Genomic DNA, 72,089 nt, shown 5'->3' on the forward strand with positions numbered 1-72,089 from the left:
ATTTCAAGCAAAAAGTCTGGCTTCAATATAAGCACGGGGCATGAAAGACTATGGTACCCATGGGAATATAGCCTGAAATTAACCTGGCATGGCAAAATGTGGGAGTGAGGGTGAGACACAGAATGGAGCCAAAGGATGAGGAACTTTAGATTCAACACTGAGGGATTCAGCCTCTATCCTGCAGGCAGCTGTGATTTATTGCAGGTGTTTTTTGTTTGGTTGGTTGGTTTTTTAAATATACATTAAGAGGTGTGACATAGTCAGATTGACATTTTACTAAGATCACTCTGGTTATCATTTAAGAGATGGATTGGAGAGAACTGAGATTAGGGGCTCAGATTCCAGTTAGGATGTGACTATAATGGTTTAGGAAATAAAAAAGTGAGATTCTTGATTAAAGTGACAGAGTAGATGCTATATTCCCAGTGCAAATCTCCTCAAATCTACCCATGGATCAAGGGCAAGTCAGCAAGCGTCTTCCTTTGAATGTTCCTCTTAGCTTCAGCTTCCAATATGCCACCTTGTCACTGTAGACCTCATCAGTTTATGAAAGGTGGCAGCTGAGAGGTTCCCACCCTCTCATGAGTTTTTGGACTCATAGGGTTAGGAATATCATGAATGCTGTAATTTTACACTGTGGTGTATTGTTGAAATAAAAGACAGGCTGCATATGCCAGGAAATATCTCCAGAAAGCACTTCCTTTGATTTGTGTGCTTGTACAATTAGGGCCTGAAGGTTTGGTGGATGGCTTCTCTGGGTGTTTGTGTGTGTGTGTGTGTTTGTGTGTATCCTGTTCTCCCGGTGTCCACTTGCCCACTGTGACTTTGGAGAGTGAAACCTTGTTTGTCATCTGCCTGGGAGTAAACTTCCTGATTGCAAAGTTGGACTCAGTGAGTTTTCAGATACTGCTGTTTGACTTGGGCCACATTTCTCTGGTTTTTCATTCTAAAGCAATGAAAATTTTACATACAGACACTAATCATTTTCATGAGCTATGTAGCATGGAGGGTTTCAGTTTCATTTATCACATGCATTGGTTTGTCTATGTGTTTCAGAAATTTTCTTACTAATTCCAAGGTAAACTAGGAAATCTAGTTTACCCAAATCTAACCTCAGCATCCCTGGCTTATTGGACTGTGGAGCATTAGGCAAATTACTTAACCTCTCTGAGACTCAATATCATCATGAGTAAAACACAAGTGTTTTATAAACTCTAAAGTGCATCATGAATACTATTATTGCTATTTTTTAAATTAATAACACAATTTGGATATATTTCAAATGTCAGTGTAACCTTTGTAAAACTATCCTTCTGACAGTGGTTATAGTGAGTCTCGATGGCTTTTACAGATTTCAGATCTGGTATCTTTGATAGATGAATACAAGAAAAACTACTCTTGTCTGAGTAGAATAGATTACTTGTTTATTTATATGTTTAAGATCTAGAGAAATTTCAACTATAATTCCTGCTCTGTAGTTGGCTACTATTATTAGTAATTTACTATAAAAGTAAAATAAATAGATAATTGAGCTAGTGATAGTGCTGGGGCAAGAGGTGAGGGGTCACGGGGTGAAGATTAAAGCATATTCCCTGGGTTGTATGATGTGGAGCTCACAGGTATTCTTGGTGAGAGCATTTAGGGGGTTGAATTGAGAAGTGAATGATGGAGTCCAAATACACTGAAAGTGGACAACTTTCTAGATACTTGGCTTTGAAAAGAGGGAAATGAGGGGAGTAGCTACTAGATAAGGATATAGAAATGGGAGAGGACATTAAGGTTAGGAGACATTTGTTCATGTTTCTCAGTGGTGGGGGAAGGATTCAGTAGAGAGGGAGGATTTGGATCATCCAAATTTAAAGGACAATTGATGGGAAAGGATAAGACAAGAACAATAAAGAGGACTGTGCTTAGAGCAGAAGGAGGAACATTTCTTCCTTGGATATTGGAGGCAGAAGGCCAGGATAACATGGTATAGGATGGTGGTTGGTATAGCGGGTGGGGGATAAGGGAATCCAGGCTGCGTCACCTATTCTGTCTGTGAAATAATTTTCTGTGAGATCATCTAAGGGAGAGGGATACAGGGAAGACATGGGGGACCTGAAGTGAGTGGTGAGGTTCGGAGCAGTCACTGAAGGGCATGGAGAGGGAACTGGTCCCAGACAAGTAAAAGCAATGCTAGTTAAAGCACACTGAGGACTCAGCTGTTATTAAAGAGGCTGAAGCTCTCCTGGCACCAGTCTGAAGAGCAGTGCCACCTTCTTGGACTCCATCTTCGATGATGTCCAAGGATACCTAGGCTGAAACAGTAAGTTGACCCTTGAATAATGCAGGTGTTAGTTGTGCTGACCTTGTGTGGTCGAAGTAAAGGTAGGATGTTGTGAATCGAGAACTTTCAGTTCCGTATTACTAGCTTGAGGCTCCCTAAGGGCTCTCTCCCTTCCTAGCTGTCTCTTCCCTGTCACAGAGGGGACACCTTCTACCACACACCTTTCAGGAGAATAGCTACAGCCGTTTCTATATCTTGATGTTACATCCAGAGAGAGAAGACCTTTTCTTAGGGCTCAGTCAGGTAACAGTGACAACCTATAGCACAGTAACGTCCACGGTCATAGAACAAGATTCATGGATGAGGAACTTGTTTCCTTAGAGCAAACGTGATGGAGATGTGGTAGCAGGAGCAGCAATAACACCAAATTATTTTTAGTTCCATTTATTAGGTGGCTATTATGTGTTCTGTGATTTACATGGATTATCCCTAATCCTTATATAAACCTTGTCGAGAGAAATATTATCATCCCATTTCACAGATGTAAAAAAAAAAATGAGGCTCTGAGAGATAAAGTAACTTATCTAAGGTCACAGAGCAAGGGGAAGAATTGGGAGTCTAGTTGGATCTTTCTGGTCCCATGGGGTCTCATGCTTAAGCTCTACACCTGTAGGACGAATGAGAATTTTAGAGGTGTATCTGTAGTTACAGGGGGGAGAAGCCAGAGACATTAGGCACTGCTCAGGGGAAAGTTCAGGGAGAGAAAGCCCTAGGGGTGGCCTGGTCCAGAGAGACATGGAGGAGACAAGAATTTAATCTGAATTCTTACGTGCTTTGCATGGGGAGGAAATTGTCAGTCTCCTCCTCCATCTTCTCCACAAAACTTAAGTCAAGGTGACCTTGCTCATTGGTTGTCATTGGAAGGACCTCGAAGAGGGTTCAGTTCTGCATTTGGGTTGATTTGGGTTGATAGAGATAGCATGCATGGGAGTGAGGAACTGGAGATGCAGGGGACAGAGTACCTTGGGGACACTTGTGTGTTAGGAAGGTATTCTTTTTTTGTTTTTTTTTGGTATAAATTTATTTATTTTTAAATTTTTGGCTGTGTTGGGTCTTTGTTGCTGTGTGTGGGCTTTCTCTAGTTGCGGCGAGCGGGGGCTGCTCTTCTTAGCGGGGCACAGGCTTCTTATTGCGGTGGCTTCTCTTGTCGTGGAGCACGGGCTTTAGGTGCATGGGCTTCAGTAGTTGTGGCCCGCGGGCTCAGTAGTTGTGGCGCACAGGCTTAGTCGCTCGGCAGCATGAGAGATCTTCCCAGACCAGGGCTCGAATCCATGTCCCCTGCATTGGCAGGTGGATTCTTAACCACTGCACCACCAGGGAAGTCCAGGAAGGTTATTCCTGAGAGAGAGAGAAGGAGAGAGACCCAGTGGAAGAGTGTAAGGTATAAGAGCTTTCTTGAGAGATGATGAACTCCAAGCCAAAACAAGGCAAGGGGAATATTGAAGAGGAGCCAGATGTAAGGATCTTTTCTGAGGTAGAACCAAGAATTCTGGGTAATTTAGGATGAGAAAAAGGGTGGAGTCCAGGCCAACTCCAAAGGTTAGGGACTGCATGTACGTTGGGAATGCTGAGGAAAAGAAGACTAGAGCCCAAAAAGAAAACAGAGGCAGGTGTTGTATTATACAAAGTAAAAGCAGAGGAAGTCTCCAACACAGTCCAGCGGGTGGAGCAGTGATTTTCATACTGCCTGAAGCTTCAGACTCAGAATCCTTTCTTCACGTGGTGGTTTAGCTGAAGCCCAATAAGTGCCAGATGCAGTGGTTTTGCTTGGAGGTTGGGGGAGGGGGCGCCCTGCCTGCTGCGCCCTCTGTGCCCCCTGCTGGGGTTCTCAGGCGTTCCCACTGATCCTCAGAGAACCGTCTGAAAAATCAGTGAATAGAAGCTAAGGAGGCTAAACTGTGAGAGGGTGCAGAAAAGAACAGAATAGGAACAAAAGAGATAGTTACCAGAATATTATGCATTTCAGACTGCTGGTGAAAGACAGAAAGTTCCTGGCTTCTTCATGCCCCATAGCAAAAGGCTTTAGAGCCAGAGGACTAATTATGAGGCAAAAAGAAAAAAGAGTGGCTAGTTATTGTCACAAAGAGAGAGCCTGTGGAATTTTATTAGAAAGAAAGGGGAAGAAGAACAAAGGCCCCTAAGTGGAAGATATGAACTCTAGGCCATCAGAGAAACCTATAAACGAGTAAAAATGTGGCCCAAGTGAAGCCTATTATGGATAAGAGGAGGAAAGGAGAGGTAAGGAAAACACGGAGGTTTTAAAGTAGGGAGTTTGTACAAATTGACACAGAAATTATGTAGATCTTTTTTCGTTTGGGGGTGGGAAAATAATTTGCAAATCTGTATTTTTATGGCAAAGCATTTGACTTTATAAAACCCTCTGAGGGTGAAACAAGAAAATTTGTGAACATGTTTTTAAAATGCTGAAGATAGCCACTACTGTGGTGTATAAGCATTATCATGATGATTATTTTTTTCTGCACTTTTCTGTTCCTGGTCGTTCATTCAGTCCACAATGTTAATTGGCAGCTAATACCTTGTAGACATATTCCGTTAGAAGATGTTGTCTCTCTTCAAGGAAGTCAGGGTCTAGTTGTGGAAACAGTCAAGGAACTTGGTGCTGTGTTTTATTTGTTATCAGTGGATACAGTGGATGTGCATTAGGCATACTGTGAGGGGCAAGAAGGATGGGAAGGAGGGGTAGATGGAACTAACTGGGTTGGGTCGAGTTGAGGTTTCCCAGATGAGTAAAAGCTGCAGTGCATAGACAAGGAGTGGTTATGGAAAGTATATATGTGGATTAAGAAAGAGTGAAAAGTTATACTAGCCAGGATGGAAGCAACCTAAATGTCTGTCAACAGAGGAATGGATAAAGAAGGTGTGGTACATATATACAATGGAATATTACTCAGCCATAAAAAGGAATGAAATAGTGCCATCTGCCGAGACATGGATGGACCTAGAGACTGTCATACAGAGTGAAGTAAGTCAGAAAGAGAAAAACGAATATTGTAAAATATCGCTTATATGTGGAATCTAGAAAAATGGTACGGATGAACTTATTTGCAAAGCAGAAATAGAGACACAGATGTAGAGAAAAAACTTATGGACACCCAGGGGGGAAGGGAGTGAATTAGGAGATTGGGATTGACATATATACACTACTATGTATAAAATAGATAACTAAGGGCTTCCCTGGTGGCACAGTGGTTGAGAGTCCGCCTGCCAATGTAGGGGACGCAGGTTCATGCCCCGGTCCGGGAAGATCCCGCACGCCGCAGAGTGGCTGGGCCCGTGAGCCATGGCCGCTGAGCCTGCGCGTCCGGAGCCTGTGCTCTGCAACGGGAGAGACCACAACAGTGAGAGGCCCACGTACCGCAAAAAAAAAAAAAAAAAAGATAACTAACGAGAGCCTGCTGTATAGCACAGGGAACTCTATTCAACGCTCTGTGGTGACAATGAGAAGGAAGTCTAAAAAAGAGGGGATATATGTGTACGTATAACTGATTCACTTTGCTGTACAGCAAGAAACTAACACAACATTGTAAAGCAACTACACTCCAGTGAAAACAAAAAAAGAAAGAGTGAAGAGCAAGGCATGACACCTAAAGGAGCTGCAGAGAGGTGAGTATGGCTGGAGTATGTGAGGATATGGCAGGATGGATATGAAAGTGGCGGGATCGTCCAAGGCCAGCCCATGGAGGGCCTCATGGGTATTGCTAAAGGGCTTGAACTTTATCCTGAAGGCAAAATAGAAACACTGAAAGACGTGTCTGTCACCTGCATTGCCAACACTCTACCCCCATTGATTCTAGACTGCATGCTCAAATTAACCAGAATTCCGCCACACTGTCATTTACTAGCTATGAGACTCTGGATGTATGTCATTCACATGTCTTGGGCCTCAATTTCCTCATCTGTACAGTGGGGTTTTTTTTTTTTTTTTTTTTTTTTTTTTTTTTTTTTTTTTTTTTTTTTTTTGCGGTACGCGGGCCTCTCACTATTGTGGCCTCTCCCGTCGCGGAGCACAGGCTCCGGACGCGCAGGCTCAACGGCCATGGCTCACGGGCCCAGCCGCTCCGCGGCATGTGGGATCTTCCCAGACCGGAGCACGAACCCGTGTCCCCTGCATCGGCAGGCGGACTCCCAACCACTGCGCCACCAGGGAAGCCCTGTACAGTGGGGTTTTAATGGTACATACCTCATAGGGCTAGAGTGAGGGTTAAGTGAGTTACTTCCTAACATGGAAAAGGGTTTATAAGTTTTCTCTTATTATTAGGGCACGTTAATTTGTTTCTGTCCTGTTTTCCTTTCTGCTTCTTAAACCACCATGTTCCCATTATAAGAAACCTGCAGGAAACACTTCAAATTTCATTTTAGATGTGAGTTTTTTGGTCTAGAGACATATTTTAATCATGGAGGGAAAAGTCATCTCTTTAACTTTCACTTTGCCCTTTTAAAGAGTTTGAATGCACTCGGAGGGTAAACAGAAATCTCTGAGGCAGTGTTTTTTTTTTTTGGAGCAGAGAAAGGTTGATTACAGGGCCATGCAAGGAGAACCCTGAAATCCTGAGGCTGATATTTTTGGAAGCAAATGCCACAGTCAAACAGTGAGGATGATATGGGGGCTGACCCTCCCCTTGAGCCAGGACACAAGGTGGCCATAACCAACACACCGAGAGCTTTCCCATTTACCTGGTATGTTTTACATCCATATGTAAATCCATCCACTTAATAATGCTTATAGATTTTTAGTTATTATTCTGATTTTAAGGGCAAGAAGACTGAGACTTAATCCATATCCCTAAATGGTCAGGACTTGATCCAGGTCCCCTGATTCCACATCTTGTATTCTTTTCACTCTCCCACATCAGGTAGAAATTAAGTGGAAAAGCTAATTTTTCCTTTGAGGTCATGGAGGTCCAGGCTGTCTACTCACTGCATTTCTTGTTTGAGGGTTAAGGGAAACTCTGGCCAGCGTGAAGCTCCTTCCTATAGATTTTCCTAAACCTGAGTGGGAAGATGGGTGAAACACAGCCTAATTTACTGTCTAGTGTCCAACAAGCTTCCCGTAAACACCATAAGCTTCCTTGAATTTTCCAAATGTGTGGACTCCTAGTGGGTTGGAAAAAGTGGACTTAGAGTTAAAAATTTTTTCTCCTCTCCTTCTGCTCCTCATCTTTACTCTAAGTTTTACAAAAGTATTGTTTTCATGTTTAAGCCTCCTGGTTTTGTAGCATCAATAATTTGTTTTTGAATATAACCACATCTCATAATATTAAATACCTTGGACATAAACTCCTGGGATGCTGACTAAAGAAAGGGGGGAGTCTCAGTGTAAGAAATGAGACTGTGCTAAGGGAAGCTTGTCAACCATCATGGGGAGGCTTAAAAATTCTGCAGCCGCCCGCTTACTTTGCATCCAGAAAAAAGTAGTTGGAAAGAACCAGCTGCAATGTCCTGCTGAGCTGATTGTTCCAAGACAAAGCATCATCATCTCTTTAACTTCCTACTTCCCATCCATCTCCTCTCTCTCTTCTTTGCAACACTCTTCCGTTTGCTTTTCTTCCAGTCCTTTACCCCTCTCTTTAGTCCTCCACCACCTTGGATACTGTGTTTCTTTTCCATGAGTCCCCCCTGGAACAAAAGAAACCAAGACCTAACAAACAGCTGTGAAAGAAAATGGCTTAAGAAGAAAAGGGACCGTTTTTTCTTAGGAGAAGCAGGGATTCGTTTCCTTGGGGGAATTGAAAAAAAAAGAAGCTCACACCCACCTCTTTGCAGGATTGCAGGTCAAGGTTGTGTTGCTGCTTACAGATAGATACTGTGGAAGCAACATGTGGGCTTGAAAAATGAACCCTTCCTTCTTGGGTGAAACTTAGCCTATCCCCTTCTATCATAATTATGGACAGATTTAGATTGAAGTGATTGTGGAATGCATTGTCCTTAAAGATATTCAGGGACGTGACCACGAGCAGCTCTGATGGAAAAGACTGAAAGCAGTGCAGTTCATCTCAGCCCCTGAAATGGCTGAGATATGCAAAAGTGCTGGTTTGATCCAAAAGGTATAAATAGCACGCGAGGGGGGAGGGTGAGCTGGGCTTGCAGGCTGCTGTGTTGGAGGAACAATTTGACAGAGACAGAGCAAGATGATGATAACTTGGAAAAAGGATAATTTGTCATGATTACCTCTTTCCCCCTCCTGCCTAGAGAGAAGAGTTTGCACCAAGTGGAATTCACATGTGGGTTAAAAAAATATGCAAATTGGTATTGTACCAAAGAAAACATATCATTTTATCTTTTTCCTTTCTGGGTCGACACTTTGGGTGCACGATGGCATCAGATTGTAAAGGTTCTGCTAAAAAGATATGGCATGTAGATAGGGTTCTTCGAACATTTTAAGACATTTTTGGACCAGTAGCTTCTTCATCAGTAAGTGGCACTCCTAAATTCAGGTGCTTCTGGCTTATGACCGTTTATGCAGAGTCATCAGACAGCCTTGTCTCTTCCACCGATTTTGCTACAAATGCATCCGCCCCATGAACTCAAAGGGCGCTAACTGCTATCAAAGGTCTGAGGATAAATCCTAAAACTTTCGTGGCAAAAATTTCAAATAGCCTGTCTACTTTTCCATTTAAAAATGACGTTCACTGAGTTTTAAAAATCTGATTCAGGGGCTTCCCTGGTGGCGCAGTGGTTGAGAGTCCGCCTGCTGATGCAGGGGACACGGGTTCATGCCCCAGTCCGGGAAGATCCCACAAGCCGCGGAGCGGCTGGGCCCGTGAGCCATGGCCACTGAGCCTGCGCGTCCGGAGCCTGTGCTCTGCAGCGGGAGAGGCCACAACGGTGGGGGGCCCGCGTATCGAAAAAAAAAAAAATCTGATTCAAAAGTAGCACATAGTCAATGTAGCACTTTTGAAAATTGGGAAAACTAGGAATATTGAGGAATATAATAGTAGTTCCATCGCCCATGTGTGTACGTGGTAAGACTCCTCGAGGACTTGGAGTCTCGGGTCTAAGCCATGATGGAGGTGCTTTCCTTTGTCCTGCCTCTCTCCCTCTTCTCATATTTGCCCTTCCTCTTCTCCCGCCTCTCTTTGTGTCTGTGATCTTGTTTCATTAGCTCTGCTTTATGGCTAATCCCTGGGTTCTTTCAGATATGACTCTGGTGGAGGATGGTGGTAATTTCTTTATGTCAAAACTTGATGAGCCACAGGAATACATTACAGAAAAATGACCCCATTTATTTGCCAAGAGAGGAGGACTCTAGAACAGCGTTTGCAGACTGCTGCCCTGCAGGGAAATAACGCTTCCACAAATTCCCACTCTGGGCCATGGGGAGGGTCACAGCGGGGATCCCTGGGTGAAGATGTGGGCTGAAACTAGGGTCATCAGATTTAGCAAATAAAAATACAGGATGCCCAGATGTTTCATGGGACATACTTAGATGAAAGAAATTATTGTTCTGAAATTCAAGTTTAACTGGGCGTTCTGTATTTTATCTGGCAAGGCCTCACTGAAACAGTAGCTGAACCTCTAGAAAGGCAAGAGATTGAAAAATAAAAGAAGAGACCAGGGAATATGGACTAATTCTGATTCAGTGGATTCGTGGGAGCCCTGTTTGTTTCCAGTACTGGATGGTTCCACCCCCAAGACCTAAGTCAGACCCTTTCCTTCCTCTCTCTATCCTCAAACTGTTACCCAATCCCAGTGATTCTGTCACCTAAAAAGTCTTTACCACCATCCCCCCATCACTGTTCGTTCAGGCCTTCATCGTTGACCACCTTGACCATTGTTATGTCTCCTTAGACCAGACTCTAACATGTTCTCTTCCGACCCCTCTTTTGTGATGCTGCTGAGAGATCTTTCCTACCACCAAGCTAGTCAAGTCCACTCCTCTGCTTAAAATTCTTCACAAAGTTCCCGTTGCCCTTAGGATAAAGACTAAACTCTAGAAAGTTCTGGCCAGACCTTCTTGTGACGGCCTCTGCCCACCTCTCCACCCTCTGTCAGGCTTCTCCTTTACATTCATCCTGATTTTTCCCCCAACTCCCTGAAAAAATATATGCTCTTTCTTGCATTGTAGCCATTGTACACATTTTTAATTCATTCAAACAACATTTATTTCTCCTCTACTGAGTGCCAGGCACTGTGCGTGGTACTGAATCCACAGAGGTGAAGAAGACATGGTTCCTACCCTCATGTAGACCTAGACCAGGGTCTCAGTATTCAAATGTGAACCGGGCTGGGCCAACCATACTAATGAGGGCAGAGAGCCGGGTGATACACAGTTTCCTTGCTCTATTCTACCTTGTCCATTTTGGTGGAAACACGGATGTAAGAAACATTTTGCTTTTTCTTGAACTCTCCTATTAGAAAGACAGCATCACAAGCTCCATGATGAATGGCAACTGACCTAAGCCTCACTGCTAGGGGCACAAGAATGAGTGATGGGCACTGGGGCAAATCGGGGCCAATCACTACTCAATTCCAGCTGATCATCACTATGAGGGAATTTCAAGAGAAATCAGAAATCTGAATTTTCATGTGAAACCTTCATTGTTGGACAGTAATGAACAAAACAGCAATAACACCAACAAGGTCAAATCCACAAAACTGTGGGCCACACAAAATACATCCATGGGTTTGCTTTTCCTCTTGGTCCTGTAGTGTCAGAACTCTGATCGTTCCAACTGCTTGATTCACTCATTACCTCCTCTTTACCTGGAAAACTCTTACTCATCCTTTAGGCCTCAGATTAAAAGTAATCCAACAGTGACTTTCCTGTCTCTCTCCAGGGTATTTCCGTGACAGGGACCCTCCAGGGAAGCCTGCTTTCCCTACCATAGCTTTTCCCTTCCACAGTATTGTTATTGCCTCCGTGATTGTTTCTCTTGTAGTCGATAGTAACCTCCATGAGGGCAGCAGCTCTGTTGATGGTGTGACTTCCGTTCCCACAATGCAGTATACCCGGAGCATAAGGGTGCCTAAAAATTTATGGTCAAATGAACGAGTGACGTTTGTATTCTCCAACATGCGTGGCTGTGAGCCTGCTTTTTCGCTCCTCCCTTAGGACTTGGGCTGTTCATTTATTTGCAGGATTCTGCCCCCTCTGCCTTTTCCTCATCTTTAGGCTCCAGGCTTCGCTCAGCCATTAGTGCGCTCAGCCCTTGCTACAGAGATGGCAGAGGGGTTTAATCCTGCTTGCTTCTTTCCAGAAAGATCGGAGTATGAATAAATAAAAAACAGATCCCTTCTTGGGCAGAAACACGGATGCTCAGAGATTGTGTAACACCATCCAACATCCCTCCCTCCCCTACCAACTCAGTGGGTGTCAGTGTTTAACCCTTCTGTAGCCGGCATCGTCTGGCTCCAGGAGCGCTCCTTGATATGAGCAAAATGTGCCAGACACTTGACGAGTAAGGATGATGCACACAGAGAGAAATTTTATTATAGTAAGTACTTTAGGTAAGACCTTGATATTATTCGAAGTCAACTCTTCAGAGTAAATATTCTATTGTATTTGTTAAGAGGCTGAGTGTTTTTCTCCCTGGAAATTTGCCTTTGATTTATCTGTTTAGTTTCTGAAGCTCTGTGTGAGGTCTAAGGGGTACTTTATACACATGTAAGGGGAGCAGATGGATTTTTTGTGTGTGTGTGTGCGTGTGTGTATGTGTGTGTCCCATTGCTAGCTTGGTGGGAGACCTTATGCTGGTTCCATCTAGTCTTACCTTGGACAAGAAAGGTGATACCCCCCACCCCCAATCCCAACACCCGTGTCTGCAGGGCACTATTTTCTGCTTAGTGCAGGTGTGGTGTGTGTGTGTGTGTGGGTGTGTGGGTGTGTGGGTGTGTGTGTATGTGTGTGTTTGCGTGTAGAGGGGGCCCTTCAAGTGCCCTGGACCATTTTTGACATGGAGTGGGTTGGATGAGGAACTGGGCAAACTCTTGCGACAGAGATGAGATGAACACCTCCTCTCCTGGGTGATGTGAGGGTTGCTATGATTGGTTGTCATCAGCAGATGACAGTGAGGGAGCCAGGTTTCAACTCCGCTCCCAGGTTGACATGGTGATGGATGGCACCTGCTCAGGCAGATGCCAGGGGTCATTCCATCTCACTCTGTTTCTGTCCATGGGGTCCCTCCTCTTTTCTTCTCTCCACCCGAGTCTTCAGTCCAGTCTAGTGGCAAGAAGAACCCACTCTGAGAGTATGCTCTAGGTCCTTCCGTCTTACACCTGGACCAGTGGTGTTGAACTCAATATCTAAGAATAGGCCCTCTTGGTTTTCTGGTTCCTGGGTGTCTCCCTCACCTCCAAGCATTAGGTGACTCACACATGAGGAGGCAGACGTCCTCGGAGGAACAGTGAAGAAAATCAGTCATGAAGGGAAAACACACTGATTGCTCCTCCAAAATATTATTTTGTGCCACATAGGTGTGTCTTATATCCTACTTGCTTGTAAATATACGTTCAAGATTTTAATGGGAGAACATTTCTAGGGGTTAGACTTTTAAAGAATTTAGGCACAATTGCTGAGCTGACCTGACGGTAGACCCTTGAAAACGTCAAGTAAGGACGCTAGCTTGTCACCCTTGGTTGGCAGAGTGCTCTCCCATGTGATGTTATCCTCATGCCCAGATTATGACGCGGGCAGGATGGGCGGTATTATCCTACTTCACAGATGGAGGCGCAGAGTCCACAGCACGTCAGCGGCAGAGGATCCACACCTGTGGACTTCAGGCCATGTCGTGTTCTGCACCCGCAGGCTGCCACTCCAGGATGTGAAGGGCTCACCGTGGCACTGAGGTGTCTCTGCCCAGGAGGTGCCTACAGGGCTGGGACAAGATGTTTTCCCCACCCAGTGTCTTACATGCCATCCCTCCATCCTATGGAAAGTCAGCCCTAGACAGACAAGCTGACCTAGGGGAGATTTCATGAAAGACCTCTTGGCCTCTTTTCCTACCATGGCTGCCAGGACCGCAGAATCCTCTGACTTGTTTCTTAGATGTTTAATGAGTTAGTTAATCCACCCATCAGTTTTTATTTATTGATGGCTTGTCCTGGGCTAGGCTGAGGGGAGAGAGTTAAGTGAGTTGTTCCCTGTCTGGCTAGGATGCAGAAGGATGAGGAAGGGGGCATGAGTCTTAGTGCCACCGAGTGGCCGACTGCAGTGCTGTGGGACAGGAGACGGGCGACCCTTAACCAAAACCAGGGTCAGGGAAAGCTTTCATGTAGTGGGCAGAGATGCTGGCCAGGTTGGGGTGGGGCAAGGACACTGGGCGGAGAGGTCAGCTTGAAGAAGGTCATGGACACCTGAGAGTTCGTAGGTGATGTGACTGGTGTTGAGCTTGGGGGTAAGTGATGGGAGAAGAGGCTGTGGAGGTGGACAGAGGTGAGATGGTGAGGGGCCCTAGAGCCCAGACCAGCTCAGGACTTTACGCTGAGGCAGGTGAGAATCACTGGGGGATGGTGATGAAGGTGATCAGAATAGTAATAATAATAATAACAATAAAAAAACCCAACACACTTTTGTGCTATAGCATGGAGGATGAATTAGAGGGAAATGAGACTTCAGGCTGTAACATCAGTTAGGAATTAAGAAGGCCTACACCCGGGCACCATCCGAGGCTGGGAAAGAGGGCGCGGGTACATTGGAGAGGTAGTCGACAGACCCTCTGGGCCGACAACCCTTCCTAGACAAGGATGACATTGCCGCTCATGAGAATGAGGGGTAGGGGATGAATCTGGTCTGGCCAGGTGAGTTACAGGACCCCGTGGCAGTGTTTGCCAGGCAGGAGGCGATGCCAGTGCAGCGTTGCAGAGTGAGGTGTGAGCAAAGGTGCGCCTTTCCAGCCCTGAAGGAACCCTGGCAGAGAAGCTCTCGTGGACTCTCTTCCCCTCCTGCAGCATCACCTGCAGCGCTGAGAATGGGTCTGGACCAGCCCCGAGGGAGGAGGTGTTCTCAGCTACGCTCCAGATGCATGTCCTCCTGCTGCCGGACCCTCATCTCACGCGTTAAGGTGTGCTCAGGCAGTGAGGGGAGAGAAAAGAGGGCAGACGCTTGCAGTGCAGCTGCAATTAAAATCAGGAATTAAAGAATCAGGCCCTTGCCAGGACTGTCAGCGGGGAAGAGGAGTAAGTTCAAATTAAACCGCACTTGATCTGGGTCCGAAATAGGTTTAAAGCAGCTCCACGAAGCCAGGGCAGGTCTTTAAATCAAAACCCAGCCTTTGGGGTTCCTTTTGTTAAAGAAATGCCCTTACTTGATGGAACACCAAAACCTCATTAAATTGCAAACACTGGACTATAAAAGATGGAGAATGAGCAATTCCACTTAAACGCTGCAGCTCTCCACACGTTGCCCCAGAAGGACAATGAGTTCTAAAGGTCAGGGTTACACATGGCATGGTAAGTGTTTTTCTCCTTCTAACACTAAACAGGCTTGTAAAAGGGCCAATGTGAGAAAGAGGGAGAGAGAGAGAGAGAGAGACTGTAGTCAGCCTCCTTCAAGAATGAAAAATAAACTTTTTCCCCCCTGCAGAAAAAAAATTTTTTTAAACCCCTGAAGAAAAGCAGACAGCTGCTAACTAGTTGTCTAGCTGTCTATTTGTGGATACTTTTCCTTTCATCTTGTCCTATCTTTTGTGCTGTTTGAAATGTTTGGAGCTTAAGAGTGGAAGAACGCTCAGTGCAATCCAAACTCTTATTAAAAGAAAGGGAAATGGAGACAGCAAAGTTCTGACAACAAGTGTGTGTTTGGATGTCTGGGCCATATTCTGCCCAAACATCAAGCAGAGAAGCGATTTATTTTTAGCTAAATGAAGCTCCCCAAACACACTTCTATTAAAAAATACACAAGAAGATAACATGTAGGAAGCCAGCCTATTTTGCGGGGAAGGCTGCCGAGAGATACAAATGGACCCTAAGACGGGTCCAGGACGAGAGGGGCCTCCTTCCCGGGCTTGGCCAGGGTCCCTTTGTGCTGCCTCATTGGAATGCTAATTTCTGCCCCATTGTCCTTCGGAAGCCACTCTGCTTTCTCTCACTGGAAGCCCTTTCTCACTCTCTTGTCTTTGGTGGTCTTCACCAGCTGCTCGTATTAGCCGAGAACCTCAGGAGATTTTATTTCTCTGAATGTCATTGTGCTCAGGCCTCATTTTTGTTTTTTGATCGATTCCTCAATTTGATTTTCATTTTTTTTTCTTGCATTCTTTGTCAGGGCTTAGACCACCAGATTATGGTTTCCTTGTCAAAATTAGAAACCCAAAGTGGACTGTCACAAGGATCCCGGGGTTTCTGCCTTTGACATCCATTTTGGAGGAAATGGAGATTGAAATCTTAGCAGGAGAATCTCTTCAGGGACTCTTTGATTTTTTTCCTTTAAAGGAACCAAGTCCTGCATTGAAATAAATACCTAGACTTCAGATGAGACGACATTGGATCAACAGAAGGCCCGAGCCTTTGTTTCTCTGGCTGTCTGCGTGCACCATAATTAGGGGGAGAGAGCTCAGGGAATCATCTGCAGCTCAGCTCTCACAGCCAGGTTTCTTTTCAAACTGAAGCTTTACCACAACACTCAGAAAATGTATTTGAAGGACTTGTCTGGGTGCCGGTGGTATGCCGTGGCCATGACAGAGGGGCAGGGGCAGGAGAGACGGGCTCTGCTCGTTCATGTCCTGAAATACCAAAAGCAGACAGCGTTTGGTCTGCACACCTCTGTGGTACTGACTGCTTTTTACCCGGCATAAACCTGAGTTGTCTCTTCTCTCATTTTTTCTACCGTATCAGGAGGCAGCTGGTGCAGGGTGACAGGGTGGTGTGATGGGAAAAGCCAGGGCAGGGGTCAAGCCAGATCTGACTTCTGCCACACCTCCCCTCTGGGCCTCAGTTTCCTTGCCTGTAGAATGGGGCTAGTCTACTCTCTGGTTGTGTGGATGATATGAGATCACGTATGTAGAGTTCCAGGGATCTGGAAGGCATTCAAGACATAGTAGTCCTGCCCTTCTAATGCTAGTCCTCCACGCCTGCCCCCATGGCAGGTTGAAGTATGATTCTAAACTTCATACGTAGCTTGATTCTGCCCCTTGACTGTGCTCTGCCTCTTCATGGCTCAGTGGTTTATTTGACCCCGCTGCTCTCCTGACCGCAGTGGTCTTTCCCCAGGTCTTCCCACGGCTCGTTCCTATGCATCATTCAAGCCTTAGCTCAAATGTCAAAGCCCTGTCTTGACCTGACTAAGATAGCCCTCCGTTGGTCCCTTTCTAATAATCCTGTTTATTTTTTCATAGCACTTGCCACTATCTGAAATGTTTCTCTTCTTTTGCTTTGACTTGATGTGTGTTATCGACTTCCCTCTACCACAATATAAGACTGCAGGGATAGGACTTTTGTCTGTCTTGTTCACTAGCATACTGGCTGGCATCAAAGTTTATATGCTTTGGTCTGGTGCTGGCTGGGGATACAGCATGAATGAGACCCAGGTCCTGCTCTCCAGGAGTTTGCAGACATGTAAACAAATAATGAGGATGTGCACAGGATTCTTGCGATGATTCGATTGACTTTTGGCTTCCAGAGAGGAAACAGACATATACACACAATTACACAGTACTCTGAGGTCAATGCATCAATAAAAGTGTTCTAGGTATAGTTGTGACACCAAAGAAAGATTTGACAATTCTGCCTGGATGTCCCAGGTAAGGCTTCCAAGAGGAGAAGATAATTCAGGTGGGATTTGCAGGATGAAGAGCAGATTCTGGGTACGTAGGCTAGGGTGGAAGGCATTCTAGGCAGGGAACCAGCATGAAATGTGGAGACACAAAGCAGCGCCCAGCTGCGTCGGGGCATACCTTGTTCAAGTTTTTATATTAAACCCGTAAAATTTCCTCATATTGGTTTCTGCTCTGCATTCCAACCTGTTAGGGTTGTTTTCAGTTCTTCACCCAACATCTGTGTTATTAATCATCTCTCCTGGCTTAGCATCATCAGAAATGTGTCCATAAAGCCCTATAAAATTGGTCAGCAGCTGGGACTGAAGAGGAAGAATGGCAATGGACATAGGAAGGGAGAGATTTGCCCAGGAAAGTGATGAAATTGAGCCACATCACAGCGGGGTCGGAATGTGGGGTGGAAAGAATCCTGGATCTGAAGGTGGAAGACTTGGATCCTCAGCTCTTTTCTGCCACTTCTTGTGTAGTCTTAGGTGGATCATTTAATCTCTCTAAACCTCAGTTTCTTCATCTGTAAAAAAAAAAAAAAAAAAAAAAAGAAACCCAAAACTATTAGTTTAATAATGGCAAGGGGTGGAATCATAGGAAAAAGTTTGAGGTTCCAAGGACTCTTTACCATCATTGAAGTGGTGCTAATGGCTACGAGAGCACCCAGAGGTGCTAGGATTCCATGGGCTTGAAATACCTCTTCTTATTCATTTGCTTTTTTCCCTAAGCATTTCCAAGTTTAGATTTATAAAGCATTTTCACTTCCATTTTTCCAATCTCCCCTACATTCATTTTTAACCCAGAGTATTGGTGTTTCTTCCACTTTATCAGTCAACAGTTCAGCACTGGAGAGATTTCTATCCCAGATCCTTCTCCAAGAAGTATATCAAATAATACCCAATTTTGGTGTATCTCTTCAAAGAGATGTTAGTGAAGATTGGAGAGAGTCACTAGGCACCTCACCTTATGTCAGCATGTTAAATCCATTTTTCAGATTGCTTAGGGTATGGGCCTCTCTGTTGCTATGATATGAGTTGGAGTTCTGCCCTCCACTGGCTGTGCCATCAGGGTGTATAGTGTGAGATATTTAAGGAACCCCAGGCATCGTCTAATTCAGCTCTTTCATCTTGCAGAAGAAGAAACTGAGGCCCTGAAAGAGGAAGGGATTTGTTGAAGGCTTTGCAGTCAGTAAGTGAGCCAAAACAAAGCAGCAAAAGATAGACAACAAGAGAAAGAAAAAATCGCCCCGGTACAACCTTCACTATTCTATTCATATTTAAAATCTGTGTAAAAACTATCAATATACTAATTTGTCCCCAAAAGGATCAGGGTGACTTTTAAAAATATACTCTACAAAAAGATTTCTATAAAGTAATTGAGAATGAGAAGACAAGCCACAGATTGGGAGAAAATATATGCAAAACACATATCATTAAAAGACTGTTAGCCAAAAATATACAAAGCGCTCTTAAAACTAAAACAACCCAATTAAAAAATGGGCAAGTGATCTGAACAGACACCTCACCAGAGAAGCTATACAGATGGCAAACACCGTATGAAAAGATGCTCAGCATCACGTGTCATTAGGGAAATGCAAATTAAAACAACAATGTGATACCACTACACACTTATTAAAATGGCTAAAATCCAAACGACTGACAACATCAAAAGCTGGATAAGACGTAGAGCAACAGGAACTCTCGTTTATTGCTGGTGGGAATGCAAAATGGTACAGTCCTTTTAGAAGACAGTTTGGAGATTTCTTACAAAACTAAATAGTCTCTTACAATACAGTCCAGCAGTTGCACTCCTTGGTATTTACCAAAAGGAGTTGAAACCTCATGTCCACAAAAAACCTGCACACAGATAGCAGCTTTATTCATAATTTCCAAAACTTGGAAGCAACCAAGATACCCTTCAGTAGGTGAATGGATAAACTGTGGTACACCCAGGCAATGAAATAGTATTCAGTGCTAAAAAGAAATGTGCTATCAAGCCATAAAAAGGCCTTAAATGCCTATTACTAAGTGAAAGAAGCCAATCAGAAAGGATCCATACTGTATGACTCCAACCATATGACATTCTGGAGAAGGCAAAACTATGAGCACAGTAAAAATATCAGTGGTTACTAAGGGCTGGGACTGGGGGAAGGGATTAAAAGATTGAACACAAGTGGAGCACAGGTCACTGAAACTATTCTGTATGATACTATAATGGTGGATACATGGCAATACACATTTATCCACACTCGTACAATATACGACACTAAGAGTGAACCCCAATGTAAAACTGTGGATTTTGGGTGATGCTGAGGTCAACTGGTGTCAATGTAGGTTCACAGATGATAACAGTAGCAGTCTGGCGAGTGATGCTTATAATGGGGGAGATTGTGCATAAGCCGGGGAAGGGAGTGTATAGGCATCCTCTACTTTCTGCTTAGTTTTGCTGTGAACCTAAAACTGCTCTATAAACTAAAGTTTATTAAAAAGTGTAATTGAGGAACTTAAAGCAAAAGGAAAATAATGACAGGGAAATAAATGTGAAACCTGGGTGAGGTTAATGGCTAAAATGTGTGCCTTAAATTTTTGCACGCTTTCTAGATGTGCGGCACATATTTAACCTCTGAGCAGATGATTCCAAAAGAGGAATCATATTAGTATGCATTAGTATTCGTAAGTGACAAACAACTTAGCACAGGTAATCCTGGGACTAAGACCAGAGAAGAATTTCTCTCGTGTCTCTCTGTACTGGGGACAGGATGAAGTAGTGAACAATATCCTCCACGACATTTGCTATGTAATTAAAGCAAAGGGTTTCACAGGCAGAGGCCTTGGCCTTATAATGCAGTTTCCCCAAAGGGGTCCTCTAGTCTCAGTGATCACCTGGGGCATTCTGGCCTGGCAATGTGGGTCTACATGAGTAACAGGTTGGCAGGCCTCCTGAAAGAAACGGTCACCGTAGGTGCTGAGGCTGGCTGCTACCTGTTGGGGGAGAAGAGGATGTCCTCAGTGTCTCAGGCAGCAGACTGGACACTGGTGAGGGTTGGCATTCACCCCCCGTTAATTAAATGCCAGGACGGTGGAGTGATTTCACATATAGCACTATAATTTTGTCGGCCTCCTTCCTTCTAAGGAACTTGTTTCATTTTCTGAAAGAATATTGCACCGGACTGAAAGAATGAGGAAATTCAAAAAAAAAAAATCAACTTCATTGAGGCGTAATTTGCATCCAATAAAATTTATGCATGCTAGTGTACAGGCTACTGACCCGTGAAACTCCCACCCCAGTGAAGACACAGAACATTTCCATCTCCTCGGACGGTTCTCTTAATGTCTCTCTCTTTTCAGTTAATCTCTGCCTCCTGTCTCCCCTCCCTGTCCCCCACCCCAGGAAGATGCTGACTTGACTTATATCACTGCTGATTAGTTGTCTGGCTAGTGTTTCATATAAATGGAATTATATAATGTGGGTTCTTCTTTTGTGTCTCGTTTCTTTCACTTTGCAGAATGTCTGTGAGTTTCATCAGTATCCTTGTGGATATCAGTAGTGCATTCCTTCTTACTGTTGACTACTATTCCATTTCACAAATATACCACAATTTCTTTATCCATTCACCAGTTGATGAACATTATGGTTGTTTCCAGTGCTGGGACATTATGAATGAAGCTTCTATGAACATCCATGTACAACTGTTTGTGTGGACACACGTCATTTCTGCTACTACAGTGACTAGTGGGTGGTGTCATGAGTTGAAGATTACTTACTGCTCACGTGCTGTATCTCTTCCTGCCTACTTCCTGCTTCCTTTTACCTTTCAACTAACTTAGCAGAGCTAAGAGGGTTCCTCTTGTATTTCTTATTCCCAGGTGGTAACACATTCTCAGGGAATGTCTCTTCTTTATGGCAATGCTCATTGTCCTCTCTGTTTGACCTACGATGGACTTTTTCATTGAAGCTCCAGAGTGTTCTCTGGAGGTATGCCTGAACTTGCAAGTCCTCAATTTTGGCCTAGGGCAAGCCTGGTTCTAAAACACAGCTTTTCCCAGCGAGAACAACACGGGGGTGGGGGGGCGGATAACGTAGAGCTTACACTGTTTAACAACCCCCACCCTCCTGTTATTTTCTCTTATAAAATCCAGTTACTTGCCTTCATTATATTTGTCACGGTTGTTCATTATATACAATTTATTTGTGGTTTATTGATCAATGCTTGTCTCTTCCACTGCATTACTATTTTGTTAGCCACTGTGTACCCGGCACTGCACATGGTGCTTGGTTTGAGGAGGTGCCCAAAAATATTTGTTGAATGAATACAGAGGTTCCAGCCATCACCCTGCTCAGACTTTGAGAACTGTGACTATGATCCAATCTCCATTATTGCATATTTCAGACTAGGATGGCTAAAATACATATATGTCACTGTAAGTAGGTGTCAGCTTGCTGGCCCTGTGAGAAAGTTTACCGAAGTTGCTAAGGGCATTCCGATTTCCCTTCCTCTGCTTAATGTATGTACAATGCCGAAAGCTGCCAAGCACCACTGGCTGAAGTGATGTAGCTTCATCCTCATATTGATGGGGACTTGAGACCCAAAGGGCTTTTTCTAAGACATCAAGTCCTGTCCATTTCAAGCATAATGATTTTCGGATTTAGAATGGTAAGACTAGAGTTTGATTCTCAGCTCTACCACCAAGTCATTGTGATTTGGATCCAGGAACTGAACATCCTTGAGCCTCAGTTTCTAGTCTAACAGGACTTTTGATATTGATCACAGCTCTTATGTCACTTCCAGTCACCTCCAAGCCAGTTGGTTTCTTTGACAGGTCCTCTCGTGCCATGAGTTTGAGTCCACTTATCTTCTGGATGCTTTCAACTGAACACATCTGAGTTTTCTATTCTCTTCTTATGGTGTAGGGTCCAGAGCTGAGAGCAGCCACCACTCACACTCAAGGTGTGGCCTGACTAGTGCAGAGAGGGACATGGCTGTTTTTCCCTTCTTCTGGGTGCACGTGTGTCTGTGCAGCTGAGGGTCACGTCAGCTCTCGTGGTGGACACATTACTCTGCCGATTCAGGTCCAGCTCCTCATTGATTAATAACCCCACCTCCTCTCTTTATGTCCGTCATTATTATCCTCGTTATTATTTTAAGTTTTTAAATTCAGTTTTAAGCACGCTTGCCATCTTGGTCACTCTAGAAAGTCAAACCCTCTTGGATATTGTCCTGTTGGTTCTCAATTTATCCTGTTACCTTTAGGTAAAAGCAGAAACCCCATTCTTGCCCTGATTTCCAGGAGAAATAAGGGCCAAAACAGCAAATTGTATTATTCTCTTTTTTTTGCCCATTCATCTCTGTGGGTAAATCCTCAGGGCAGTGTCACTTAATAACATTCGTGAGTTTTTATTATGTGCCAGGTGGTGTGTCCTGTTCAGTAGGGAAGATAGAAAAGAGGAAGAATACACTGCACGGTAATAAGTGCTTGGATGGGGGGGAAGTACAGGGGCTCAAACAGCAGGGAGGGACCCCAAACCACGGAACTGGAACAGCAAGCCCGCAGCTCATTGTACAGGCTAGAGGAACATTTAGGGTTGATCCTTGGGGGATTAGTGTCTAGTTCTTCAAATTCTTTGCATTTTGAGGCCTATGCTTCTCCCAGTCTTGCCATGCCATTAGCCAGCACCATATGAAAGAGGACCACTACATCTTGATGATTCATCCATTTCTTCATTCAATGAATATTGGAGGGTTTTCCAAGCGCAGGATCATAGCACAGAACAAAAGAAACAAAATCTCTGTCCTCAGGGAGATGGCATTCATAGTCTTTGGCCCAAACTGCTTTAGGTCATTTTGTACCTTCCTGACCGGTCCCCAGGATTCTTGGTTTCTGACTTCCTTGTTATTTGCCTATTTGTTTCTTCAGTGTAACCTTATAGCAGAGACCTAAGGCTGCTTCTCTGGAGTTTTCTCACTGATATGACCCAGACTCTTTCTGGCTGTATATATGACCTTTGAAAAAATATTCTCAGCTTGGTCAGAGCCCTGAGACCTGTTGCCTTCACACACATGCGTCTGGGTGCCAGCGGGTGGCCCACCACATGGGGTTTGTTTTAGCTACACGAGTCAAAACTAGAGAGCTGAGAAGCTGAGTGGGTCCAATCAAGGGTGTGTCTTGATATCAGAGTGTGTTGTGTGTGGTTCATGGCAGAACTCCATGCTGGGCTGAGAATAAAGAGAACAAGTTGAACTTTACTGGGAAAGGGAGCCAGCAAGAGCTTTGCCATGTCTAGGACCGTGTCAGATGGGCTGAGATTTTGGGCAAGGATCTGGGCTCAGGAGGGAAACCAAGCCAGAAACTCCTCTTATGGCCTGTGACGAGCAATGATTGTGATGGGAAAGAAAAAAAAATAGTAATAATAATGACAAACACTGACAGTGTTTACAATGGACTAAACACAGTTCTAAACACTTAGCATATATTTACTAATTTAATTTAGTTTGGGACTTTTCAGGGGGGTCTTGAAAGGATGCCATTTAAAAGGGGCTAAGATCCCTAGAGGGTCCCACTGAGGACAGACATCTCTGCAAAGGGCTCTCAGTGTTCTTCCTGTTTCTCCTAAGAATGTACCTTTATCATGCACGACTGGTATGATGCTGAAGGAGGGTAAGGGAAAACTTTTGTCCTCATGGCTGCGCAGTGTGGTGGGGAGGTTTTTGTTTTTTTTTTTTTTTTTTGCGGTACGCGGGCCTCTCACTGTTGTGGCCTCTCGCGTTGCGGAGCACAGGCTCAGCGGCCATGGCTCACGGGCCCAGCCGCTCCGCGGCACGTGGGATCTTCAGGGACCCAGGCACAAACCCGTGTCCCCTGCATCGGCAGGCGGACTCTCAACCACTGAGCCACCAAGGACTGTAAACCTTTGCTACACCTGCTCCTTGCATCCAGGTGGGAGGGCAGACATGACCTGCTGCTATCAGGCTGAAGAGGATAATGAAACCAATAAAAATTACGAAGAGTCCATGAACCAGGCTAGTCTTTGCTCTTCTCTTTGTCGTCCTGGAACCCCAGGGAAGCCATTGCATAAGTGGAGGTGCTGATAGTGGAAATGCTAGGGAAGGCAGAAACTGAGCTGATAGGGCTTCTTTCACAAATGTGCAAGTGGTCCTGCATTTACATGCTGCAGCCTCGTAAGTCTCCTGGAGAATAGGCCATGCCTTCTGCTTCTTGGAATTTTCCATGGCATTTGACTGTAGGAAAAATCTGTTGACTTGAGTTCAAGGGTGGGCTTCTTTCCCCAGTGGAAGCTGGGTAAGATGACCTGAGGGGCTCAGTGGGTTTCTCTGAGTCTGAGTTCCAATGGGTGAGTGAAAGAAACTTATCTCTCAGCACACAGGAGGGGCTCATTAAATATGTGTTAAATAAAAGCCCTCTTCCTGACTGGACGCTGAATTATAAAATCAGGGTCAAAAGGGCATCTAAGAGTTACCTTGTTCAAGCAGTATTACTTACTTTCAGCCTTTTCTAGGCAAAGAGGAGAGAGTCCGAAATCCCTCTAGCAGGCAATTCACATAGTCTGAGGAACTCGGCTCCTGGCCTGAAGGACGTCTGTAGTGTTGTCCTTGTAAGCAGAGATACTTGTAAGCATGGGGACGACCTACTGAAGAATATTTGGATCCACCAGTGCATCAGCAAGGTTCCTACTGCAGAGAAAGGAAGACACAGAAAGATACTGCCCACAAAGGCTTACTTTTCTTCCCTCCCTGCTGGTTGTGTTACTGACCGGGGTTCTTGGCCTTCCCCAGTCAGTAGAAATTGACTAGAGGCCAGACAGGAAATTCAGGCAAGGCTTTATTGCGGCCCCTGTTGGAGCAGCAGGGAGCAAGAACAAACAATAGGTTCCCTTGCTTGCTCACTCCCTGAGGGCGGCAAGATTATTCCTTATATGGGGTGAGGGTAGGTGTGTGTCCAGGGGTCAGGCCGGAGGGGTGGCTTAGGTGTTTTGCCCACCCCTTAGGTGGTGTTGTGTGCAGGGGGCATGCGCAGTACCCTGCTTTTGCTCCTGACACCCTGTTTTTGCTGCAGGCTCTTCAAAAGTGGCAGTTGGGTTTTTTTGGGTCTCTTCATATCTTTTGGGTCCAGAATTTGCCCCACCTGTGCAGGCACACAGTTATTTTTAGTCCCATACAGTTTCTTTCTATTTTGTTGCTCAAGGAGAGGTGTGTCCAGGGGAAAGCATTGCAGCACTGCTGCAAAGGGTCCCAGGTCCCAGCCTGTCTCAGTTGGGCTGTGGATCCTCCAGGCTTCCTGACTTGGGAGAAGCATAAACTGAATCCACAATCAGCTCTTAATTCACAGGTCTACAATTATTGTCCTTGCAGATCTCATGAAAACTCTTTCTCAAGCTCTTTCATTAATGGACATTAGCCTTCAAGTTTTGTACTCTCTAGAAAGCAGCCTTGCTCTGTTCAAGAGATCTGGTTATAATGTTGGACATATCTGCCTTTGAATCCAGTCCCGTGTGACTTTGAGCAGATTCTCCTGTGTGAGCCTTAGTTTTATTATCTCTAAATGTGGAATGAATACCACCTTCTTGGACTGCTGGGAAGGAAAAAGAGATGATATTCAGTATAGGGCACCTAGTAGGCATTCAGTAAATATTTGTATTAATAAATATTCAATATTTGTGATAAATATCCAATAAATATTTCCTTCCTTGTTGCCGCCTTAAGTTTCGTTTCCCACTCTGGCATTCTGTGCCTTTGTCATTTTTAGGCAGAGCTGAGCATAATGAGCCTGTTGAAAGCTCAGTAGCCTGTCTCTGGCTCTAGATTACTTTTGCCTTTCCCGCTATAAAAGAAGCCTCCCCTCCTGGTTCCTTGTTGATTTTCAGAGGCACGACTGTCTGACAAACCATTTCAGGTGCTGTCTGCAGGCTGCCTAATGAGTTCTCATCTTTCACATCACTGACTGTTCAACTGATTTAGGGAAAAGTGCCCCCCGCCCCCCGCTGATGTGTAAGAAACAGATGCTGCATAATTGTTCCATATCTTTTTTTCCTTTTCTTTTCCTCTACCTCCAGTTCTGTGTAAGCTTTCCCAGAAGATCTGATGGTTTCCCTTACCATTTCTCTACTGGGAATATATTCTAATAATGCAATTTACTGCTAATTAAGGTATTATCTTAGTTAATATTTATGGGTATTTTTTCTTAGTGTTTGTTGCTGTTTCATCTAATGTTTATAAATTAATGGGCTGGTTTCCTATTGCCAGATTACTTTAAACCTTGAAATGCTATTAGCTTGTCGTTAAACATCACCTCTATTTCTCCCTGGTTTGATAGCTCTTCCCTTCTTGACCTTCCTTCTTAAGGTGGTAAATAGAAGTGCCTGTGGACCTGTGGTTGACCTGGTCCATAAGTGCCTTCAGCAAACTTCTCTAGTTGTGTGATTCAAAATGGCATCACTTCAATAGAACCTGTGCGTTTTGTAATCAATCCAGTTTTCTCCATGGACTCATATGGTTTATGGAATAGCAAAATACGCATTTGAATCCTGGGCTCCCAGGGCTGTATGGGACCTGAAAGGAGGTCCAGGCCGAATCCCTATCTGATGCTTTGCTTGACTTCCTTAGGCAACATAGAGATATCAGAACCTCTCACCTGCTTGTGTGCTCTGGACAGGCTAGAAAGAGAGGAGTGTGGTGCTGAATTCAAGAGACAGATTTCATTTTGGCGAATAAGTCTGCTGTTGTGCTAATTTCAGAAGAGCAGACTTTGTTGTTGTTTTTGTTAGATTTAGAATGTGTTGACTATTGCCAGTCAGTGAGACTTGGTGGTCCCTTGGTGATTTGTGGATAAAGCCTTAAATACTCTGTTACAGATGTATTGCGTGTCTACGCGTGTCTCTGGTCTTCCCCAGAGTTGCAAGAGGAACTCAGTCATAGTGATTCAATTAATTCTGTTTTGTAACTAGGATGGAAAAGTTCAAGGGAAACTCAGCTGCCTCTGCCAAAACCCAGAAACTTGATGCTAAGGAGCTGCATAATTGTGGCAGTTATTTTAGGTGTAATTATTTAAACCAAGGATTCCTGTCTTCTCTGGAAATGCATTTCTATCCTGATCTATTCCACAAAGGATTTGAGACAGCTCAAGTATTTCTTTTCATTACACAACAACCCTTTTCCTCACAGAGCTGAATGGAATATATTTATTTTTCAAATTAGCATAAATTAAATTGTGTTTTGAACATTTTTTTTAAATTAGAAGGGACATGCAGTAGGAAAAGCTCTGGAATTAGAATCAGATAACCTGGCCTCTTCTCTCAGTTTCACTGATTAATAAGAGCTGTATGGCTTTGGATAAGTCTTTCTGATTTTACATCTGTAAAATGGGGAAAGTCATCCAGATGATATAATAGTAACAGCTTCCACTTATTAATTTTTACAGGTTTCATGTATGTATTATAGCTCTAAATCCCTCTGTGTCCTTGCGAGATGTGTTATGATGTCCCCTGGTTTAAAGATGAGAAAAACGTAGGCTGAGGGAGGTGATGTGACATGTCCAAATAAGTCCAAACAAGAAAATAAGTGATAAAAATTAGGGCATTATGGCTCTTTCCATGATGCCAGGGTGTCTGTAGGTGGAGGGAGGAGGTGATGAATGAGATTCTGTTCATCATGTTTTTTTCATTCTCATGGAGAGATGGTCAGTGATGTAGCTGCTGCCTCAGCGCAGGGACAGTCACCTCACTGGGGCTGCTGAGCCCCTGCCTCACTTAAATTCACAGTTTATAAGCTTGTTCTAGCTATACAACTTGTTTCTTACTTGTGCAACTGAAGAAATAAAGGTTTGTGTTAGGATAACCTGGGTTCAGATCCAGCTCTACTTCTGTTAGTTACCTAAACTTAATGGCTTACAACAGTACACATTTATCATCTCATAGTTTCTGTAGCTCAGAAGTCCAGGCATGGCTGAGTTGGGGCCTCTACTCAGTCTCAGAGGGTGCAGTCAAGGTACCTGCCAAGGTATATTATCATCTGGATGCTTGGCTGGAGAAGAAGACACCTCCAAGCTCATTCAGATTGTTGGCAGAATCCATTCCTTTGTGGTTTATGGAAGCCTTGGCTTCTCACTGGTTGTTGGCTAGAGGTCACCCGAAGGTCCTAGGGGTCGCCTGCTGTTCCCTGCCAAGTGGCCCTTTCCATAGGCCATTCACAACACAGCAGCTTACTTCCTTGAAGCCAGCAGGAGAGCTGGAGTGAGCTGGCTGGTTAAGTGGGGTCTTACATAAAGTAATATAATCTCAAGGTTGACATCCCATCTCCTTTGAGGTATTCTGTGGGTTAGAAGCAAGTCACAGTTCCTGTCCACATTCAGGGAACTCCCAAAGTTGGTTTGGAGTTTTCTGTGGGAGCTGTGGCTATTTTTCCTTTTACTAAAGGGTGGTCTTTGAGCTGGGAAGGTTTGGTCATTCGTGGAGCTTCAAAAGAGTGCAGGGATAGGGGAAGGTGATACCCGCCTGGGTGATCACATTAGCCAAGTCAATTTTGTGCATCAATGTTGATGTTAAATCTTGTAACACTGAACTGATGTTTGGAAAGTCCTTTACTTTTTTTGAATTTTCTTACTTGTTAAATTGGGATCTTAATTCCTTACCTTATAGGATTATGGTAAGATAATGGATGTCAAAAGGGCTATTTGTGAACACTAACAGAATACACGTAGTAAGTCACCTTCCTGCCCAGGCTCTGGATTCCCACCCACATCAGCTTCTGAGAGATGGCATGGTGCCAGCTTCTTTACCAGGAATTCATCTGCCCCTGCCCCACGAAAATAAAAATGCAAACACTTTCTGGTGTGATGCATGCAAAAGTAATGCAATGATTTGCACATTTGGGATGCTTAAAAATCAACAGGAGCCATTGTAAAGAGTCTTCCAAGCATCTTTTTAAAAGGACTGACATATCATCATTTTGCTAGGAGTTTTCATCTCTTTTTCATTCTATCTTGTAATTTTCCTTCTGGACCAGTTAGTGAAAAAAAAAGTTTAAAAAGCAGCAGTAAAAGAAAGCCTTAAGAAAACACTACCATGCTCCACAGTTGGGCAGAGGTTTCTGAAATGGTCGCTTCCTGCCTAATTCTGGCCTTGCATCTTTATTCAGGTGCCTGGGTTAGGAATCCTTGGTTAAGAAAAGAGGGCCATAATGATATCTTCTGTAAACATATGCTCACTTCTAAAGGGATTCTTATGATTACCAGAATATTTATAATTTTCATCTCAAGGATTGGCTGAATTGGATGGTTTAGTTCTTGAAGGTTCCAAATCTCAACACGTTTGCTCTGACAAATGGTGGATGGACTTGCCTTTAGTGGTTACTCCTTATGTTTGTGAAATTAGATGGTTTAGCTTATTTTTGACTATTACAGTTTTCTAAATTCCTCCTGGGGCTCCCATGAACAATGATTAGCAATTTTTATTGTACTTTTATGTATAATATTAGCTAACTTTCACAATTTTGGGCTCAGTGTTACATTCAAATTACACATTTTTGAGGAAGACATTGATACCTTCACTTGGCTTCAACAATTCCTCTATAATTCATAGATTTAGTGGTCTCATTTATCTATGCATGGATCACCCTTAATGCCCATTCGAGTTATCTAATTGCTGGGTTTGATTTCTTTAGAAGAATCTTAATGTAGTCACTAAATCAGAATCCCCAAACAAACACAACAGTATTTTAAATGAATCTCTTAAATTTTATTTTACATTTTGGAAAGCATTCTCTCACAAAACTTTTTCTAAGAGCCAGTTGTGTGCAGGCATTCTGCTTGGTGCTAGAGTACAAGGAGAACTATAATCACATAGTATTGGCTATAAGTTCCCTGGGGCAATGGCTTTGTTTTACTCATCTTTGGGTACACCAACTACAAGCACTTACAACACACTAATAATAATGAAAGGAATAGGTGATATTTTATAGAATTATTGATAAAATGCTCTGGAACCAGATCATTTTAGTGCTGAGTTACTTCAGAATTAAAATGGACAGATATGTAAATTATTTTCTATTGCATAGAAGTGCATAGCAAGCATTTTTTGTTGTAAGGGAGGAGGCACATCCTCCAAACTCCTTCCATATGTTTGTGTGAGTTCTCATACGAGGCATGACCCACATCCCATAAAATAAACTGAAATGGACATATAATTGCCTTCCTTGGACCCAGAAACTGGGCCTTGTACAGGCCAGAGTTTTGAATCTGAATCAGTGGAGCAAAGAAGCAGGGGCAGTTTAGAATAAGTAGTCTGGAATGCTGGGAGTGGCACCTGGGGTCCAATGATAGCAGTGTCAGTGACCATGGCAAGGCACTGGCTATAGTCTGGTATACCCAGCTTCCCTTGGTTTACAGGATTGGTCTTCTAGCTTTGTTATTAACCCTATGGACTGTCTGCTACCTTACTTACAGAGGCTTACAAATGGAAGCCCCTGGACTTCTCCCATTCTGTTAAGAAAATTAATCCAAAACAGCACTCCATCTTTGGAGGGAATTTGCAGTGATTCGTTTTTTTCATCAAAGAAGTGAAAATATGGAGGTGAAATTCCTATGATATTACATTTAATTCCCTAAAATAAACCATGCACAATATGAATAGATCTTGTGAAATTTTTAGAGCAATGTAATACTTATAGTATATAAAAGAAAACTGTAGCCATTCTCACTAATGAATTGATACAAAAATCCTAAATAAAATGGTAGCAAACTGAATACAATAATACATCAAAAGAATCGTTCATAATGACTAAGTATGGCTTATTCTGGGAAAATGAAGGTCGTTCTTTTATTAATTCCAGGATGGAAAGAAATTGATTAATATAATACATCATAACTCTAGGTAAAAGAACAAAGAGATATACAATAATTTTAGTAGATAGTGAAAAGGCATTTAATAACATGCTATTCTAGATTTAAAAATATAAATATTAACAAACTAAGAATAATTTTTTTCAATGTGGCAAAAATGAACTATTCAAAAATAAACACTATGATACTTAATAATGAAACATTAGGCTCATTGTCACCAAAATCAGTAGCAAGATATATTCATATAACTTTTTTCTGGAAGTTCTGGGCCATACAATAAGACACTGAACAGAAATAAAAGATAATTGCAAAGGAAGACACAAAGACATCACTATTTGTACATGTTTATATTGTATCAACTATATCAACTATAAAAAACTGAAAATATCAACTACAAAAAACTCCTAGAAGTAATGAGTTAAGTAGAATATCTATATACAAGATAAATATATAAAATTAATAGATTTTCTCTATATAACAAACAAAATATTAGGCAATATGATAGAGAAAAATATCTAACTTACAACTATAACAAAAACAATACAAGTAGTAGCAATTTTAAAAAGCATGAAGGGGGCTGGGCTTCCCTGGTGGCGCAGTGGTTGAGGGTCCGCCTGCCGATGCAGGGGACGCGGGTTCGTGCCCCAGTCCGGGAAGATCCCACATGCCACGAAGCGGCTAGGCCCGTGAGCCATGGCCGCTGAGCCTGCGCGTCCGGAGCCTGTGCTCCGCAACGGGAGGGGCCACACCAGTGAGAAGACAGCGTACCGCAAAAAAAAAAAAAAAAAAAAGAAAAAGCATGAAGGAACTATTTAACAAATTATAGGAGTAATATAAAGAATTTTTGGATAAATGAAAAGACATAGCATGTTCGGTATTCTTTTTTTTTTTTTTTGCATGTTCTGTATTCTTGAATGAGAACACCAACTAGTACGAAAATGTCTTATCTTCTCATAGACACTGTGCTCAGTTCTTCCTAAGTCTTGTCAAGTAGGAGATACATAGTGAGGCCTGGTCATAAACTAGTCATCATTACCTTGTTGCAATACAAGTCCTGTAATATAACTTATGGACAGTATAGCACTGTGAGTCCACAGGCAGAATAGGAATCTGTACTCAGGACCCAGACATCGGATTCAGATGTGGCTTACTAACAACAGTTTTTGAAACCACATAAAGTCTCAGAATGACGTAGGGCGAGATAAGAGACTTGATGACCTCCCACTTGGGTGTTTCTACTCCCTGTCTGTACCTCACCAAGGACAGGCAGACAACCACTGCTTGTACTCAAGGAACCTGGTAGAGACTCAGGAAATCCCAATCAGGTTGATATCTTTGAGTAAACAGGGTAATGGTTTATGGGTGTGTCACCTTTACAGGTGTACAGGGATCCATACTCAAAAGGATCCTGCACTTTGTTTAATGCTATGCTGTCATGATTGTGAAATTCTTAATAATTTTTGAACAAAGGGGCCTGCATTTTCATTTTTCACTGCATATCACTGTAAAACTTAACTTGTATGAGATGTCAGATTCATCTTTGTCTGTTCTCAAGCCCAGCTGCTGCAGGACAAATTCAAATTTAATGCTATCTCAGTTAAAATTCTCCTTTTGGGCCCCCACCCTCCCCACATACCTTGGAGAGAAACCACATGTCCTTTATGGACATGTATTCTGTAAGATTCTGGCTTTTGCTAGAGACAGAGATGAAGGACACAGTCACCGTTCTCAAGATGCCCACTCATGTTGGAGTGAAGTGATAGGAACACAAACACATATGGTACCAGGTGAATGTGTGCCCTCAGAGAAGTGTAAACCAGGAATTCTGGGAGCAGTAGAGGAGAAATTCACTGCTCTTCATGGAGATACAGTGTTTATTCTGGTCTCCAAGGGTGAATAGCAATAAACAGGTAGAAGAGCTTGGCGAGGGCAATTCCAGGCAAGGGAAGAGTATAAATGGAAGGTCATGAAAGAAGAGTGCATTTCAAGAACAGCTGGAGTTCGTGGTGACTAGAAGAGGGAAATGGGGTGAGAATAATGGGTAGAAGATGCTACTGAAGAGGTAGGTTGGGGTAGATTGAGGAGGTTTGCCTGTCTCTTTGCAGGCAATTTGGATTCTATCTCGTAGACAATTAGATGATTTGAAAATTTTTTTTAATTATAAAAATAAAAGTTCCAAACATACGGTAAAGTTGAAAGTATTTGACAGTGAACGCTTCTATACTCACCACCTAGATTCTATCATTAACATATCATCACACTTTTTAAAATCACATAGCTCTGAAAGGTCTTTAGCGAGGAAGCAGAACCAATACAAAGGGTATGGAAGATAGACTGGAGGTAGAGAAATGTGTGGGAAGGGATCAATTAGGAGTCACTTCCTAAGTTACACACAACACAGCATAAGAATGTCAAATGAAGAATGGTTTCCCTGGGTTCAAAAATACTCTTATTACAGTATTTCCCCTCAAATCTTTATAGACACTGCTTTACTATCATCTGACATTTTGGTGTTTCAGAGTAAAAATCTGAGGCCAGCTTGAATTTTGTTCCTTTAGAGATAACTACTTTTTTTTTCTCCTGGATGTTTTTAGGACTTTCTCCATTAACTATATAATCAAAAAAATTTCAGATATCTGGGTTTAGGATTGTTTTTCTTGATTTTGCTGGACCAAATATTCAAAAAATTTTTTTAGCTCTGGGAAGCTTTCTTCAGTTATGTCTTTGATTATTTTTTTCTTACTCAAGATTCCTGGAAGCATCCAATATTCCTAGATTACATTGTTATTTTCTTCTGTTTTTTATTTTCCTAATAAGTTAGAACTTTTTGCTCTTCTCCTTTGAGTTCTTAGTGACCTCAGATTTCCCTTCATATGTGTGTCTTGATTTTTCAGTGTCAATTCTTTTTCTAATAGAGATATCATTTCTGTTATTACTTTCTAATTTTGCCTGGCGCCTGCTTTAATCTCAGCTAATTGTCTTGTACCTCATACTATTATCCTTTTACTTTTCCCTTCTGTCCTTTTAGTTTTTTAATTTCTTTATTATAATAATAGGGTTTTTTTGGCCACACTGCGAGGCATGTGGAACTTCCTCGACCAGGGATTGGACCCGTGCCCCCTGCAGTGGAAGCATGGAGTCTTAACCACTGGACCACCAGGGAAGTCCGTGATTTTTGTTTTATAGAAGTTTTATGATTAAAAATCTTCCACAGTTCCCCATTTCCTAGAGGACACAGTGCAGTTTTTGTAATATGTCACTTATGGGTTTTTGTAGTTGGGCCCCACTCATTGTTTCCTTATACACACATGCTGTGCTTCAGCCACTCCAGGTATTCTTTTTTTTTTTTTTTGCATTACGCGGGCCTCTCACTGTTGTGGCCTCTCCCGTTGCAGAGCACAGGCTCCAGACGCGCAGGCTCAGCGGCCATGGCTCACGGGCCCAGCCGCTCCGCGGCATGTGGGATCTTCCCGGACCGGGGCACGAACCCGTGTTCCCCACATCGGCAGGCGGACTCGCAACCACTGCGCCACCAGGGAAGCCCTCCAGGTATTCTTTTACACCTCTATACCTTTGTTCATGCTGCCCCTTCTGATTGGAATGCCTTCTTTTCTCACCTCCATCAGGAAGAGCGCTACTCACCCTGAGTCAACAAATAGTGACTTCAATGCTATTGTTTTAGCAAAGTCTTCCATTATTTCTCTGCTTAGAATTGATTATTTGCTCTTCTGTGCTTCCATGATATAATGATCAAAGGACTCAATTACAGTTGTGTGGATACATTGTCTTCTCTAATAAATTGTGTTAGAAGAATGTCATTTTGAAGGTATACAGTATATAGTATAATAGCTGATATTAATTCAGTCAGTAAATATTTATTAAACAACCACTCTATGACAGACACTGTGCTAGGCACTTGGGATATATGGGTGAACAAGACAAAGTTCCTGACTTCTTGAAACTCACAGTTCAGTGAAGGGATGATAAATGACTAGTAAACAAATAAATAATTTCAGATGGTGACCCAAGGCAGCCACTTATAAAATGTTGGATGAACTAAATTTCTTGAATGAATGTTTGGTGCTAGTACAGAAGAAAGAAATACAATCTTTGTAGCCATTATCTTTGGCTTCAGAGCATTTAATAATCAGAAAAATTTCAGCACTATACAATTAGCATTTTTTTAAGTTCATGTGTCTGTGGGTCAACTCAGTTCTAGGCTGGGCTCAGTTAGGTGTTTGAGCTGGGTTCACTCATGTGTCTGTGACTGGCTGGGGTTAGCTGATCTAGGCTGGGCTTGGTTGGGGTAGCTCATCTTTCTTTTGCAACCCGCACGATAGTTCTGGCAAACCTGAATAAGCAACCCTGTTTCAAGTCTTTGCTTGCGTCATATCTGCTACCATCCCGTTTACCAAGCGTAGTCACATGGTGAAGCCCAGAGTCAAAGCATAAGGAGGTATACCCCACCCAAAGCAGGAGACACTGCCAAGTTACATGGCAAAGGGTGGAGATTTATAATCCCGTTACTGGCTAGGTAATGAAAAGTTGGAACAATAATCTAGTCTGCCTCAGGTCTCTTGATGTACATGACATCATGTGACAAGGATTAGAGCCTGATAAATCGTCAAGCCAGTACTTGGGTAAATTTTTTGACCTTTCCTTACCCTTTGTCTTTCCTTTATGCAGCCTGCCTACCCCTGACACCCCATTCCTACACCTCACCACCAACATATCATTCACTTGGTCTTGTTTCATTTATTTATTCAGTGATGTTGTGACTTCAAGCATCTGCATCTTTTGCTTGGGAGGTATTTTGTTTTGTTTTCTTCTTTTCTGGTGTGTGTGTGTGTGTGAGTGTGTGTGTGTGTGTGTGTGTGTGTGTGTGTGTGTGTGTGTGTGTGTGTCTGGGGCTGCTCTGCTGTACAGGAGGGCAGAAGTACCAAAACATTAATACCAGGAATTTGTGTGTAAATATCCCAATTCCCTCACTCAAGGGAGAGCGATATCTGAAGTGTATCTTCCACCACATCCCCAGAGTTTCCAATGGAATCAAACTCCTTGTTTGTCAATAAACCCTTCAGTGACTATCTCATGTCTCCCCACCCCTACTGGTGTTTCCTGGGATCATTCTCAAATAACCTACTTGCACACAAATCCTTGTCTCAGGATCTGCTTCTGTGGGACGCCAAGTAAGGAAACATGTATTGTAAGTCTACCATGAGCAGAAAGCAGCCTGGAAGTCCACTCTTAGGCTAATAAGTGAATCCTGAGAAGTTGTATTATTGCTGATATCAGTGGATAGAAAGAAATCAAATGGGTAGTGGAAAGAACATGGGGCTTTGTTTGGAATCAGACAAACCTGGGCTCCAGAATTTTCTCCACAACTTACTTTCCTACCCTTCCTGAGTCTTGTCAACTGTAAAATGGAGATAATGCCCATCTCACAGTGTGAGACGATGCAATAACACATTTAAGTGCTCTCCCCTGTGCCTTGCACATAATGGGTATTCAGTGAGTAGTAGCTAGAGAAATTTGAAGGCAAGGTACCAGGCAGTTTCCATGAGAAAGTAGCTCTGAGAGAGAGACTGCTGCTGTCCCACATTACAAGGTTCTTCCTTCCTCCTTTTCCTATCATTCCATTCTCCCTATAATTCTCCACCCATCAAGAGGACTAACTAGCATCATGGATCTGAGGTTGTTCCAGAAATTCCTGTTTAGAATTGGGCCAAGTAATTTGCCTCTTTGTCCTTCGATTTCCTTATTTCTGTAATAGGGATCATAACACCTAATTTAAAAGTTGTTGTAAGGATTAATTGTAACGATATATTTAAGAGGTTTAGCCCACAGCCTGGCAGAGAAAATGCTCAGTAAGTGGCATCAATTAACATTTCCTTTAAAATAACAGCAGCATTTATACAGCATTGTGAGTAGGCAGTATCTCATTTAATCCTTACTACAAGTGCATGGGGCAGGTATTTTTTATTATTATTATTATTATTATTATTATTATTAATTATCAGACCCGTTTTACAGAAAAAGAAGCTAAAGCTCAGGGAAGCCAAGAGACTCACCCAGGATCACTCAGCCAGTACTGGGCGTCAGAAACAAATCTTCCCTTTCAACAACCATATTCTTTTCCTTTCACTTTATCTTCCTCCCGCTATCTTGGTTATTTTTTCTCTGTGTTGCCTAGTACAAGTTCCCCAAAGACAGGAATAGATTTATTTTCCCCATGGATTCTGAGGCTCCACTCAGGGAACTTGGTTATTGAGAAAGGAATTAAATAATTGTCAGGGGAAAAGACAGCTTGTAGGAGAACGTGATAAATTCAACTGAGAAAGTGCTGAGGGTGAAGACGCATGTGAAGTTGGCACCAGAGCACAGGCCTCTAGGCTGTTGCTTAATAATATTAACAGCTAATATTTGTCTAGCATTGTACAGTTGTCAAAGTACTTCCTGATGTTTAGTCTCACTTGATTCTCACAACAGCCCCGTGCTCTGTGGTAACTTCCTTTTTCACAATATTTTTACTGAGCCTCGGATAGGATAAGGGATTGGTTCAAAGAACCCAGCCAGTAAATGTTAGAAGCACAGTGTCTGGGAGGGTATGGAAACCAGATCTTCTGCTTTCTAATAACAACTAGAATTTGCCACATGCTAAGCAGTTAAAGCACGTTCACAAATAGCATCCCAATTTTTACAGTTACAAAGGCATTATCCCCATTTTATGGAGGAGGACACTGAGGTTCAGAGAGGTAAAAGGACTTGCCCAAGGGTACTGTTGGCAGTTGCCCGAGTCGGGTTTCAAGCAGGGGTCCTTGGACTACAAAATCTCTCCACCACTCGACCCTGCCAGACCCTAATGCCGCCTCCCTAATCAAAATGAAGAAATCACTTTTCTTGATGGATCCCAGCTTCTCAGGGAAAACCGTCCTTTTTGCCTCTTTCCCCTCTTTAGACCTTAGTCACGATGGGAACAGTCCTCATAAGGAGCGGGAGAGAGGCCAGGTGGAAGGCCTTAGCCGGAGCCCAGCTCATCCAATCTGCTAATGAAGATCAGCTGAGCTTCTTGAGCTTTTCTCCCTCTGACAGGAGCAGGGAGGCGTCTCACTGAGTTAAAAATGCGGCTTCAGTAGCAGATATTTCTCACAAACCCGGAACCCATGTGGCTTCCTGGGCAGGATGGAGTCTCCCAGGCTGAGCATCTATTCACCTGGTGTCCATCCACCTCTCTCCATCCACAGGGAAATGTGGGAATGAAGACAGGGAGGAGGTGGGAATGGAGGCTATGCCTCACCTCTTCCGAATGAGAAACAGCTCCCTGCTTGTAAATAGCAGAGAACCTGGGGGAAGACCAGGCTTTGGTGCCACATAAAGCCAGGGAACTTCTGTATCAGTTGCAGAATCTGTTTATTTTTCTTTACTTGTATTGCAAACTTATAACAAGCTGAGAAAAAAGCAGACCTCTCCTTTTATTTTTTTCAGCTGGCCTCTCACTCTCTTCCCAACAATGTCTGGGTTTCCCTCAAAGCTACCAAGTGCTAATTTGAAAAATATGTTACCGGCAAGTGGGAGAAAAGCAGGCATCCAATGTGAAATGCCCTCTAGGGCGTGGAGGAACTCCCAGGGAGAGAGAGAGAGAGAGCGCACGCCCGTGCACCAGGGCTGCATGCTCTCTGAGCAGCAGGAAGAAATGGGAGCGACTGATGGAGACTAAGACAGAAGCTCACTTACAGCTTGGTGACATCTTGGGCGGCTGGATGAAACCCTCCGTTTCATTTAAGGTACTACACAAATCTCATTGTTGATACTATTCGTTACATTTCTCAGAGTCGCCTATGGGATACTTTTTTTTTTAACATCTTTATTGGAGTATAATTACAATGGTGTGTTAGTTTCTGCTTTATAACAAAGTGAATCAGCTATACATATACATATGTTCCCATATCCCCTCCCTCTTGCGTCTTCCTCCCACCCTCCCTATCCCACCTCTCTAGGTGGACACAAAGCACCGAGCTCATCTCCCTGTGCCATGTGGCTGCTTCCCACTAGCTATCTATTTTACATTTGGTAGTGTATGTATGTCCATGCCAATCTCTCACTTCGTCCCAGCTTACCCCTCCCCCTGTCCTCAAGTCCATTCTCTACGTCTACGTCTTTATTCCTGTTCTGCCTCTAGGTTCTTCAGAACCATTTTTAAAAAATTCTTTTTAGATTCCATATATATGTGTTAGCATACGGTATTTGTTTTTCTCTTTCTGACTTACTTCACTCTGTATGACAGACTCTAGGTCCATCCACCTCACTACAAACAACTCAATTTCATTTCTTTTTATGACTGAGTAATATTCCCTTGTATATACATGCCACATCTTTTTTATCCATTCATTTGTCATTGGACACTTAGGTTGATATTATTCACTGCATTTCTCAGAGTCACCTGTAGGATACTTCTTAAGAAAAATTTATTTTAGAGTTAATTACTAAAAAATACTTGCTTCTGCTGAAGAGTTTGTATGTTTCCTCCTCATGGATGAAAAGACCTGTGTCACACATTACGTTTCCGAGCTTGCTTTGTCTGCCAGGAAGCTTAGAACAAAAATTACAGCTCAAACAGAGCTTTGGTAGAGATCTCATCACCAGCTTAACTGTATTTTTTTTACCTCATGACTTGTCTCTCATATTCTAATGCAATTTCTTTCTTTTCCCTTTTTTTCTTTCTCTCTCTCTCCCTCCCTCTCTCCCTTTCCCTCTTTCTTTATGATTTAAAAATGAATATTTTACCATTCTATGTATGTTATATGAATGGCCTCAAATTCTTTGTGGAATAAGGCAATATATAAGTAAATATACACATAAAAAAACCTTCCTGGAACAAACTTTGAATGAGAAAAATTAAGGGGATGAAGGAGCAAGGGAAGGAAATCCTGAAATTGACTTCAGGTTTTTTTCGCATCTACATCAAATTCCATCACCTCATTCCCAGCTGCTACCAGTCTTGAGAGAGGCACCATGGATATGGAGAGAACTTTCAGGATGAGGCTAACAGGAGTGGCTTATGGTGGGTGGCTGCTCTGCAGATCACCAAACCCTAAGGGCATACAATTCAATTTGAACATTTCAGAGAGAACTTCCTCTGGGTTCTTCCCATGGTGGTCTGATTTTTTTAAAAATTGAAGCATAGTTGATTTACGATATTATATTAGTTTCAGGTGTACAACATAGTGTCTCAATAATTTTATAGAGTATACTCCATTTAAAGTATACTCCATTATAAAATAATGGCTGTAATTCCTTGTGCCGAACAATATATCCTTGTTGCTTATTTATTTTATACATAGTAGTTTGTATCTCTTCATCCCCTACCCCTATCTTGCCCCTCCCCACTTCCTTCTCCCCAGTGGTAACCACTAGTTCTCTGTATCTGTGAATCTGTTTCCATTTTGTTTTATTTTTGAGATTCCACATATAAGTGATAGAGTATTTGTCTTTCTCTGACTTACTTCACTAAGCATAATACCCTCTAGGTCCATCCATGTTGTTGCAAGTGGCAGAATGTCATTCTTTTTTATGGCTGAATAATATTCCATTTTGTGTGTGTGTGTGTGTGTCTGTGTGTGTGTGTATCACATCATCTTTATCCATTCATTTGTTGGTGGACACTTAGTTTGCTTCTATATTTTGGCTACTGTAAATAATACTGCTATGAACATCGGGGTGCATGTTATCTTTGTGAATGAGTGTTTTCATTTTCTTTGATACAGATCCCGGAGTAGAATTGCTGGGTCATATGGTAGTTCTATTATTAGTTTTTTGAGGAAACTCCATAGTGTTTTGCATAGCGGCGGCACCAATTTTCATTCCCACCACAGTACACGAGGTTTCCTTTTTCTGCACGTCCTCACCAACATTTGTTATTTGTAGGGCAGTCTGATTTTTTGCAGTACTAGAAAGAGTATGGGATTTAGAGGCCAAAGACTATAACATTTCTGGATCCAACTGTGAGGACTTGGGCCTAACCTCTCATTTTCTGCAGAGGGGAAAATAATAACAACTCTACAGAGTTAATTTAAGTATCAAGTGAAAATGAAGATGAAAGTGCTATGTAGAGTATGAGGAATTACACAGATCTCATTATCTTCACGAATTAGAGTTCTTTGCAGTCGTCTCCCCACCACCATTTGATATCTTATTTCACAACACTGTAACTAGCAGCTCCTATGCTCCAGTCATTCCTTGACCATTCCTGGGATGCCCTTCTCCTCCCCTTGGGTCCATGGTAGACTCCTACACAACCTTTAAAACCCAGCTCAAATCACCACCTTGATGAAGTCATAGCCCTACCATTTACAATGAATACATTACTTTTTCCTTACTCTTGGTCATCAAAGCATTTGCTTCATACCATTAATGTTGGATATGTTATATTGAACTTGGTTGCTTCCTGCCTGTTACCTCTCTTTTGTTTAGTTTTAAATCTCTAGCACATTGTAGGTATATCTAGCTTCAAGACATTAAATCACAAAGTAAATGGAAGGTGAATTTCGAGACCTGTGAGGGGAGAACAAAATTTTCTCAGAATCCATATGTATCTTAAAAATATTTCGTGCGACAAAAGGCCAGGTTGATAAAAATGAAATACCAAGCAATAGCATTGAAACGGGCTGTTTATTTTGTGACTATCAAATGTGATGGGTGGATACTCCCAATTTCCTCTGAGAACTCCTGTTTTCCAAGTCTAAGGCTACATTGACTCTAGACTGGGATATTAGGGAACTGTTAAGAGCTATCTGAAAGGAAAGGAAACAAGGCAGATTGGGCAGTGATGGGAACAGTAAAGCGGAGAGATTTGGAGCCTAGCCTGTGGCATCAGCTACCTGGGTAAGCAGTTTAATCTCTGTGTTCCCTTGTGATGGTTAATTCTGTGTGTCAACTTGACTGGGCTAAGAGATGCCCATGTAGCTGGTAAAACATTCCTGGGTGTGTCTGTGAGGGGGTCTCTGGAAGAGATTAGCTTTTGAATAGGTAGACTGAGTGAAGAAGATAGCCCTCACCAATGCCAGTAGGCATTATCCAATCCATTGTGGGCCTGAATAGGACAAAAAAGCAGAGGAAAGGCAAATTGGCTCTGTTGGTTGAGTTGGCACATCTGTCTTCTCCTGTCCTCAGACATTGGTGCTTCTGGTTCTTGGGCCTTTGGTTATGATACCACTGGCTCCCCTGGTTCTCAGGCTTTTGGGTTTGGACTGAAACTACAACACCAACTTTCCTGGGCCTCCAGTTTGCAGATGGCAGACTGTGGGACTGCTCAGCCTCCATGATTGTGTGAGCCAGTCTTTCATAATAAGTCTCATATCCTGTTGGTTCTGTTTCTCTGGAGAACCCTAATATATTCTTCACCTGAAAAAACTGGGATAATAATAGCAACTACCATGTTGGTTTGTTTTGAGAGTTCAATGAGATAATACATGGAAAGCAATAAGTATAGTGCCTGGTACATGGTAAATGCTCAACAAATGTCATCTCTTCTCATAAAGTGCAACCTCATTTTCACACAGGAGGCCTATGTATCTCCTTAGCTTTCAGAGTTATGGCAGCTCTCTGTTGCTGGTTGTTGCCTTTCTTTCTCCTAAATAGATGTGTGCTTACGTGTTGTGGGCAAGAGCAGAACATCCACTGCACTTCAGTGGCTGACACAGGAGTGACTGGGACCTGGATGTGTGCTCCAACAGAAGGCACACGGCCTTGCTGTGCTCTGCTTATGTAAAAAGCATTGATTCATCTGCATGCAGCATTTAGGGAGGATCATAGCCAAAAAGGACTATGTTTTAAAACTTATTTCCCTATCTGTACGATGAAGACGACAATCTTACTTAATTTCTGGAAAGAATAAATGATACATTATGTCAAAGTGCCTTATAAACCGAAAAGAAATGTCTGTATCTTTGTTATTATCATGATGGGCCAATGTGAGGATGAATTCAGTCTGAAAAACAACATCAAAACAAATTCACGTGTGCTTGAATGGCTTACCACATTGTATGATTAGCCATCTAGCCCAGGTGTGGGGTTTTGACCTAGGCATGGAAGAATCACAAGAGTAGATTTCAATGATGCCTTTCAGTGCTTTGTGCTGGGTGTGGATTTTATTTTTAAAAAATAAATAAATAAAAAGGGAAGACATTCTTCCCACCTATGAAGGACAACCTGGAGTGATCTCTCCTGGTTGACAGGAAACCATAATCACCTCTGCTGACCTAAGAGAACTCTACCTTAGATTATGGAAGGTTGTCACAGAAATATTGTGTTCACTTAGCCAAGGGAGCTGCATCAGCATTTTAGAAGATTGCTGAACTCAACTATTTAGAGAGCCCTACATCTCCTCCCTGACAGGACACCACGGCAGTGATGAGGACGAGAGGGAACGAGATTATTCTGGCAGGGACAGGGTGATTTAAACTCAGCCCCTACTCACTTGGATAATGGGCATCAAAGCAAGGGAAATCCTGTTCTAACTGTGAGTGTCCCTCATTTGGGCAAGAGCTGTGTTCCTGGAGCTTTGTGTGCAAGGCACTTTTCTGTAATCAGATCATTATTTGATGGAATTCACTGGGAAGTCTGAGAAAATTTTTTGTGGTGAAAGTTTTAGATGTTTTGTAAATTTGAAGTTTTGTAAGTTGCATTGTTTTTGAAACGTGGGCAATACGTGTAACTGACAAAAAGGTGCTTGTTTTAAGATTTACTACGTTTTAAGATTTATTTACTATTCTTAAATATTACAGCTTGCTCACAGTACCTTTTATTTGTATAGAATTGTCAAATAATGCAGAGTTCTGGATTTCATTGGCAATTAATTCAATTAAAGTAACCTGGACACTTTGCTCTGCTTGGAGCATTGTGTGAATCTAATTCTTTGGCATTTTATGAAGCAAAGCTGTTGGCTATTCATGAATGTTCCTTATGTCTACAACTTATATCTCTCAAGTATTCTTTTTTTAAATTTATTTATTTTAATTTATTTATTTCTGGCTGTGTTGGGTCTTCGTTGCTGCACGCGGGCTTTCTCTAGTTGCAGCGAGTGGGTGCTACTCGTCATTGTGGTGCTCGGTCTTCTCATTGTGGTGGCTTCTCTTGTTGCAGAGCACGGGCTCTAGGCGCATGGGCTTCAGTAGTTGTGGCTCGTGGGCTCTAGAGTGCAGATCAGTAATTGTGGCACACAGAATTTGTTGCTCCACGGCATGTGGGATCTTCCTGGACCAGGGCTCGAACCCATGTCCCCTGCATTGGCAGGCGATTCTTAACCACTGCACCATCAGGGAAGTCCCTCTCAAGTATCTTCTTGAAGAGGGGAGCTGGCTCTTAAATATTCACGAAATGTTTCTACAAGATAGCTAAAGAATATGGGATGTTGTGTTTATATAATACTACTTAATTTTATATGTTGGGAAACGGGGCTGCCTACCAGCTTACCCTGTGCCATCATAAACTGAGCATCTATGCTGTGCCTGCCATAGGCACTTACATGTGCATTAGATCATTTAATCATTACAATTGATATTATTTAACCTACTTTACAGCTGAGGAATCTGAGGCTCAGAGGGTTTTTTTCCTTTTTAATTAATTATTTATTTTATTTTCTTTTGGACGCGTTGGGTCTTTGTTGCTGCACACAGGCTTTCTCTAGGTGCGGTAAACGGGGGCTACTCTTCCTTGTGGTGCATGGGCTTCTCATTGCAGTGGCTTCTCTTGTTGCAGAGCACAGGCTCTAAGCACGTGGGCTCAGTAGTTGTGGTGCACAGGCTTAGCTGCTCCACGGCATGTGGGGTTTACCCAAACGAGGGCTCGAATCTGTGTCCCCTGCATTGGCAGGCAGATTCTTAACCACTGCACCACCAGGGAAGTCCCGAGGCTCAGAAAATTTTAAGTGACTTGCCAGAAGTCAAGTAGGTTGCAGATCTAGGACTTAAACCAGAGGTTTTGTTCTACATTATCATATAACCAGGGAGCAAAATTGACTAATGATGTGATTCAAGACTGAAGGATGGCGGGTAGAAGGGAGAATTTCAAGCTAGTGACTGAAGACAGAGTTGCAAAGGATGGAAAGGCTTCTTAATATGGATATCGAAACCATATGACTACCATTTATCAAGTGCTTATCATGAACTTGTCATTATGCTAAGTGTTTCTCATGAAAACCATCAGAATTCCCATGAAGTACTGTCTTATTTTCCAGTTGTACAGATGAAGAAATTGAGGTACGGAGATTTACATGGACTCAAGTCAGGCCATAGAACTTAATAAGCAGGGGCATTTGGACTTGGACCCAGTGCTGTCTCCCTCTAAAGCTTGTACTCTTTCTGTAATACTCTGCTGCTCACCATCCAAACTCCTGAAATGTAAATGCTTTTGCCCATTAATGACAGCTGGAATTTAGGCCTCAGCCCAAGACTTGTTCAATAATATACAAGGCCTTGAAGCCATACAAGTGTACTTCGAAACTTAAAGACCAGCATTTTCTTACTAGAACAACAAAAACAAAATCTTCTTGGATGCTGTGAAAGTAGTAAAAATATAGAACTTATCTTCCCTAAGATGCTGCAGAAGCTTAGAACATGACAAGATAGCTTTTTAAAGATAAATGTTTATAAAAGTTTCAAGGACACAGTGTTTAAAAATCAAGTAGTTTTCCATGGTTTATAATGGACAACAGCAGTCTCCTCCCACTCTATCCCTATTCCCACTTCCCAGAGGCCACCACTTACATTTATGGTTGCCTCCATGTTTAGGATGTCATGGATATACTGCCATTTCTTGCTTACTTACTTATTTACTTACTTACCTACCTACCAACCTACGTGCGTACCTTCCTACCTATTGCATTAGCTTCCTAGGGCTGCCATAAACAAGTGCCACAAATTTGTGGCTTAAATATCAGAAATTTATTGTCCTGCAGTCTTGAGGCTAGAAGTCTGAGCTCAAGGTGTCAGCAGGATTGGTTCCTTCTGAGGGTTATGAGGGAGCATCTATCCCATGCCTCTTTTGATTTATGATGGATTGCTGGACATCTTTGGTGTTCCTTGGCTTGTAGGTACATCACCCCGATCTCTGCCTTCATCTTGACATTCTCTCTGTGCATGTTTGTCTCTGTGTCCAAATTCCCCCCTTTTATGAGGACATTCAACATATTGGATTAGAACACAACTTAATGACCTCTTTTTTACTTGATTACTTTTGTAAAGACTCTTTTCAAATAAGGTCACATTCTGAGGTACAAGGGGTTAGGACTTCAACATTTTTTTTGGGGGGGTGGGCACAATTAAACCCATAAGAATTATCTTTTTCTTCCTAACATGAAAGATGAGATTTGGCTCTCAGTTTCACATCTTCTTTCCACTCACTTTTTTTTTTTTTTTTAATTTTTGGCTGCATTGGGTCTTTATTGCTCTGCGTGGGCTTTCTCTAGTTGTGGAGAGTAGGGGTTACTCTTTGTTGCGGTGCATGGGCTTCTCATCGCGGTGGCTTCTTTTGTTGCGGAGCATGGGTTCTAGGCACACAGGCTCAGTAGTTGTGGCACTCAGGTCCTAGAGTGCGTGGGCTTCTGTGGTTGTGGTGTGTGGGCTCAGTAGCTGCGGCGCACCGAATCTAGGGCATGCAAGCTTCAGTAGCTGTGGCTTGCAGGCTTTAGAGCACAGGCTCAGTAGTTGTGGCACACAGGCTTAGTTGCTCTGCGACATGTGGGATCTTCCTGGATCAGGGATTGAACCCGTGTCCCCTGCATTGGCAGGCAGATTCTTAACCCCTGCACCACCAGGGAAGTTCTCCACTCACTTTTAGTCCTTCCATCTTTATGGTAACGATTTTTTGTTAGATTCAGCGTTTACATTGTTATGACTGTGAAAATATTATTTACATCTGGGTAATGTAATGAGTATGATTAAATTTTCTTTCTTTGGTTTTCATGGAATTATTAATGGTCTTGTGTTCTTGTTTGCTTAATTTTTTAAGTTAAAAGAGACCAAGTTCTAAACTGTAGAGGAATTTCTGCAAATCAAAAAAGATAAGAAATTAGTAAAAACATGGGGAAAGGTATGAAGAGTTAATTTAAAAAAGAAAAAAACCCCATGTGGTTAACAAGCAGATCAAGAGATGCTCAAACCCATTGGTGATTAGAAAAATGGAAACATCAAAATATTACTTCTCTCCTACCAGATTGGCTATCATTGGAAAGCTGGATGGTGCTAAGGGTTGGCAGGTCTGTGGCAATACAAGAACTGCAAAGTACCAGTTGTGGAAGTGTGGTCCAGGGCAGCAGTTCTGGAGAGGATTCTGCCACCTATGCCACTGATTAGGCAGCTCTGTCACACTCCAGGATGTACATCCTACAGAAATTCCCCATCATTTGTGATAGCAGGAAGTTGGAGACAATCTAGCTGTTGATCAATAAGGAGCCAGATAACTACATATGGTGGATGTGTTTTAAGGAATACGTGTGGGTTGGAAGCAATGAGTTAGATGTACACACAGAAATATGCATAGACCTAACACACAGTGAAAGAGTGAAAGAGGTAAGAAAAAGACTAAGATATTTAGCAAATTAAACTTGTGTAAATTGAAAATATATGCATATAATTTAATGTACATTTTAAAAGAACTCATATAAATGAAATGATACATTTCAGTCATATCAGGGTGGTTGCATATGGGGAAATGGAAATAAGGGGAATGCATAAATAAGAGGGGGGCTGTGCTGAGACCAGTGCTGGTGAGGAGTGTGATTGATTCAACCATCTGCGCTTGAGATCTAAAAACAGGCTCAGTGTTTCCCCAATTAAGACTAAGTAAACATTATTTACACCTGAGTCATGGAGTGTATATGATTACATTGCCCTTTTCGGGGCTAGGAGGAGGTATAGTTTATTTTACGTTCCTGGAATTAAGAATGATCCAAACATTTTTTGTTTCGTTTTCTGTGCATATATCACTAATTCATCCCTGAACTCTTTGACAAATGAATATATTTCTTCCCTTTATATTCAAATTCCTCAGATAATCTATCAGTTTTACATTTTCTTTTTTTGGTGACATCCCTCTTGGAGGTTTTTGTCCTCTGCTATGGACTGAACTGTGCCCCCTCCCCCCCAATTCATGTTAAAGCCCTAACCCCCAATGTGAGTGTATTTGGAGATAGAGTCTTTAGGAGGTAACTAAGGTTAAATGAGCTCCTAAGAGTGGAGCCCTAATCCAATAGGACCATTGACCTTATAAGGAGAGGAAGAGCTCCCTCTCTCTCTCTCTCTCCCTCTCCCTCCCTCCCTCCCTCCCTCCCTCCCTCCCTCCCTCTCTCTCTCCCTCCCTCCCTCCCTCTCTCTCTCCCTCCCTCCCTCCCTCTGTCCCTCTCCCTCCCTCCCTCCCTCTCTCTCTCTCTCTGCCATGTGAAGACACAGTGAGAAGGTGGCCATCTGCAGCCAGCAAGAGAGGTCTTACCAGAAGCCAGCTCTGTCAGATTGGAGACTTCTAGTCTCAAGAACTGTGACAAAATAAATTTCTGTTGGTTAAGCCATCCAACAGTCTGTGGTATTTACTTATGTTAGCCTAAGCTAAGATTTTGGAATCAAGAGTTGGGTGCTGCTGTAACAAATACCTAAAAATGTGGAAGCAGCTTTGAAACGGGGTGATGGGTAGAGGCTGGAATAGTTTTGAGGTGCATGCTTGAAAATGTCTAGATTGCTATAAAGGGACTGTTGGTGGAAATATGGACATTAAAGGTGATTCTTGTGAGGACTCAGAAAAGAGGAGAGCTGGAGAGAAAGTCTCCATTTTCTTGGAGAATGCATAAATAATGAACAGAATGTTGATAGAAATACAGATGTTAAAGGTCATTCTGGTGAAGTCTCAGATGGAAATGGGGAACACATTATTGGAAACTTGGGAAAAGGTGATCCTTATTATAAAATGGCAAAAAACTTGTGTTCTAGTATATTTTGGAAGGTGGAGTTCATGAGAAATAAAATATTTGAGAAGATTCCTAAGCAAAATGTTGAAGATACGTTCTGGGTCCTCTTGACTGCTATGACAAAATGTGAGAGGAGAAAAATGAAAAAGAAATCGTTAAGTGAAAGGAAACAGAGCTTGAAGATTTAGAAAATTCTCAGCCTCTCCTTATTGCAAAAAATGAGAAAGTTTGTTCTGAAGGGTGTGTTTGAATAACCATTTGATAAGGAGATCAGTATGGATGTGAACCATGAATTCAGCCACTTCAGCAGAAGCCAGAAAGGGAGATAGGATTATATCCACAGAAACACTGCCAATTTTAACTGAAGGGCATGGAGATGGGATGAAATGAAGAAAGGCTGTCAGGATTTCTTAGATTCTCCACAACAGGACAGTGGAGATATTTGACTGCGATCTTGTGCTATAGTCTTCAAGAAAAGGGAAGAATGACCCTGAATTTTCTCCTCTGCTCTGGTTTCTCTATTCTCGTCTAGAAATTCCAAAGTGTGGCTCTAATTTCCTTCTCTTTCCCCCCTAGCTTCCATCTCTTTTTCTTTATACTTTCTGAGAGATTTTCTCAATTGTATCTTCCAACCCGTCTATTGATTTTATTTCTACTCACTTAGTTTTAATTTCAAAAGATCTCATTTTATGTAGATTGATTCTTTTCTTTTAATAGATGCATACTCTTGCTTTATCCTTACCATAGTCCTTCTTATTTCTGTGAAGAGGTCATTTTTTGGAGATATTTTCTTCTGGTTCTGGCATTATTTTTTTTCTTCTGAGATCCTTTTACTTTTTGTTGTTTTGGTTTCTTTCACCTCAGAAGCTTTCCCTCAAGTACCTGGTGATGTGGGGCTGTTTGCTCAAAGAGCAAGACACTAAAAACTTAGGGAAATGAACATTCTGGGAGCAGGGACAGAACTTGTTAAATGGTGGGTTTCATTGTACAATGATCTGGCAGAGTTGTACAAGGATGAAAGCAATTATGAGTATCTTTACCTCTTTTTTATTTATTGGGTTGATCACTTTCCCAGAGATGAATCTTCCAAATCTCCTTCCTGGGGAAGACATGCTTGGCTTCCAGTAAGGAGACTGATGTTCTTAGTGTTCAGTAAGTAGCCCTCCATTTACCCCTCCAGTTTTCAGTTTGACATCAGACTTCAGTTCTGCTTAATGACCCCCAGACCATAATCTCTGGTTCAACATCTTTATAAAGCATACATCTAGTCTTCTGCTGGGATGGGAGGAGAGAGGCTCCCCAGCTGCAGATTCTGATCCAGACTTCCAACTAAGTCTCCTGTTTCAGTCCCATTGGTACCCCAACTTTCAGAAGTACATTGAGCCATGAATTCCTGAGCCTCTTAGAGTTCTTCAACTTGCATAGGCTTGTTTCTGGGATACCTTCATCATCATGCCTTCATCATCAGTTTAGGGTTCAACTTTCATGGATCTAATAAATAAGTTACTACCTTTCCATCTGCTTTCTAGTTTCCAAAATTTCGTTCGTGTCAACTTCTTTTCCATTGTCTTGTCATTGGGTGTTATATCTTTTTGTACCTTTGTATCATTGCAATTTTGTTTTGGAAGGGAGAAATGGCAAAATACTTCTGTTGAGTCTTCAGTTTGATCAGAAGTCCTATAGAAAGTTTTTGAGAGAAATAGTTAGGGACATTTGGGAGACATTTATTATTTATTGAAGTGGAGGATTTCAGAGCCAAAAACTTGAATTTTAAATCCTGGTTCAGAGTGGCCTTGGGCATGTTACTGAACCTCTCTTGGTCTCATAGGTTTAAAAAAAAAAAAAAAAAAGGATAATAACACCTACCTTACAGAGTTGTTAAAATTAGAAGCATGTGTATAAAGCATGTAGTTTAGAAACTGATATATAATAAGTACTGAATAAGTGGCAACTTTTATTATTTTATTGTTGAAGGAAAGAGGTGCCATTTATTATTTACTGGGGATGGGGGGAAGAGAAACAAAAAGGCAATTCAACTGTTGGTTTTATTAGTTGTATCAGGGAAATGTCAAGTAAATCTCCCTCCATGCTTCTCAAATGCAAGACTCTCTAACAACAACTGGATTAGGGAATGGTGTAGGGTCTCCTATTTTCCAACTAGAATGGAGAGCGGTTGCATATGTCCAGCGAAAGCAACTTAACTTACCTCCCTTATTGCAAGCAGGTGGAGAAGCTAGGAAATAGTTAACTTCCTCCATGCTCTATAGAGTCTCTGCCCAGGAATCTTTATCCTCTCTGGAGTCTGAAAGTGCAGTTAGAGCACAGTCCATCCAAACACAGGCAAGTCCAAGAAGAAACAGGAGAGAAGAGACATCTCAGACAGTGGTGGCCTCTGAATGCATTGACCTACCCTCTGGTAGAACTGTGGCCCATTGGATGACAGACTCTCACCAACCAACTTAGTGCTACACCGAGTTAAATGGTTAAAAGAGAAACTGGAAGAATTTACTCCAGATTCACTTCTTAGGCCTGTCCTATAGGGAGGGAAGGGAGGGAAGTGGAAATCCCCTTCAATGATAAGGACAAAGGAAGAAAGTTTCCCTCCTGAAAGAATTATTGACATTACAATGGCTAAATCCCATGCTCTGCCATACTTTACGTTCCTGTCACATTCAGAACATTGTTGAATATGTCTGTATATACATTTTTGTCTAATTCTCATTTCTTTGTAATTTATATTGCCCATAGCCTAAAATATATCTCTTTGTCTTCTTTAACTTCTTGAGGGAGAGAATGCAGGCACTGTTTTTCCCCAAAGTAATTCATTTATAACAAGTTAGCCAAGAGGGAGAATTTCAGACAAATCAAGAACTGCTCTTTATTTTTTATTTTGTTTGTTTGTTTGTTTTTTGTGGTACGTGGGCCTCTCACTGTTGAGGCCTCTCCTGTTGCGGAGCACAGGCTCCGGACGCGCAGGCTCAGTGGCCATGGCTCACGGGCCCAGCTGCTCCGCGGCATGTGGGATCTTCCCGGACCGGGGCACGAACCCGCGTTCTCTGCATCGGCAGGCGGACTCCCAACCACTGCGCCACCAGGGAAGCCCAAGAACTGCTCTTTAAATTGATGCTTCCTTGATGGGAGTGTGGTCCACAGAGGTCCACTTTGGTAATAGAAATCAAACACCCAGTCTTCTCCCTCTTCCCATATTGATGTGAGACTTCTTTCCTTGGGCTGTAGTACACAGTTGGATGGGTCCTTCTCTGGGTTCTTAGAACTTCTCATGCCTTGGGCTTCTAATCTGAGATGAAGGGATGCTTTCCCTATGGGATTGGAATGCAAAATAATCTTCCCCAGGGACTTCCTTTCTTTGGAGGGTGATTATTAAGTCTGGATTTTTAGCCAAATTTAGCTTTTGTAAAAGTGAAATGCCTATACAAGAATGATCCCTGTTGTGAGAATAATGAATATCAAACAAACAGACAAAGCCCTACTGGAATGGAGAGGTTTCTACTTATTGCCATGAAAGAATTTCACATCTCCTACTCTTCCTTCATTTCTTTTCTTTTTTTTTTTTTTTTTTTTTTTTTTTTTTTTTTTTGCGGTATGCGGGCCTCTCACCATTGTGGCCTCTCCCGTTGCAGAGCACAGGCTCCGGACACGGAGGCTCAGTGGCCATGGCTCACGGGCCCAGCCGCTCCGCGGCATGTGGGATCTTCCTGGACCGGGGCACGAACCCGTGTTCCCTGCATCGGCAGGTGGACTCTCAACCACTGCGCCACCAGGGAAGCCCCCTCCTTCATTTCTTTCTCCTACCTCTTCCTTTCTCTTTTCTTTTTTGTTTCTCCTTTTATTCTTTACTTTTTCTGCCTCTTTTCATCTTTATTTCTCCCCTACTTTTTTTTCTTATTTAGTGTATTTTCATTCTCCTGCTCCTCTTTGTCCTCCTCTCCCTTTTTTTCTCCTTATTCACCTTCCTCCTTCTTGGATTGTCACCACTCACCTGTATAAGCAGGACACTGAGTAAAGGTTTTTCAGAGTTACTAAAAAAAAAAAAAAGACTTCTATTTCTTATGGAGCTTAACATTTGAGAACATACACCTGTTAACATAAGGGTGCGTAAGACCAACTTATGAATCTAAGGCCAAATCTACGGGCTTCTGTTGGATTGATTATTCCCCGAAGAGCCCATGGGTGTCAACTATGTGGTGGTGACTATAAAGCAGTGACCTCCTCTGGGACCTCCAACTCATTTCTCAGAGGGCACTGAGAACCCAGCGACCACCACAACTTTGTGCAACTTTCAACCTCAGACAAATCTGAATTGATGACCTGAGGGTGAGAGGCTCTGTATAACTTGATTACATTTTTTAAAAATTCCATTTTTCTCATGAAAAGACACATTCAGAACACAATGTCAGTTTATCTCTGCAATTTTAGACATCAAATAGCTTATTTTTTTAGTTCTCTCTGGATCAAATAATGTTATTAAGAAGAAAAATGTAAAATAAATATTGGTTTTGTAACAATTGGGAATCCAAACTGAAGCCTCTCATAAACTCACAGAAATGTTCTTGCTTTGAAATTCTTCATAGTAGAAAGGAAGATAAAAATATTATACAGGGCAAGAGTGTCCTAAAATATATATTACAAAATGAAACCAAGGAAATAAAATCGTCAACAGATTTTGAAGGTTAATATGCCCAAACACCCTTTTGGTGGGAATTGTCATGTAGGTTCTAGATGTTATGAATATGTGATTTTACTACTTCTGTGGGAGATCACTTTAGAATCCAGAGTGTAGCTTTTTGCATGAACAGGAAAGGAGGAAATGAGAATTACTCCTCACCTTCTCTCTTCCTGTAAGGATCTGTCAACTGAGATGTTTGCCCCATTTCTCAGGGCAGGCAAAAGACACTGGGTCTTATTTCAGGATCCCCAGGTTAGAACTTCATCTCCAGATATTGTGAGGTTGCTTCATCAAAATAGGCACTAAGAAATTAAAACAACGAGCACAATGGAATGAAAATGAACAAGCCGTTCTTTTTTATTTTTAAGTGCATGGGGAAAACATCAATACTTTGTCTTCAAGTGCTTACACCTATGCAGGAAAAGGAGGTGGAAAAACGAATTGTTCCATCTGTAAATTTCAAGCAGGGAAAATGAGTTACAAGCATATCAGCAAAATACAGACAGAGGTGGACCTGGTGAAGCAGAAGGAAAATGACTAACTACCGTTTCCCCTTATTCCCATACTGATTGGATGTAAACAAAACATTCTCCCCCAAATGAGAGGCAGAAGTCTGATACTGAGCAGTGGCTACTTCTCAAGATATCTTTGTCAGCAAGATGGGTTCAAGTTATGATTTCACCATTTCTATGATTGACATTGTTACAGTTCTTAGAGCAGTTACCATGGAAACAGAAGGGCCTTGCATGTATGTAAAGTAATTCACCTGACCTAGTGCTCAAAATGAGGGAGGGCTGAGCGCTAATATTTCACCCAAGTATTCCCCATGATCTGGCTGATGCAGGCGTTAGTCTTGGTTCTGATCTGAAGAGGCTGTCAGGCAGGACATGTGAGGAAGGATGAAGAAAATGGCAAATTCCTGCATCTGCTTAGACAAATTCTAGCCTGAGATTTTCCCCTAGGGAGGTATGATGCTGTCAGTAGCCTCTGGTGTTTTCTGCTACCTAAATATGGACTTGATTTCTGTCCTTTCACTCCTGGTATCTGCTGGGGAGGCCTACAGGAAGGATGCTGCAATCAGTTTGTAGCTGGACATTGTGTCACCTCTGGGCCAGAGGAAAATGGGGAGAGAGACTGAGATTGACAGAGAGAGATTAAGCGAGTTTAAGGTGGTTCTCTGCCTTGGGGCGAATGCATCACATTCCTCCCGAAATAGTATCTGGATTATGTTAAAAATCAGCCTGTGGTTCCCCATCCCTTTTAGATCAGAGGGCAAAACTCAGGGAGTCTGACCATCACACCATCACTGTATCTCTTCAACCTTGACATTGGTCAGATCTATCCAAGACTCAAACACTCTCCACATTCTGCCTGCCCCCTTCACTAATATATTCCTCTGGACTATCCAACTCCTCCTCCCTGTTTCAGAATGCTCCCATTTCTTTTAACTCGTGGGACCAAGAAGGAGTGCTGGTATTTTTTTCCACTGCTCCTTGCTGCTTTGGATGATTTTTCTGTCAACACTCTTCAGTCTTCTTTCTGAGAAACTCGGGTTACCACTTGGACCATTTCTTTCCCATCTTCATTGCTGTCATTAACTGACCTTTGGGATCTTCTTCTACTCTTCTCAGTGACCTTAGCACCTGGCTTGGCATCTTACTTCCTGACCTCCCTCTCCTGATGCACAGGGAATTCAATTTCACACTAACTCTTCTAGTACACTGGTCCTCTCCCTTTCTTGGCCTCTCAACTCCGATCACCCTCATCTGTCCTGTAACCATGGTCACTGGGGTAGAAATAACTATGTTTTGATCTCACCTTCACCCAAACCTGAGATGCTTCCTTTACCCCCACGTCTTCCTATCCTTTCACCTGATCCACTCTCACCCTCAGTGAGCCTCCTACTGATCCTTATGACGCCTTTAATCTTGGGAACCACTCTACTATCTGCCTCTCAGACCCTTCTTGGCTTCTCAGACATTCTTACCTAGCTGGGTCTCTATGGTTAATGAGTTCAGCTTTCTTCCCAACAACAGTTTGGACTCTCTCAGACCCTACACACTGAATTGCACATGATATTAACTCATTCATTCATTTCTCCATTCATCAAGTACTGATGAAGCCGCTGGCATTTTTGTACTGGGGATATGGACCAGTTCTCTGCCCTCCTGGAGCTTATGAAATAGTGGGTGAACCATACAATTAACATGAAACACAAAATTACAAACTAAAGTATCAGAGAGAAGCGACAAGGTGCTGGGATGTTAACAAATACGTACTGGGCATTTGTAAGGACCAGGGACTCTTGTAAGTTTCTTATGATTATTAATTTATTGAATCATCACAACCAGCCTCTGAATAACTACTTTATATTATTCCCATTTTATACTGGAGAACAATTAAAGTTTCTTGCCTGGGGTCACACAAGTGATGGAGCTGGGACTTGAAATCAGGCAGTTTCCTTACTCCACCATCTTAACTGCTAAATCCCTGCTGTAGGGCCGTAGTTAGGGGATTTTCTTAGAGAAGCTGGTCACTGAGGGCCTTTTTGAGAAGAAAGCATTTAGCCTGAGGCTTCAGGAGAGAGAAGGAGTCCTTCACACAGTTGTAAATATATGAAAGAGCTAGGAAAGAGCATTTCAGTGAGAGCAAGTAGCATGGAGAAAGCCCTGAGTAATAAGGAGCATGGTTTATTTTAAAAAATGGAAAGAATATCAATATGACTGGACTACAGATAGGAGGAGAGACTGGCCTAGGATGGGGCTGGAGAGGACAGCTTGGCCAGGTGATCCGAGACAGCTTTGGCAGAGTAAGGGATTTTTATTATATTTAAAGAGCCAATTTTTACTTTTGGAATCTCCTTCTGGCAATTGTATGGAGAATGGATTGGGAGCTAATAGAGAAAGTGGGGGAAACAGCTGGAAAGCTCTCGCAGGGAACAGGCTAGAGATAGTTGTGACTCAGGCTGCAGTGGTGACTCTGGAGATGGAGAGGCATAGCTCTGTGGTAGATACTCTTTGGAGGTAAGATCAGCAGGGCCAGGCGATGGGTGTTCATGGGAAGTGAGGGGAGGGATAGAAATGAGGATGAGTCACAGGTTTCTGATTCACACCAGTGTACTTTACCTTTATTTTACCAGGCAGATGAGGCCATCAGGCAGCCTGGTCCTCAGCTCTCTTTCTTGTAACTCTGAATTTACCATGTATCTTCTTTTTTCCCCCCAGTATCAGGGGAGCTTATCTCCTTACTCCATCCCCATGTATCATCTTCAGTCACCGATTTCGAGCCACCCTTCCTGTCTTCTCTATGGTGTTGCTCAATTTCTTATTCTCCTTTTGTCATGTACCTTCAAGTTTTCCTCTCCTGGTGTCTGCCTTAGCTTAAACAACAAATTCAAGTTTTATCTACTCTGAAACAAAGTAGATAGCTGTGACCTTGGACAAGTGACTTGACTTGCCTGTGCTTCAGTTTCCTGATAGGCAAAATGGGAATAATCCTAGTAAGTATTTCACAGTGTTGTTGTGATACTTAATGAGTTGGCATCTGTAAGGTATTTAAAACATTGTTTGGTGTGTAATACGAGCTCAATAAATGTTGGCTAATATTTTTCTCTAGGTAGAATTACTCATTCCTTCTTCTGAACTCTTATAGTACATTCTTTTACAGTAATGATTATCACAATGTGGTGATTATTTGTTTATACACCTATAGGCTGTGGGATTATAAAAAAGAAGAAACCAGAAACAACAACAGTGTTCTTTCCATGTCCCATAATAATTCCGTGTGATACATGGCCTATAGGGCAAATTCAACAAATGTTTATTGAATTAATGAATGAACTGTGAGAAATTTTGTGGTTAATTTAAAGATGAATTAATAGGGGACCCAGGGCTTCCCTGGTGGCGCAGTGATTGAGAGTCCGCCTGCCGATGCAGGGGACACGGGTTCGTGCCCCGGTCCGGGAAGATCCCACATGCCGCAGAGCGGCTGGGCCCGTGAGCCATGGCCGCTGAGCCTGTGCGTCTGGAGCCTGTGCTCCGCAATGGGAGAGGCCACAGCAGTGAGAGGCCCGCGTACCGCAAAAAAAAAAAAAAAAATAGGGGACCCAAAGTGAAGTTATTGCTGATGACATCTGCTATGGTGATTAACCAAATTACATAGTCATTTGTAATTTTGTAATTTTAATCTTTGAAAATATTATAATCAGATCTCTATATATGTACTAAGATGAAAGAAAGAATCAAAGATAATAGAGCACAACCTATGTGCTCTGAGCTTTCTATATTATAGTTACTATCCTCTTTTAAGTTACTAATACCATTCTAGAGTTGAAAAAATTTATTCAGAGAAGTTCAGTGACTCATCTAAGGTCACAAAACTAATGTGTGGCCGGTCTAGGTTTCCAACCCATAGACCCAAACTGTAAACTCTATCTAATCTTTTTACCCTCCTGTATTTTACTTCTCCCCTTCCATTGTTGGGACCTTTCTGCCATCACCTCTAGCTCCACTTGCATCAAAGATTTTATAATTTAGCCATAAGTGCCTTTGGGTCACTGATGCTTATGCTTTACTTCTCATTGGTATCTTTCTTCCATAGAAAGAAAAGCGTTGTACTTGCTTTGTCATTTACTGGTAGTCTAAAAATGGTTTTGTGACCAGATAAAGGAACTCTGGGTATGAAGGGGGAGTTGAGGTATTCAGTTCAGCCTGATAAGAATATCAGACTTCAACTGTCAGCTCTGTTTAGCTTCACAGTCCTCCACTGGCATGGTATAACCTCAGCCACAAAAGACAGCTCTCCCTGATGGCTCTCCTAGTCATGGAGGAAACGAGTAATTTTTCCCTCCTAGTTTCTCCAGCCTTACCCCCAGTTTCAGATTGGACTACCCTCAACAAGCCGCCATGCTCTTCAGTAGTGAAATTCCCTTGGCTTCCCATACAGAGAGACGTCATTACTGAATGTTTCCCTTTCCTCGGGATTCCTCCGTAAACGATGTCCCAACAATGACTGTCCTCTGCTCCCAAGTTCTTTCCAACTGTTAAGTTCGTTCCTGAATGCATCTGCATGTTGATTGGTCCGGAGGTCTTTCAACCTGGAAAAAGTTCTGCTATCTCTGAGACATGATTTCTCTAAACTAAGATTTCTTTCACCGTGTATCCCTCCTGCCCGGCGGAATAGTTTTGCTATTCAGGCTGCCCAAGCTTCTCCCAGCGATGAATTTGGCTCCTGCATTCTCTGTTTTTACATTTGAGAACTTAGTCCACTGGAAAACAGATCAGATTGCCCCATTGTTGGAGATGGTTTTTTCTTTTCTCTTTAGTTACAGTGATGTATGAAAAACATTATACAATGCTTGATAGCAAAAACTTGATGGTAAATTTCTACCTTACAAAGGTGTATCTATTTCAAAAGATCTGGTAGGTTAAATAGATTGTGTCCTTTTGGGTAACATATATATGATATCTCAGGGGCAAACAGTAACCTAGCAATTAACTGATGGACTTTTGTGCAGTGCTCCCTCCCTCTCCCCACCGTTTTTTGAATGATGGTGTTTTAGGTGATGATATCAATTTAGGGAATTATTCCAAAGCAGGCCTTCTTCACAAATTCCTCCATAGACTGTGTTGTAATAGTAGGCAAATAAATCATTCCTATGCTCCAGCTTTCCTCTCAGTGGCAAATGGTAATGGATTCCTGATTTATCTTCTGGTTTCTGCCCTTGTCATCCTCCTAAACACAGCAACCAGAGTGATCCTGTTAAAGTTAGATAATTCTACTCCTGTGCTCAAAACCCTCCAGTGACTTCCCACTTCTTACCAAGTGAAAGCAGAACCCCTTTTGAAGGCCCACAAGATCACCCATGATCTGACCCCCGTCTGACCTTACTTCTTCTTCTCTTCTCTTTGATTCCTCCACTCCAACCATATTGGGTGCCTTGCTCTTTCTTGGACGTGGCAGACATTCTCTTGCCTTAGGGTCTCTGCAGGCTCTTCTTGCATCTCTCTCTCCAATATCCTTTTGGCTCAATTTATTTCAGACCTTCATATATTCTATGGGAGCTTTCCTGGTGACCCTATTTAAAAATCACAAACCCCAACTTTTCCCAATCCTCTTCTACTTTGTTTTTCTCCATTATAGTATTTACTGTGCTCATTTAAATATTTTGTCTGTATTTCCCCACTGAAACATAAGCTTATCTTGGGCAGGAACTTATTGTTTGTTCACTGCTTTATTCTCAGCTTCAGGGACAGTGGCTGGTAGGTATTCAATAAATATTTGTTAATTGAGTGAGTGGTACAGTCTATGATTTTGGCTTTCTTTCCATTGATTTCCCTTGAATTCTCTGATAAGCCTGCATATAAGGCATGGTTATGGCTCCTTGAGGAGATCACCAGGGATTTGAACCTGTCACAGATATCTGGGCAATACCCAGATCAGGACCCTGGTGGGCTCTGTGGGTAGGGCCTTGTTCTTTAAATTCCTTGTTTCTTACATTTTCTTTTTTCTTCTTGTAACATCCCACATATAAATGGGACCCCAATCCATCCCCCATAATCTCATTCAATCTTGACATTAACCATGTGAGGCAGATGAAAAAGGAAGTAATGAAACCAGCAATAACTGAGCATCACTCTGTGCCTGGGACTAAGCCAGGAACTTTCACAATGGTCCTTTCAGGTATGCATCAACCCTAGGAGAGAGCTATCTTTATTCCTATTTTACAGATGTGGCTCAGAGAATTGGTGAGAGGTAACCTGCACAGTCACTCATACCAAAGCCTCTTTTCTTTTTTTTTTTCTTTTTTTTTTTTATTAATTTATTTTTGGCTGCATTGGGTCTTGGTTGCTGTGCACGGGCTTTCCCTAGTTGCGGAGAGAGGGGGCTACTCTTCGTTGCTGTGCGTAGGCCCCTCACCGCGGTGGCTTCTCCTGTTGCCCTAGAGCACAGGCTTAGTAGCTGTGGCTCACGGGCCCAGCCGCTCTGCGGCATGTGGGATCCTCCCAGACCAGGACTCGAACCCGTGTCCCCCGCATTGGCAGGCGGATTCCCAACCACTGCACCACCAGGGAAGCCCCCCAAAGCCTCTTTTCTGTCTTCAGTCCTCTTTCCTCCATGCTCCCCAAATCTCTTTTGCATGGGCGTGGTTTCACTGAAGTCATGTTTTAGGTTTGCTTCTTCTCTAAAGCCTCTTTGGCTTTGGTAAAAACAAATTGTTGTAGGTTCTTCATTTTGGCTACTGTTTGTCCTTGAGCATGAACCCAGGGTCCATGGCAGTCAGACACAATTTAATGAACTGCAAACAATAAATGAACTGCTTAGGGTTTTAACTCATCAGACGAAAGTTACCCCATCGGTTCAGGGCACTGTAGATTGCAGAAGTGAGATTGTCTTCAACATTTGGCTTGGCATCTTGACAATGCACACTGGGGATTTTATTTGGGAACAACACGGAAGGTCCTTCATCCTATAAAGGAAAGATTTAAACTCTTACACGGCAGCATCTGAGTTTGTTTTCTGAAAATAGAAGGTTGATCGGAAGGGAGCAAATCTGCCCCTAGCAAAAGTGCACACAACTTAAAAAATAAAACATCGAATTCAGCCAAGTTTTCTCTGTTGGCAGAGATCAAGACATACCCTCATCTTATAATCAGTCCAGTTTTGGGAGAACTTCTCACAGTTAAAGTAAAAAAAAAAAAAAAGTCCCCAAATTATCCACATAGTGAAGCTTGAAAAGCAGCCAAGGAGAATTGCATCTTTCCTATTACTACCACATGTGCTGCCCTGCATACCCCATTTCACAAAGGGCTGAATAATGGTACACTGCCTCTACCAGGAGTGCCGCCCCACCTCACCCCCTTGGCATGATGGCATTCTAGAGCAGAAAACCACAAGCCTGTGGTTTTCCTTGCACGGGCTTCTCATCCTCACTCACTGCCTGCTTCATTCTCAGCCGGTTCATGTGCTTTGAATTTAAAGTTTTATTCCCACATAGGCTACATGTGTTGCGTTTACACACAGTGAAGGATTTTATTTTTCATCTGAGTGATCTTGCTGTAGTGCTTTCAGGATACATGCAAACAAATAAAATGATTTACCACCCAAAAGAACATTTTAAAAAGTGTTCAAGTACAAGCCTATCTGGAAGAACCTTTTAGGGGAGGCAAAGCTGGCTACTGGATATGAAAAAAGATTTGGGTTGGGCTTGCAAAGTGTAGAAGGCATGGGGCCTGGTGCAATGTGCTTAGTGACTTGTCATCTTATTTAGGTCACGATTGCTATGGTTGTGGATTCTCTGTATAGTCAAAAAAGAAAAAGAAAGAAAAGAAAAGAAGAAGAGCAATGCTATCTGATATTAGATCCAGAAATATCTGGGTTAAAAATGTTAGCTTGTCTTCTATTTGCTATGTGGTCTTGGCTATGCCATTTCATGTCTCTGAGTCACATTTGCCTGATCTATAAAACAGGAGTGATAATCTGTCCCTTACAGAGCTTTATAGGAAATAAATAATATCTATATAATCACAATATACGTAACATATTCCCCTCCTTCACAATTTCACCCTACATTAATGTCTTATTGGTCCTCTGGGTGGGTTTTCTCCTCCATCCTACTTTATAATCAAGTTTGATCATTCCCTCCTCATCTTTTCTCCTTGAAGACGTGCTTTCAGCTATGATTTCTGTAGCAGATATACTACAGGTTAAATCCTGAGGGGACCCCAGCACTGAACATCACATAATAACCCACTCTTAAATATGAAAACTAATATTTACATAGCACGTTAGCATTTAAGAAACACTTTCAAATATGTCATCCTGTTTAATTCTTAAAGTTATTTTCTCAACTAGTTATTAGCATCTGTTGTTACTCCATTTTCTGTGTGAGGAAATTAGGGCTCTGAAATGTTCAGGGACTCAGCCATAGTCACACAGCTGGAAATCTGGAGCGAGCATGGCTTTCCCCAGTGGACCTAACAGTAATAAATAGTAGTCTTCAGGTACTGACCCTACCTCTCTCTTCTGTATCATATCCCTACTTCCTTGCTGTTATTATCTCTTGGTTCCTTGTATTTCTCGGAGTCCCTGGGGGCTCTTTCATAGGTCCTCACAAACACATCCTCATAGCTACTGCTTTGGTGTTGGCCATTTTCCTCCTTTTCAGGTTGGATTTACTTTGGTGAGGTCTGCGGCCTGAAAAGAAGCATTGTGAAGGTGCCTCCCTGTTGCCATGGCTACTGGTGCCTGCCATCAAAGGAGCTTAAATTGAGGGCCCAGCCTCATTGTGTTCCCAAAGTCACTGGTGTTTTTTCTCACAGCTGACACTGCCTAAGTTTAGTGACCTTGTTTTCTGGTACCTCTGTCGTAAGAACATCTATGTGGGGAGGAACCCTCTCCCTGTTTTGACCCAAATGGGGCTCCATTCCTCAAGCCCCAAAGCAGTACTATCTTGCCCCTACCCCAGTGCTTATGAAGTTTAGTGAAAACAGCACTTTTAGTTTTATTAAAGTCCTCTTGAAAGTCGCAGTGAGGCCTTTTATTAGTCAGGGTTCTCCAGAGAAACAGAACTAATAGGGTAGATAGGCAGGTAGGTAGATAGGTAGGTAGCTAGCTAGCTAGCTAGCTAGCAAGATTTATTATGAGAGATAGGTTCATGCTATTATGGAGACTGAGAAGTCCCATGATCTGCCATCTACAGTCTGGAGGCCCAGGAAAGCAGGTGGTGTAGATCCAATCCAAGCTCAAAGGCCTGAGAACTGGAGAAGCCAGTGATATAAGTTTGAGTCCAAGTCAAAATGCCCACGAACCAGGAGTGCAGATGTCTGAGGGCAGAAGATGAATGTCCCAACTCCAGCCAAGAATATGGATTCACTCTTCCTCTTTTTTTTGGTTCTATTTGGGCTCTCAACTGATTGATTGTTGCCTACCTGCCTTGGTGAGGGTGATCTTCTTTCCTCAGCCTATAGATTCAAATGCTAATCTCTTCTGGAAACATCCTCACAGACACATCCAGAAATAATGTTTTACCAGCCTTTTGCATATCCCTCTGTCCAGTGAAGTTCACATATAAAATTAACCTCATAGGTGTTATTGAGATATAAATTATGAAAGATAAATTCAAGGGACAGGTAACATGCTGACCTTAATATCATCTTCTGACTCCACTGATCATTAATTGCTATGTCTGAGGGACTATTTCTTATCTTTCAATACATTTTTTCCTCTGTTTCTTTTGTTCTTTAAGCAAATAAGCTACCCTCTGGTGGTCCCTATTTGTCTCCAAGCACAACTGATTCTTTTGGTGACCATAGCTCAGGCCCATGCAGGGTCTTCTGCCATTCACATATTGTTTTAGTGGTACTCTGACTTTCAGATTTCAAAGATCAGTAACAGTTCAGAAACAATGTGCAGAAATAACATTGAATTGTTTACTGTTTATTTTGCCAACTGAGGAAAATAACCAAACAGAACAAAACCCAAAACAATAGCCATTTACTAAAACCATACAGAGAGAAAGATCTGGACCTTTGCCAGCTCTTTAGTTTAATAATAGAAAGATGATTTTACCACCAAAAAAGTAGGAAAGACATAATATCCAAATAAAGCATAGGCATGTTATAGAATACATAGCTTTATCAAAAATCCATACGTTCTTCTCCCATTTTACTGCAGATTGTAAAATAATTGTCACACTCTGGCACTTTGGAACTATTAGATTGCTTCATTTGCTATTCACAACACTTACCGTGAGGTAAGTGTTATCATTATCCCATTTTACAAGTGTAGAAATTCAGGACCAGAGAAGCTGGGCATCTTGCCAAAAGTCACAGAGACAATAAGGCGAGTAGCTGAGACTTAAATTCAAGCCCTCCACTGCCAATCGTGCCTTTGCTTGGCTGAGCAACTGAAGATGATGGGGATATTCATATGGAATTAAGTCTGCTTATGTATTTCGAATGTTTTGAGTTTTTAAAATGAATTTCTTTAAAATAGATCATTGTTTACAATTTTCCCCAGTGTGTTATTTTGGCCATGTGATATTTATCAATAAGCGTTCATACATATCTATACAATGTATCACTCTGAATAATTGGCATTATAATTTGTGGGCAAATTCTTTTGTCTCGATAGTCTTAAAGAATCTACTATCAAAAAAAATATGGGATTGTTATTATCATTCTAATTGTTGCAGAGGTCCAGCACTTCTCTCTGTATGCTCACACAAAAAAATGGACAATCATGAAATCTTTCTGGATTTCATTTTGCTCACCTTTCCCTTTTCTCCTCTACCTCATTCTTCATGTATCTGTCTCTTCCCTTGACTATTTCTATATTTTTCTTCTTTGAGATTGTGGCTGTCTGGCCATTGCAAACATCTCCAGGTAATCAGTTCTTGATTAATCAGGTCAAGATTTCCTGATGTTGGGATAGCTCCTTTGTCCAGATTAATCTTCAGTTTACATCAACCATAAACATGTACAAAATGGTTTATTTTTGATGGAGGTGGGCTGGAGGGATGGAGAAAATCACAAGGTAGATTCGTGGTGTGCATGGCTCTAACATTTGATATTTCTGCTTTTCAAGAATGAGTCTGGAGGCTCATGCTCTCTAGTCACCTGTAATTTTGCCAGGACATCCGTTTCAATCAAGTGTGTGAACTCTAAGGACTGCCCAGAACCTATATTTTAATATGGCTTTTATTATTTATATTTACTACATGGTCTTATTTAGTTCTTATAAAAAGTCAGTGATGTGGATCTCAGAATCCCCATTTTGTAGATAAAGAAAATTTGGCAAACTATATGCAATAGACTTAGGGGTAGCAAAAAAATTGCAGTCCTCAGAAAAGTCTTGCCTCTTTACCTTTAGTGAACCCACCACTCACCAGTCAAAGGCCACCCAGCAAGAGAGGACACCCACGTGCCAGCCATGTTTCCAGAAAGAGTTCTGGACCGCTTCCTGCCTTCCCTCCTGTTTCTTGCCCCCTTTCCATTCATATGTTCAGTTACTCATTCTTTTAGCACACGTTTGTTGAGCATGGAAACACTTCCGGGCCTGGTGTCAGGCACTGGGAATGTGATAATGGAAGACAGGTGTAGTTCTCAGCCTCATGGTGACCACTGGCTGTTGGGAAGTGAAGACTAGTTACCAGACAATTAAAATGCAGTAGATATGGGCTCTGGTAGAGACCGTGCAGGGCAGTGGGAGGTGAATAACTCTGACTGGGGTGAGGGAGGGACAGTGCAGAGAAGACTCAAGATGAAAGGGAAGGGGGTGTGAAAGTATTCCAGGCAGAAAGAATGGCATATACAAAAGGAGTAAGAAAAAGCAGAGTTTTCCAGTGAACTGAATAAAGTTAAGAGAGATGGAGTAAAGATGTGAGAGGACAGAAAATTGGACAAGGTAATGCAGGACTTTGAAGGTCATGTTAATTAGTTTGCCTTAACTCAGCATCTGATATCTAGGCATCTTCTCTTGGTTTGACCCTCATGCCCTTCTTGTTTTATTTCCTTTTTGAGAACGCTGCTGGCTTGATTATACCTCAGTCCCTGGAACCCAACTCTATTATCTATACACTTTCTCGGTATTCTTGAATGTGTCTACCCTGGGAAAAGGGACTGGATAATAGCGGCTTAGAGCCATGGAAACCTGTAAAATAGCCGTGGACTTAAGATGTGGTTTTGACTGTTTTTATGAGATAATTGTACTGAGTATCAAAAAGGATGAAGAGCTGGTCTTACCTGAACCAGGGCAATAAGTTATTGGAGTGTAGTCCTGGAGATGACAGGACTTCCAAAGACAGGTGGCCAGGAAGCCCATGTTCACTCACATGCATATTTGTTGTATTTCTGCCTCTAGCTTCTGAAGATTAAACAGCTTGGGAAAACTGAGGCTGCTCAAAGTATGAATGTTGGTGAAATTGCTTCCTTAATCTCCCTAAATTCCCCATCCTTGAGGAGAAACCAAAGTTACAAGGGATTTCATTGAGGTCAATAGTCTTCCATCTGAGATGCCTGGAACCAGATATATTTCGCACATCAAATGTGTATGATTTGACAAAAGTAAAATGGAGCATACATTTTATGTTTTGTGACACCCCTAGAGGCTCTGGAGTGGCACCTTGTAATCATCAGATTAATGTTTCTGTAGCAAAGCGTATGCGTATCCACACAAAGTTACATAAACTGAGGTTTTAAGAAGTTTCTAGTGAGTTCAGGTCAGGTTTTACCCCCAAATGAGTCAAGTTCACAGCAGGTTTGGCTGCTAGATGAGTTACGTAAAGATCTTTAGATTTCAGAGCTTTTGGATTTCAGAATTGCAGATTAAAGAGTATGTGGATCTGTAGCATATCAATTTGTTAGGCATGATGGAAAAAATTATTCACCATAGGAATTGAGAAACTCTAGAAGTTTCTTAACCAGGGGTGTGCAGATCTGGTTGGAGAGCTACTAAATCAGGCCATCTGGCAGTGGACTGGGTAAAGATACTTTTAACAAGCTCCCCAGGTGGCTCTGATTCACATCAAAATTTAAGAACCTCTGCTCTAGAAGAAATTTCCAAGGGAGATTGTGAATCTTCTTCTCTACACATTTAAGAAAATGTTGATTTTCTTTATATCTCTGTGAACTGATAAATGTATCAACTTTGCGTCAAACAGGCTCCTGCTGGAGCTAAGATCACAATGCAGGTAGTTTATCTTTTTGGGCTTCCTTGTCCCTCTAGAGATAAAGACTACCCTGTGGGAAGTCCGGCTGGTGATATGCTTGAACTCTGACTCTGCAGACCCTACTGCAGCCTCCCCAATTTCTCAAGTGCTTTGACACAGTTTCTGTATGACCAGGCCTCTACTGGACACTGTAGCAAGAATGGTTGACTCCTGCTCTCAGAGAGCTAGCTCACTGTTGCCATAAAGAGAAAATACCCGAACATGTTCATGGTAATTAAGGCCAGTGTTTTAATTTGGTCACAGTTCAACTCACTACTGTTACAGCTTCAGAGCTGCACTGACACTTGTTCTTTTAAAACTTGTGATTAACGTTTACTGTTAACTTTTTGGGGAAATAATAAACTCAGATGGCAGACATACTAGAGAGAGGGAACCTATCGAGAAGAGTAGGGGAGAGACATTTTGCACTGGATCGAGGTATGAATATGAGTGTTTTATAAACGGGGGGTTAATTGGGAGTGGAGTGAAAGAACAAGGACCTTGGTGTCAAACCAGCCTTAGCAGCTGTATGTCCTTGGGCATATTCACGAAATCTCTGCATCTCAGTTTGCCCATATAGACTGTGGAGACAATAACATGTACTTCATGGGGTTGCTGGGTGGATGAGGTCAGCTTCTCACTATGGAATCACCTGGAACAGCGAACACTGGTTTCTTCATTCTCTCTGCCCCACAGCGCTTGGGTTGTTTGTGTTTCTGCGCTTGTTCCTCTGTCCTGTGCCATTGATCTGTTACCTGTTGGTCTCACACTGGATTGTGAGCTCTTGGAGGACATGGACCTCGTCTTTCTAACTCTTTTATCCTTTGTGTCTGGCATGTGGTAAGCACTCAGCAAAGGTTTGTTGAGAAGCAAGAGAGCAGCATGGATTACAGATGTTGTGAAGAAGTGGGCTTTGAGCAGTATACCACTGCTAATACAAATGTATGTGTGTGGTATTGTTATTATACATTTTACTGATATGAAGGATGTACAGCACACATTTACAAATCATAATAAAATATACAGCACCCTTCATTGTCAACTTCATATAGCTAATCGATTCTCTCAGAATGCTTTCCTAAGTCTAGATCGGGGGTGGGCAAACAATGGTCAAATCTGACCCACCAACTACTTTTATAAATAAAATTTTACTGAAGCATAGCCATACCCAATGATGGCCGTGTGCTACAATGGCAGAGTTGAGGAGTTGTAACAGGGACCATAGAGGCCTCAAAGCATATTGATGACTTAGTTCTTTAGAGAAAACGGAGTCTCTGTCTCTTTTTCTTCTCCCCTTCTCCTCTTCCTCCTCTTTCTCCTCCTCTTTCTTCTTTATATCCCTTTAAAGGTATAAGAAACACTTTTAGCTTGTGGACCATACAAAAATAAGCTAAGGGCTAGATATGTCCATTGAGCCATAGATCACTGAGCCCCAGTCTAGCCAATCCACAGAACAATAAATCAAGCCCTGATTTGTAGTATTTGCCAATTACTGTGGTGTAAATACTCCCAATATGGTTGATTTCCAGCTACCAACATGATTATCACTGAACATGGAATTAGAACAGATGCACAGTAGCACACCCTTGTATAGTATTTCAACCATACAGACTCAACAGATTTAAATAACCATAAGAGCATAGATAACAGTAAAATGTAGTGAAATAATTAAGAAGTGTTGAGTTTTGAATATTTCTTAGCTTTGTTTATAATATAACATGTAATAATAAGTTTATATAATTGAATTTTTTAAATATTTATTTTACTGGGGCTTCCCTGGTGGCGCAGTGGTTGAGAGTCCGCCTGCCGATGCAGGGGACACGGGTTCGTGCCCCGGTCCGGGAAGATCCTACATGCCACAGAGCGGCTGGGCCCGTGAGCCATGGCTGCTGAGCCTGCGCGTCCGGAGCCTGTGCTCCGCAACGGGAGAGGCACAACAGTGAGAGGCCCGCATACCACAAAAAAAAAAAAAAAAAATTTATTTTATTGAAGTACAGTTAATGTACAATGTTGTGTTAGTTTCTGGTGTACAGCAAAGTGATTCAGTTATGTATATATATGTATTCTTTTTCATATTCTTTTCTATTATAGTTTATTACAATATATTGAATATAGTTCCCTATGCTCTACAGTAGGACCTTGTTGTTTATCTATATATAGTAGTTTGTACCTGCTAATCCTAAGCTCCTAATTTATCCCTACCCCCCTTCCTTTCCCCTTTGGTAACCCTAAGTTTGTTTGCTATGTCTGTGAGTCTGTTTCTATTTTGTAAATAACTTCATTTGTATATAATTTAATTTTTAATAATAACTGTGATTGACAACTGGATTGCACAATTCTTGAAAATTTAAGGGTCTGCTCTTGCAAGTTGGTAGAATCTGGCTCTATCACATTTCTGGATGTTTTGAGTTAGTTCCTAATGGGTCTTGATAAGTGTAGGAAGAGAAAGGCAGGAATTTGATCTTTGCACCTCATTTCTTTGTCCCCCTTTCATCTAGTTAAAATCCTAGTGACACTGACACAGTATCTGATCCAGGGTAGACTTTCTCCCTGAAAATGTCTAAAGTGAACTAGCAGAGGTGAGGATGTAGGTGAGACCCAATGAAGGGGCCACATAGAGGTTCAAATTGCTAAAACAGTGCTTTTTACCATTGGACCCCCTAGTCGGTCCTGCCAGCTCTAATGATCATTCTCATGACCCTATTCTTATGAATAGGCTTCACCTGATAGTGTAGATGGAGTTTTGTGGGGAAGCAGATGAATTTTTGGAATTGTATGACTTCATTTATTGTTAAGTACGTATTAGTAACTGGACATTTGGCTTCTATACCTGGGAGGCTTATCCTCTTCTCTAATGGCAAGGTGATGCCCTATGATTCGCAATATTACACTTTTAGGGACAAGCAAAGAAGAGGCAGCGCCAGCTGATGTCATTATTATGAACGAACAACAGGGCAAAGCAACCATCATACCATACCTCTCATGCCGAGCTCTTTAATGGGTGTAATTTTGTTAGTCTTGCAGGAAGGATTCTTTAGGTCATTCACACTGTGAGAGGCAAGAAGGAAAAGCTAATTTAACAAGGTTGTCACCTTCTTGAAAGCCTATTCAAAAGCTTGCTAGCTGCAGCCATTCGAATAAAAGGGAGGGGTCAGTGCTGAGAGCTCTCCCTTCTCCCCATTTCACTTTTCTTCATTCAACAGGGACTTGTGGAAATAAAATATGTCTAAGGAATGGAGAAAAAGGAAAAGAGACAAAAGCTACATTTTCTTTGAAATCTGTACATGAAGGATCTGTGTCTTGTGTAGAGCGGGTGAGGTGCTCTGTAGCTCTCAGTGACATTACCAGGGGGAATCTGGGGCCAGAGGTGTCCAGGTGGGGTTGTCAGTCAGAGACAACATCCAGGGCTCTTACAAAAACAAAAGGAAAGAAAATGGATGTTTAATCAATACAGTTGCTCTCTTGCTTAACCTTTGGTTCTAAGGAACATTCACTGGAGCCCAGCACCAGAGTCCAATATTTAACACATAAAAGGTACTCAAAAAGGTGAAGTCTTGGAGAGCAGCTAGAAAGTGAAGATGGAACTGAGGGATAAGAAATGGAAAGAAAAAGACTTGAAGGAGAAGGAGGTCAAATGGATGTTTAAAGGCTGGGATCCATTAAGAACAGGCTGGGTGCCACTAGAGGGACAGATGGATGACCCATTGGTAGACTGCATGGATGCTGGGTGGCTGGTGATCCTGTGCTGTATTCAGTTTACCTTTCCTTACTCCTGGAGGATATCAGAACAGCTCAAGCTTTGGCTGAATAAGAGAGGAAGAAGCATCCACAGTGGGCTAAACTTATCGCTTGGTCTACTGTTGCTTCTGGTGATACCTGGTCAGCTCACTATCTCTACTCTTCCTTTGGGTACATGATTAATGATGGTGGAGGAGGCGGCGGGCTCTAGAGCACAGGCTCAGTAGTTGTGGCACGTGGGCTCAGTAGTTGTGGGTTGTGGGCCCTAGAGCGCAGGCTCAGTAGTTTTGGCGTGTGGGCTTAGTTGCTCTGTGGCATGTGGGATCTTCCTGGACCAGGGCTCAAACCGACATCCCCTGCATTGGGAGGCAGATTTTTAGCCATGGCACCACCAGGGAAGTCCTCAAAACACATATTTTAAAATCTACCATTGGCTATTTATTTAGGCTCTCTGGTACAAAGTGTTGAGTTAATTGTACTCCTCAATTTATGGAACATCATCAATGATCCTTGCAAGATTTTCTCTTACATTTTGCTCAGTACTGTGTTTTTAGATCTATCCATGTTGTTTTGTGTATATATACCTAGTAGCTTCTAAGTAATGCTTAGCATTCCATATTCTGCGTCCAGTATGTTTTACTCATCTCTTTGTAAGGTGATGGACAGCTAGATTGTTTCCAACTCACCACTATTAATAACTCAATGAAATATCTTTGAACGTGTTCCCTTTTCTACCTGTGTGATTCTTTTTATGAGATATAAACCCAGGAGTGGAATTGCTGGGCCAAAAGATATATGTACATTTAATTGAAGTATTGCCAAATTGCACACAAGAATGGTTGTACTTGTCAACATCACCAGTACCATTGTAGGAGGTGTCCAGTATTGCTTCATCCATTCTAATACTTGGTACTTGCCAGCTTTCTAATTTTTGAAAGTTTTTTTGGTCATTTTATTGACTAACTTTTTAAAAAATTAAGACTATGTTTTTAAGAACATTTTATGGCTCGCATCAAAAATGAAGTGAAGGTACAGAGATTTCCCATATTCCTCCTGCCCTCACACATAAAATGGCCTCCCCCATTATCAACATCCCCCACTAAAGTGGTA

Source organism: Hyperoodon ampullatus (genome assembly GCF_949752795.1).
Source record: "Hyperoodon ampullatus genome assembly, chromosome: 6".
Taxonomy (NCBI): Eukaryota; Metazoa; Chordata; class Mammalia; order Artiodactyla; family Ziphiidae; genus Hyperoodon; species Hyperoodon ampullatus.